At 51.9% G+C, this 70,496-nt stretch overlaps 2 protein-coding genes across 2 annotated transcripts in view; both read right to left on the bottom strand.

The window, feature by feature from the left end:
- SLC29A4 (solute carrier family 29 member 4) overlaps positions 1–10,582 on the bottom strand; it is a 25,049-nt gene extending 14,467 nt beyond the window's left edge. The window contains exons 1-2 of the mRNA XM_059414345.1: positions 10,305–10,582; positions 9,610–9,698 (exon numbers count right to left, since the gene is read on the bottom strand). The gene's annotated coding sequence lies outside the window, so the exon portion shown is untranslated. The remainder of the gene's footprint in view (positions 1–9,609; positions 9,699–10,304) is intronic.
- Positions 10,583–27,763: 17,181 nt separating this feature from the next.
- WIPI2 (WD repeat domain, phosphoinositide interacting 2) lies at positions 27,764–65,302 on the bottom strand. The gene is made up of 12 exons (XM_059414344.1): positions 65,042–65,302; positions 58,454–58,536; positions 40,950–41,119; positions 39,540–39,636; positions 39,077–39,174; positions 38,588–38,680; positions 34,993–35,063; positions 32,282–32,389; positions 31,362–31,526; positions 30,440–30,547; positions 29,591–29,721; positions 27,764–28,454 (listed from the first exon to the last, which is right to left on the bottom strand). Exons 1-12 carry the CDS (start codon positions 65,113–65,115, stop codon positions 28,342–28,344), a joined length of 1,311 nt encoding a protein of 436 aa, XP_059270327.1. The 5' UTR covers positions 65,116–65,302; the 3' UTR covers positions 27,764–28,341.
- Between the last annotated feature and the right edge of the window lie 5,194 nt (positions 65,303–70,496).

The following is a 70,496-nucleotide window of genomic DNA, read 5'->3' as shown; positions in this document are numbered from 1 at the left end:
CGCGCTCCGCCCTGGGGGCTACCGCGCTCCGCCCTGGCCCGCCCCCCCCGCAGAGCCCCGCCTGCCCGCCCCCCCCTCCCTGCCCTCCCCGCCCCCTCCCCGCGCGGAGCCCCGCCCCCACCCTGCCCATCCTTGGGAGCCCGCAGAGGCGGGGGCGGGGCCAAGGTTGAGGTCATCGCCCCCATTCCCCAGGGAGGGGCGTGGTGGCACCCGGCCACCCCCGGGGTGGGGACGTCGTATGTAGCCTGTCACCCCCACTGATCTAGCCCACCACCTCCCCTCATGGGTGTGGAGGCCCAGTACTCCCATGCCCACCTCCTCCTGCCCTGGGTCCTCTGGGGAGGGGGCAGGCCTGCTGTGCCCAGATTAGTGGGTACAACAGGTCACGCGGGTGGCCGGACTCAAAGTTTTGAAGGATGAATAGGAGTCCGTGGGCTGGAGACTGTGAGGTGCCCGAATTCCAGCCAGGTCGAGGGGTTGACTCAACCCCTGTGCCTCTCCCTTGCATGGTCCCCACCCCTGCCCAGTGTCTCCTCCCCCCAGCTTGGGAGTCTCGGTTTTCTCCCAGGTGGATGGAATTTTAACGGTCTCTCAGGGCTGAGGGTCCCAGCTCACCCACTTCTGTTGGACCCTCAGTTTACTCTTCTGTAACGTGGTTTAAGAGAAACGCTGTGGAAGCTCAGGGGACATTGCAGAGAGAAGCCCACAGGGTCGCTGGCAAAGGACATGAGCCAGTGATGGAGGGGGATGTCCATGCAGGGAAAGGGGTCCTACCACAAGGTGAGAACAGGACCCAGGTGAGAAGTGGACAGGTCCTGGGTCCCGCTGGGGCTGGGAACTGTGTCTGTGGGAATCAGGCCCATCCCAGCTTACCCCCACCAGGACGGGGTCAGAGGAAGTGGCTGCTAAGGCCCCCACCAGGCTCCTGCCTGGATGCCTCCCCTCGCTTCCCAGCAGATTTGGTCCTCCTATTGGGGTGAGACCCACTTCTGCCACCCAGCAGTCAGCCCAGAGCTGCACCATTTCTCAAAGCCTTGCCCGTCCCTTCTGGAAGACCGTCAGCCCCCTGTGAGTAAGCCCCTGCTTGACTTCTGTCTGGATCCTCAGCCCTGCACATGTCTCGTGTTGTTTGAACAGGGGAGATGGCCAGCTGATCAAAGTGATTGATCTATTTATTTCTTTGAGAGAGAGAGAGAACACAAGCAGAGAGGCAGGCAGAGGGAGAGGGAAAAGCAGACCCTCTGCTGAGCAGGGAGCCAGATGAGGGACTCGATCCCAGGACCCAGAGATCATGACCTGAGCCAAAGGCAGACGTTTAATCGACTGAGCCACCCAGGTGCCCCAAGTGACTGATTTTAAAGTAAACGAGTCTCGTGCTTCCTCGGTGGGTCTGGAACTTTGAAAGGGCCTATGCAGGAAGCCATGCCGAGGAGCTCTCCTGGGTGTAAATAAAAATTATTCAGTGTGTGTGAGACGCTGCCCTAGATACCGGGGACAGGTTGGTGGGGGGGGTCTCCACCCCCAGGGGGTGTCAGTCTAAGGGGGGACACTGGCAACAAAGAAATAGACATTTTGGGCAGCATCCAATTCCAGCAAGACAATAGGACAGAAGGGTGGCCTAGTGTGTGACTGTGGGGACTGGGGTGGGCATCATTGCCTAGTGGTCAGGGAGAGCCATTCTGGGAAGGTGACACCTGAACAGAGTGACGGAAAGGAGCCCATTGTGGGGTGGTTTGCGGTAAGAATGTTTTGGGCGCAGGGAACGGCCAGGGCGAAGTCTGGGAGCCAGAAAAGGCTCATTATATTCTAGAGCAGAAAGAAGATCAGGAAGAACCTTCCGGTGAAAGATGGGAGGTGAGGTCAGGGCAGAAACCCAGCCCGAGGGGAGGTCTTGCTGTCAGTGGGAAGGGGTGGGAGCCCCCCAGAGTGGTTCAGCTGGAGGAAGAGGCATGACCCGACCTGGATTTTTAATCCTCGGTCGCTGGTGGGAGTGCAAATTGCAACAGCCCTTCTGGAAAGTAAATTGGCCTAAAAAACATGCTTACCCTTTGATCCAGAAAATCTAGCCCAAGGAAATAACTCTAAATACAGAAAAGGCTTTGTACCCAAAGATGGGTGTTGTAACAGCGGAGCTTTGCAAATACAGCCCCATTACCCGAGGAGAGTCGGTAAAGGAAGAGTCATCGTGTGCAGACAGACAATGTGATCGTTATATTTGAAAGACCCAGGGGAGCCCGTGGACGTCTGTGTAACCACACTGAGGAGTCCTAAGTCGCCCCTGGGATGTACGATTCTGAGGTACCCCCGGACCGTGGAACCGGTGGGGGGAAAGTGGTTAGGAACACAGAAACAGGGAATGGGAAGGAATCCAAAAGACACTTGGCATCTAGGCCACAACATGTTTTTAAAAAATGGGTAAAATCGGGGTGCCTGGGTGGCTCAGTGGGTTAAGCCTCTGCCTTCGGCTCAGGTCATGATCTCAGGGTCCTGGGATCGAGCCCCACATCAGGCTTTCTGCTCAGCGGTGAGCCTGCTTCCCCCTATCTCTGCCTGCCTCTCTGCCTACTTGTGATCTCTCTCTCTGTTAAAGAAAGAAAGAAAAAATATTTAAAAAAAAACAAAATTAAAAAATGGGTAAAATGATATTTTAGGAAAATAAACACAAGCAGGCAACCTGTTCCCAGAAGAGAAAGGAATTTACCTAGAACAATTACTAGACAGGACCTAGAGGATTCTGTTGAAGATCGATTGTCCCCTCTGTTCGAAATCCCAGGCTTGGTTGGGCAGGTTCACAGAACTGCAGAATTTTACTGAAGTTTTAAAAAAGGAGCCACAGCATGGAAAAAAAAAAAAAAAAAAAAAGAAGAGCTTCTTCAACGTGACAGGTTTCTCTAGGAAGACAACAGACCTGTCTCACCTATGAATAGCCATATAAAATCCTCAATGAGATGGTAGCTAACAAAAACTACTGACTTTAGCAGGCTCGACCACGTGGTACACGCAGGGATGATCTCGTGTAAAGAATGCTTTTGCCATCACGCGTCGTAGGAACAGGTCAAAGAAAAAACACACGGTCACGGATACGGACACTGAAATGGGTAAAATACCACATTTGGCTGGCCTTTGGTTAAAGACAATATCTATTCCTAATTATTTATGGACCCTAACGAAATGGGAATTAGGCTTTTATGTGGATGGCAAGTCAAAGACCCAGGTCTTGAAACACGAGAAGCAAGATTTGGATAACTCTGGTATTTTGCCCTTCGGCCCTCCCCCACGTCCCAGTGCTCGCTGGTAACGTTCAGCAAGAGAAATAAGTAAGACGTTTAAAAATTGGAAAAGAGAAGTTGAATGATTGTTCTTTGTAGGTGACAAGATTATACAGCTGTAAGAGCCACGGGACCAAGATGAAAATCTTTTGAGGGATTTCTGCAGCTCTCCCATAGGAGGCGCAAGAGACAATCAGAGAAAGGAAACGAAAGAAGATTCTTTGACATCACCAACCCGACAGATAAAAATCCCTGGAATAAGGTTATTTTCTTAAGAAAGATTTGTTTATTTGAGAGAAAGAAAGAGAGCACAGAGGGAGAGGGAGACTCTCAGACAGACTTTCTGCTGAGCACAGAACCTTATGTGGGTCTCGATCTCACGACCCCAAGATCATCACTGAGCTGAAATCAAGAGTCGGATGCTTAATCAACTGAGCCACCCAGGCAGCCCCTATCCCTAGAGTAATTTTAATTAGAAACGTCCAATACCCATACGAAAAACTTACAAAAGGACATTTAAAAAAAAAAAGAAAGAAAGAAATACCTCTTCCAGGCACCCAGAAGAAAATAAACAAACAGAAAGGCATGCCCTGTTCTTGCGCAGGAAGACACTACAAAGTGTGACCAACATGTCATTTCTCTAAATCGATCCTCTGATCTAACATCATCCTAGTAAAAATAACAGCAAGATGTCCTTCCTTTGGAATTAGATAAACTGCTTCTGGAATTCATACGGGAAAATGAATTTGCAAGAATGAGCCCAGAAAAGACTGCAGGAGAAGAAGGAGGAGGAGGAGGAGAAGGCGTCGAGATAAACGTCTCGAGATAGACCTTGAGATACGCACCTGAGCTAATCAAGGGGACAGAAGGCAGTTCCAGAAGTCAACCCAAATTCATGCGCTGACAAAGGCAGCTTGATGTACCCGTGAGAGAAAGATGGATTATAATATAATATAATATAATATAATGTAATGTAATATAATATAATATAATGTAATATAATATAATATAATTGGATTCTGATCTCGTGCCTTATACAAAACCTAAACCAGAACCTATGGGCTCTGTTTCTCTGGAGATCCTAAGGCAGTGTGAAAAACCATGGTGTTGGGACACCTGGGTGGCTCAGTGGGTTAAAGCCTCTGCCTTCAGCTCAGGTCATGATCCCATGGTCCTGGGATCTGAGCCCCACATAGAGCTCTCTGCTCAGCAGGGAGCCTGCTTCCTCCTCTCTCTCTCTCTCTGCCTGCCTCTCTGCCTACTTGTGATCTCTCTCTGTCAAATAAATAAATAAAATCGTTAAAAAAACCAAACATGGTGTTACAAAGGGAGGGAGAGCATACACGGGTGTGCTTGCCTGCACACAGATTGTTCTGGAAGGATGATAGGTTGGCAGATAACAGTGATTGCTTTGGAGAAAGGAGACTGTGGGGGCTGGGGTCAGAGAAGGGACAGTTATTTTCACTGTAGCCTTTTAAAAAAAATCTAAATTCAAGTTAATTAAAATTTTTCTGTAGCCTTTTGTAAGCTTTGAATTTTTTTTTTTGTTGTTGTTGTTAAGTAAGCGCCAACATGTGAGGAGCCCAATGTGAGGCTTGAACTCATAGCCCTGAGATCAAGACCTGAGCTGAGATCAAGAGTCAGACCCTTGGGTGCCTGGGTGGCTCAGTGGGTTAAAGCCTCTGCCTTCGGCTCGGGTCCTGATCCCAGGGTCCTGGGATTGAGCCCCGCATCGGGCTGTCTGCTCTGCGGAGAGCTTGCTTCCTCCTCTCTCTCTCTGCCTGCCTCTCTGCCTACTTGTGATCTCTGTCTGTCAAATAAATAAATAAAATCTTAGAAAAAATAAATAAAAATCTTTGAAAAAAAAAAAAAAGAGTCAGACCCTTAACTGACTGAGCCACATGCCCCTAACTTTCACTTTTTTCAAGTGGGACACGCGGGTTACACAGTTACACAACCAGAACCTTCCCTCCACATGGAGAAGTGACTAGAAAGAAATGTAGCCAACTGCAGACCTGTGCTCCTGAATGTTCCTGTTTCTCCACCATTTCTACAAGCCCAGGTCGATTTGTCATGCTTTTTGCTGCAAACATGTTTTTTCATGGAAAATGAAACATGCGGAGATAGACATCTTATCTGCCTCCCCTGCCTGGTTCCCGTGCTCCCCTCCTGACGGCACCGAGTGATGGGAAGACTCGGGGCAGAGGGACCGCCGGGGGCTGGAATAACAGGAGAGCCTTTGGGGTCTGGATTAGGGCCAAAGTCCCAGCCTGTGATTGATGTCGCCCAGTGTCCAAAGGATCTGAGCAGAGGATGGTGGTGTGTGTGTGGGTTCAAGGCTGTATTGTGGGGACTCAAGGGTCATCGGTGGTAGGAGGGGTGGGTGCCTCCGAGAAGGTCTCAGAGCTGAGAGGTGCGGGCCATCCCCATCGCTGGCTGGGTTAGAAGACTTCCTCGGGTGCTATCCAGCTGTGGGCTCTGCAGAGCACGAAGGAACCTTTGGTGTCAAGGAGGAAGTGGGGCCGGGATTCCCCGGGTGGCTCAGTCGGTTAAGCGTCTGACTCCTGATTTCAGCTGGGTTCCTGATCTCAGGGTCGGGAGATGGAGCCCCTCAAAGCGTTCTGTGCTGGGCACAGATTCTCTCTCTGTCTCCCTCTCCCCTTCTCCATTGCGTGTGTTCTCTGTCTTTCTCTCTCTCAAATAAACACAGAAATCTCAAAAAAAGAAATAAATAAATCTCCCGGCTCCCCTATGACGTGGGACAATTAGCGACCTCGCCCAGGTTATGTGTGAGGCCCAGAAAGGTCCCCGGCTGGTAGGTCCATGCTGAGCCTGTGACTTTGGATCCTTGACTTTGGAGGGCTCTGTGCAGTACCAGGAAGGGGCTCCCTGCTGGGGGCACCAGGGTGGGCAAGGCTCGGGGCCAGGCCTGCTGTCACTGCCAGTGACACCCGGGCCTCTCTGATACCAGTGAGGTCTCTGCTAGTTGATGTCTGTCCTCTCAATTCTGTAAGCAACCCTCCCTTGGAGGAAAGCCATCTGCCAGGATGAAAAATGCAGCCAATAAAGGCCCCAACCATGCAGCAGGTGACAGGCTGTGGCCAGACATGCAGGAGGAGCCTGTGGCATGCCTGTCCCGTCATCTGGGCCCCTGTGGCACAGCCAACTCGGTGCCGGGAGAGGTGGTGCTGGGATCTGCCTCGGGCCCCACCAGCAGGGGTTTGCCTCAGTTCTGTTCAGTCCAGGCTGATATGATTCCTTGAAAACCTCATGGGCTTCCTGTGTATCAGATTATAACACCCTCCAGTGGGTAAAAGCTGCACATGCACATGGTTCTGAGACATTCTCTCTCTGTTTGGGGCTCTGGGACATGGCACTTAAGGGTTTTTGGAGACTTCTAGTTAAGCCAGGAGAGTCCAAGTGTTATGATTCTCAGAAGCCTTCCCATCTCGCCAAAAGTTTCGAGCCCAGCCTGGAGGGTTGCTCAGCCCTGTCCGTTACTCCGGACAGTGGCACCTTGGAGATTTTGCCATGTCCACACCAAAACCTGGCCACAGCCCAGGCATCCCCCAGAGGAGATGAGTACCTAGACAGTGGTCCTTCCAGACCGTGGCTTAGTTCTCAGCAATAAAAGGGATCACATGACTGACACCCCAACAATTAGGAGGCATCTCAAGAGCGCTGCAGCGAGTGGAAAGGCATCACGGGCACAGAAGGGCACACACGCATTCATATGGAGTTCTAGACGAGGCAACGCAGCTCTAAGGCAATGAAGACGGTGGTACCCCTCGGGAATCGTGGGGGGGCACGGGGGGTTACCTGGGGTGACAGCGATGTTCTCTATCTCAGCAGAGCTCACTGTACACAGTGTGTGCATCTGCCAAAACTCATCTGGTGTCCATTACATTTGCGCATTTCACTGTTGGTAAATTCTGCCTAAAAAAACTCCCACCAAAAAAAACCCAAAAAACAAAACAAAACAAAACAACAACAACAACAACAAAAACCACCAATAAACCAAAACCCCCAAAAACCCAAACCCAAACCAAATATCGACCTCTAGCTAGTGACGAGCATGTTTAGCAGTGAAGTTGTCTGCCACTGACTTAGAAATGTCTTAAAAACAGCAAGATGGGTTGGTGGCTGGCGGGGGAGGGGGCGGGGGGACGGGCAGCTGTCCCAGAAAGCTAACGGAGCAAACACAGACAGCGAGCATATGGGTGCTCTCGGCCCATTCTCGCGGATCTTCTTTATGTTGGAAATGTTCATAATAAAATGTTGGAGGGGAGAGAAGAATTAAGAGAGCCTCGCGGTGCCCCGGCCTGCCCGGCACGGCTCCTGCGGGGCTGTTTTGGGCCACCGCAGCAGCGCCATCTGCTCCCTACGGAGCTCAAACCTGATTTAGTCCCAACTTATTAACTTAAAGCCCATTAGAATCTTCCCGTCCACTGGTACTCGCAGCCAAGAGCCTGGGGCCTGTCCAGGACGCAGCCGGGGTGGCCAGGGAGGGAGCCCCCCCCCCCAGGGCGGAGGGAGGCACGGTGCGTGGGCTGCTGTTTATGGACGTGCCTGGCGGGGCCAGGCTCAGCAGATCGGGGAGGGACGGGGGTCTCTGCTCCTCCATGTCCGCTTGGCGAAGATGACTTCGCTGAAGTCATCTCTAATTCTTGCACAGACCGGGGTGCCCCGGGGAGCACCCTTTCAGAGGTGGAGAAGCCCGCAGGTGAGTGGTGAGGTGGGGCTCCCCCCGGGGAGGGAGGCTCTCGGCCCCATATGCACCGCGGTTCATGGTCACAGTGGCCCCGGGACACGGGATCACGGAGGCACCCGAGGCCCCAGGGACCACGGCGGCAAAACCTATTTCTGACCGTGGACAGAAAGGCCCCTGGAGTTGCCCAGGCGCCGGCCCCAGAGAGGAGAAGGCCTTTGGCTGTCGTCCCCCAGCGAGGACACAGAGTCGGCCCAGCCCACGGCCCCTGTCTCTGTGCAAGGACTGTGACATCAGGCTTGGGAGAAGAGGAGACCCAGCCATCTGGGCAGAAAAGGCAAATCAAATAAACAAGCAAAGCCCATCATTCTCTCCTGAGAGGGCAGAGATACCCGTGCGGTGCTGAGCGGGGTGGGATGCGGGGGGTGTGGGGTGGCCCCGTAGAGACAGCAGCGGCGGCCAGGCTCTGCTCAGATTCTCACCGAGACTCTGGTGGGGGGGGAAGCTAGGACAGAGCGGGGAGGCTCCTGTCACACAGCCAAGCCAGGCTGACGCGCGTCCCTCCTCGGCCACCCCTGTCTGTCCCGTGGGTTATGCCATGCCCCGGGACCCCTACAATCCCAGTCCTGGAGCTCAAAGGGGTGGCACCCCCTGACCAGGCTCGAGGACCGGGATCCCCAAGCCCGTAAATGGGCTCCCGGGTCTCCAGCACTCAGGACACCCCAGGTCGGCCAGCGGTCTGCGATGAAGGCTCCCGGCGCTGCCGCCGCTGGAAGCGAGCCAGGATGACAGAAACTGCCTGGCCTGGCTCCCAGAGCGTTGAGCAGGGAGAGCTGTTCATTATGGCTGCTGTGGGTGAGGTGTGTGTCGGGGGGAACCTTGGGGACCCTGGGAGCTGCGGGGAGCACGGACGCCACCCTCCCTGCCGGGTCCAAACCTTTGGCTCCCCTGCCCTCCTGGGCCATGCCGCTGCCTCCCTGTCACCCCAGCCACACCCAGTCTTCCTGTGGTGTCCCCTCCCCCGCAGGGAGGCAACCCCTTTCCGAGCTTTACTCACAGAGTTCCCTCTACCTGGAGGGCGCATAGGTCATTACAAGCTCCCCTCTACCCCATCAGTATCCGTTTGTCTGCAAAGGCTCTGGGCCACTGTCCCCTCCTCCAGGAAGCCTCCCGGGACTTAGGTGAAATAGAGAGGACCGGGAGCTCTCACTGGGTATCCAGCTGCCATGACAGCCTGATTTACAGGTGAGGATGAAGCCCAGAGAGGTAAAGGCATCTGGCCAGCGTCACACAGCTAAGCTGCTCTCTGTGCCTGGGGTGGGGGTGGGGGGCTCCAGAAGTGAAAGGGGCTGTTCACAAGTGGAATCTTGTCCATGGGGGTGCGGGGAGGGCAGAGTGACACTGGCCGGTTCGCAGAGCCCCTACACGCTGTCTCGCGTCCCGCCGCTCTCACGCCCATTTCACAGATGAGAGGATGCCGGGGAGCCCCAGAAGCTGGCCCGGGCTTTCCCAGCCGGTCTCGGTGGAAGGGGCGGAAGCAGGGCTGGAGCCCCGCGCCTGTCTGCGCCTGGAGCCGGTACCCTGCTTGCGGCCGGGGCTCCGGGCCACACCTGCGCCACATCCGGGCCTTACCTGGGGCTTGCTGCGCTCGGTCTGAGGGCTCTCCGGTGGACTCGGAATTCGCTGGTCGGGCACGCTGTTCGCGGGAGCCTTTGTACTCTCTATTTACAAGAGGAGGCTTGTGAGCACATTAGCAGGGTAACCAGGGAAAATGTTTGGCTTCCGTGGGTGGGAATTGGAGCCATCTGTTCCCAAGCGCCGAGAAAACACTGGAGCAATCGCGGGGGGCCGCGGGGAGGGCTCCCTAGAGCCCGCAGGCTGTGTGTCCCAGGGCGGGGAGTTCACCCTTTCTGGACCTCGCTACCTGCCCTCTGCAGAGCCGATGGGGACTGCACAGCCGCCACGACCTCAGAAGACAGCCCAGCCGCTTCCCCTCTCCGCCTGCACACCCCCACCCCCTGTGGTGTAGACACGGCCCCTCCCAGGCAGAGGAAACACAGGAAACCGACAGGAGGACAGCACGGGCCTTCCCAGCACCAGCTTCTGGGGTTTTATCTACCATTGGATTCGTTTTGTTCCCAGGCTGAAAATAGCTTTATTGTTTCCTCTGACTATAAAGATGGTAATTCACCCACCCAGGGAGGTCAGCCGAGTGAGAGGTGCCGCTCCTTGGTTGGAGGACATCTGTTGAGGGGGCTACGGGTCTAGACGTTTCCGTGAGCTGCTTGCCATGTCTGTGGGGCCTCGTGTGCGGTGAGATCACCTACCTGGAGACGGCAGAGAGAGACACAGGGCGGCCACCCCACCCAGGACCCTTTGGTTCCTCATCAAGGTCCCTGGAGACTGTCCCCCGAAGCCTTGTCCCTTCCTTCGCTCGGGTGAGCAGAAAGCTTGAGTTTGAGCCTCGGCATCAGACAAATCTGAGTCCGCCCCGGAGCCTTCTGCCTCCTAGCCGTGGGACCGCTGAGCAGGGCTCACTTGCCTCATTGGCCAAGAGGAGGTTCCCGACAGTGGCTGTATCACAGGGTCGTCGCTAACGACGTGAAGGACACGTGCCGACCGTCGAGCCCGCTAGCACTGAGGTCAGTGCCCGGCAGCTGTGAGCCACGCTCGGCAGGATCAACAGTAAAGTGCCCGGGGCGTCTTGCCAGGAGTGACTCTAGATGCTCTGGGCTCTGTGCCCGGCATGCAGGGTTTCACGGTGAGGCTGGACCGCCCAGCCCGAGGTCCGTGCAGGTGGCTCTCTGCGGGTCGCCGGGTGCAAGGGACAGCTCAGGCTGCAGATGCACGTGGAAGAAAGGGTGACGTGCCTCGTCGGGCGGTGGGGGATGCTTTTCGTCCCTCGGTTCCAGAACATCCAGGCAACCCGGTGGGGGGGATCAGCAGCCCGGGCAGGCCTGAGCAGGAACCCCTGCAGGACAGGGCAGGAGAGGAGTGGGGGTCCCCAGAACGCTTAGGGCATGCGGGCCTGGGTGCTGGGGGCCGATGCAGGAGGGTCTCCTGGGGCCCTTGGGGGGCGGTGGGCACAGTACCCATGTCCCTGCACCCTGTGGGATTTAGTGAGGGAACATTCTAGATGCTTCAGCTCTGCCTTCTCAGGGCTGGGCTGGAGAACACAGCTCCCCCAGATCCTGCCAAAGGGACGCTGCCAAGCGTCCCCACGCTGGTTCCCTATCTGAGCAGTCCCGAGCCCCCTGCTGGGGCTCTGCGGGGACGTTTCTCCTGATGACAGGCTACGTGGCTGGCGTGCAGCCCCGGAATGAGGGTGACCAAGGGGCGTGCAGGCGTGGAGTGTGAGGGCAGAACTTGGCCCTGAAGGCTGGGATGTCCATACTCCTGCACGTGTGACGTTTCACCGGGAGCAACGGGGCTGGCAGGGGTGGAGGAGAATGGAGGTAGTGGACTGGGGTTGGCTAGGGCTGGGGGGACGAGAAGTCAGAGGTCGGCAGTGTCATTGCCCGCCCCTCCCCCAACCCCATGTCCTGGAAGGGGAACCCAGTTCACGCCAGGTTGTTAGAGGGTGTGAGACAGAACACATTTGTTCAACATGTTTGCTTGATTTATACCCACACCAGGGGCAGGGTGGTGGTGGTGTCTTCTGCTTGACCTTTGACCCAGTCCCTGCAAATTCGGGGACAGGCCTGAGCCCACGTTCCAGATGGGATGCCTTCATTCACGTGGTTGGATCCCCCCCCCCTTCGGAAGCCTTCCTGAGCTGTCAGATGCCGCCAGTGCCTGTGGTCGTTATAATCAATCACGGGCTGCGGGGTTAGGGGGCGAGGTGGTCCGGAGGCCAAGGGTGTTCGCTGTGGGGTCTCCTGCCTGTTCTCCAGGGGCGGGCCGACGCTCAGAAGAAACGCAGCGCTGCTGGAAAGCAGCTCTTTTAGCTCTTTCGTCCCTGGAAGGAGCTTAGCTTGGCTGCATTTTCCTAATCCCCTTGGAGGATTAAAGAAACTCGGTCCTTGTCCCTTGATAATGCCATTTAAGGATTTACAGATCTCAGACTCTCCCCCAGAGAAAGCCCAGACGACTTTGTTCTCCTCTTGCTAGGTGACCTTGATCTGGGGCTCTGCTCCTCCTCCTGTAAAGGAAAGAGGTTGGCAGTGGTCAGCGGCCCCTGGAATGTCCGGTGTCTAAGGGGGTGGACTGTGGTTGCCCCAGTTAGTGCTGGTTCAAAAAGCTTCCTCATGCCACCCCACCCCCCAGCCCCTGTCAGGGAGGCAGGGCTTTTGGGCATGAGGCAGAAGGCCAGTCTCAGCACAGAATCCATGGGAACACAGCGGTTGGTCAGGCATGGGTGCATGGCTTGTGCACGGCCCCCCAGAGCCTTCCTCAGAACTGTGGCTGGATTGAGCTCGTGGGCTTCCCCTGTGGTGTCTCCTGACTTGGGAAATTAAGATCAAGCTGTCTGCTATGTGCCAAGCACTGACACGCAGAAGGTGAAGTTCAGGATGACAAGCAAAGGAGAGAGAGGCAAAGCCCTGACCATGCTGTGACCCTGGATCTAGCCTTACCTGATACCTACGCTATGCTCCAGTAAATTCCCTTTCTGGTAGAAAGCTGTTCCAGCTGGTGTTCCTGCTGCTTGGGACTGGAGGAGATGGGGATGTGCCTAATGCCAGGAGGAGGAACACTTGGATTTCATCAGATCCTCAGTGAAGCCCCCACTTCCTCCCAAAGACCAAGAAGCCCCCAGGGAGATTTCTTCCAGCTCTGGAGGCCCACACATCTCAGCAGCACTGATAGGATAGCCACGGTGGACTCATCATCAGACTACATGGAACGTCTTCCTGTGTTTGCCTTTCGGCCCCCTCCGGTCTGCTCTGTGCCCAGGGAGGCTTCCCCGTAGGGGCCACACCAGCGGGGTCCCTCCCTTGGCTTCTGGTTGGGTCTGGTCAGTGGAAGTCCCCGACGAGAGACTCGAGAGAGGGAGGAGGGTGGGCTCAGGGCATGTCTTCGCTGACTCCCACCTGGTGACCTCGGCTGGTGGCTTCTCTCCTGCTGTCACAGCCTCCCAGGGCCCCTCTCTGAGAGATCCTCTCTTTGCAGGCTCCGGTATCAGACACTTCCCCGACTCCCTGGGTCTGGGAACAGCTGCTCGGGTCTCTGCCCCTGCTCTTGGAGACGAATCGTCCTGGAATTATCCCAATCTGAGTGTGCCATTTATTCTCTCTGCGGGGTCCAGGTGACACACAAAACGTGGCGGCTCTGGATGGAGCAGCAAGGGGGGCAGTGGGGGCCTCGGGGCCAGTAATGGGCCCACGGTGGGTCTCGCACAAGCCACGTGCCTCTGGCACTCTGCTTCCCCATGTGAGGGGCCAAGGCTTCCCAGACAGCCGGGCCCCAGACAGCGCATCGCGGGTTCACAAGCTGGTGTCTCCTATCATTTACCAACCATCAGATGGTCCCAACAGCGTTGGACGTGATGACACGCAGTGACGGCGACGTGAGGGAAGAGACCCGCCCGGCCCTTGCTGGGGGGAGCATGACATGCTGTGGCCGTTTTGGAAAGTGGGGTGCTGGCTCAGTGATCCGGTGCGGCCTCCCCCAAACCGAGGGCTGAGGCAACGGCAGCCACTCATTCTGCTCACGGATCGGGAAGCGAACCGGGCTCAGCTGGGCGGTTCTCACTCTGCGTCTCAAATGCGGTCCGTCCCGTGCCGAGGGTGGGCTTTTCCCCTCGTGGGTCTGCTGCCTGGGCCACGGCTCAAAGCGCAGGGGATGGAGCTGCCGTGGCTTCCTCGCCACACCACTCCCCTCCATATGGTGGCCTCGTACGTGGTGGCACGTCGTGGCTTAAATTGTGGCCACCAAAAGTATGCCTAAGTCCTATGCCCCAGTGCCGGTGAACGTGACCTTGTTTGGAAATAGGGTCTCCGCACAAGTTAAGAGGAGGGCCGGATGCATTGACGTGGGCTCTATTCCAATGACCAGTGTCCTCAGAAGCAGAGGAGATGCGGCTACAAGCCAAGGAATGCCCAGGACCGCCGGCTTTCAGCGGGAGCCGGGAGGGAGCCCGAAGCAGACCCGCCTCTGGCCCCTGCAAGATGTGGGCACGATGGCTTCTCTTGAGACCTCTCTCCTTGGCATATAGGTGGCTGTCTTCTCCCATGTCCCCACGCGGCTGTCCCTCTATGCTTGTCTGTGCCCTGAAATCCTCCTCTTCTAAGGACACTAGTCTGGCTGCATTAGGGGGCACGGGACCTCATTTTACCTTAATCCCCCTTTAAAGACTCTGTCTCCGAAGACACATTTTGAGACCCTGCAGGTTTTGGAATGCATCATTAATTTGGTCGCGGTTCAGCCCACAGGATGCTCTGAGTCGTCGGTGTGTGGTACATGTTGCAAAAGCCACAGGAGCCGGGTCCACGGCAACTCTGGGCTCCCGAGCGCCTTTCCCCAGAGACCCGGTCACCGCTGCCTTGTTCTGTCCGCGGTGGGTTTGCAGACGCCCTCTGACCCCCGCTGAGGGAGGCGTGGGCTAGGAGGAGAGGCGAAGGTGAGAAAGAAAAGAGAGAGATGGAAAGCGACTGGAAATCAAGGTTCTAGCCCGTGAGCCCGTGAAACGTTGCACACACGGTGATGTTTGGGGGACCGTGCGTCACTTTGTGAAGTCCGAGTGAGACCCGTGTAATAAATATTCATGGGGGTCAAAGAACGCCGCCCTTAGCCAAAGGTTCACCTCTGAGCTCTTGAACATCTATCCACGAAGCCCGGGGACACGGAGGATTCGGGCGTGTTGCTGATTCCACACCCTAAGGCATCACGGTCTCCAGCCCCCCGGCCCCCAGCATGTCACAGGGATGAAGGACCAGGCCTGCCTGGAAATCACTTCCTGCTTCACAAAGGCCTGTCCTCAGCAGGGATCAGACGTGGAGAGCTCTTGGCCTCTGGGGTTTGTGGCTTCATACCCACCCCAGACCCAATTGTCCCGTTGTGGCCAGAGGCTGTGAGGGGCCCAATGGTGTCCCCATCTCAGTTTTCCTGGGCTTTTAAGGGATTTTTAATAACTGATGGTATGACTGCCTTCCGAGCCACTGGGAGCTGAGGGGGGCTCTGGATTTTTCCGTGTCCCTGCATGGGGGTGGGGGCAGCCTCCCTGACCGGGGGGCTCGGGCCAGGGAAGGCAGGGCCTCAGAAGCACTGGAACCGGAGACCGGCCTGCAGGGAGGTCCTTCTTCGCCTGGTCACTCACGGCTCCCCACCCCCATCTCCCAGGAGGGCCTGACCCTCCTGTCTCCATCCCAGCGGGAGAGGCCCAGCGCAGAGTCCTGGTGGACCCGGCGTGGGTCCCGTGGCCACCCAGTGGTTGACGGGAAGCAGTCTGACAGCCCCATGGCTGGGGGAGCTCATCCCAAGAAGGGGGTACTGTTTCCGGACAGCAGAGGATGCAGCATTCATAGTGATGAGGGTCACGCTACAACATCTAGAATATTCATCGGGAGGAGAAAGCCAGAAATTGAGGGAGAGAAAGAGTCGATGAGTTCAGGGGGAACCAGCCCTTCTGTTCTGGTCCCTTTGATCCTTATCGGTGTTGTGAGGTGCTGTCAACTCCGTGAGGACAGGGCACCTGCGCTTTGAAGCTGCAAATGATTTTTGTAAGCAACCAAGTTTGTATTTTTATCCCCTACAAATCCTCCCAACGACGTCTTTCTCAGGGGCGGTGGTCAGGGCGCAGAAGGCTCTAGAGGGCTGCTGTGCTGCCTGCAGGGCTGGGGACGCTCGGTGGGGCCCCCCATGGGGGGAGCGGTGGGGGTGGGTAGCTTCAGATTCTGTCCTGTGACTTCATCGTGCCGCCGGGCTGGGCACGGTGCAGCTCGGCTGGCGCCCGGGGCCCCTCCCCCTCGGCTGAGACAGCCCGTGTCCTTTGCCTCCTCAAGGACATTTGCAGGCTCTGAGTGTCTTCCCTCAGCCTGTGTTTCACCAGAAACCACAACCTTGAGCTCGAGAGGCCACACACAGTGACACAGACACACGCACTCAGCAGACATCCAGACATGAACACGTGTGCTCACGCACACACACACTCTGACACACAGAGACCCTCTCCGCAGACCAGTCTCTCCATGCCGGTGCCAAGGTTGGCCTGGATTCGAATCTTGCTCTGCTGTGTGTCTTTGGTCACTCTTCTCAACCTCCCTGAGCCTCAGGTTCCTTATAAAATGGGGAGACCCGTGCAGTGCTGATGCAAAGAACCATGCGTGTTTGGGAAGGTGCCCGTGCAGAGCCTGGTGTGCGGCGGTCCAGTGGCCAGAGGCCCAGGGCCATGGCGGGCGAGCACTCTCCAGCCCCAGGGCGGCTTGGGCTGAGGCTCCCCGCTGTTCTTGGGTGGGACTTGGGCTCCCTCCAGGGGTGCAACTTGGGGCCTTGCCAGCTTCTGGAGCCTGGTTTCCTCCCTCCCTGTCCCTCGTGCTCCCCAGGTTGCCCCCAACACACCAGAGATCTGCGTCTTGGGCCTTTGCACAGTCTGGGCCCCACCCCCCGACCGCCTGCTTACTTACCCCTTTGTGGGTCATCAAAGCCCCGTCACCAGCAGCTCCCCAGGGCAGTCATTCCTGACGCCACCTGCTACCCTCGTTGTGGGGCCCTAAGATCAGGGGCACACATTTTGTCTGTCTTCCTGAGAAACTGCCAGCTCCAGGGGACAGAGGCTAGTCCTGGCTCTCGTCCCAGGGCCCAACACCGTGTGTGGCACATGGCAAGAGGACCGCGTTGTCAGGTCGGGACCAAGTGGGTCCAGAGGCTCAGCACCCTGAGAAACACTGGCCGGCATCGGTGCAGGTGTGGCCTGGGAGCAGCAGCTCCTGGCTCTTGGGGACTCCGCCCCAAACAATCCCAGAGCCCCGCCTGTGTGTCCCAGTGCCCGTGTGTCCCCGTGGCCTCCTCTGCTGCAGGAGTCCTTGCTGGCAACCACACTCCGCCCGGTGTGCCCCAGAACTTTGGAGCACCCCAGCTCTGGCAGGAGGCCCCGGGAGGCCCTGCATGGCGTGGTTACACGCTCTCCATGCTGGCCGCCAGAGCCAGGTCTGATGGTGACTGCCACCCCCCTGCCAGGCCAAACCTCAGCCTCTGGAGCCCCACCTCCTTCCTGCGCCCCCAGACTGGAGGGCCTGCCAGTCTGGCTAGGGGCAGAGGCATTGAGGGCAGGGGTGGCCGATCTGGCCTCCAGATGAAGAAATTTAGCAGATTTGGATCAGAGTAAAAACCAAACCAGTAAGCCCAATGTAACCTAGTGCCGCCCCTTTGGAAGAGAGTTCGGCGGTTTCGAAATAAACTCCGCATCTTTCTTCCATATGATCAAGGGTTGGACCCCATGCTCCAAGCCCCCTTGAGCTCCCACGGGAGCAAAAAGCTCGTGTCCCCATGAAAAAACCTCTGCATGGATGCCTCCGGCAGCTTTATCCACAACTCTTCAAACTTGGAGGCAGCCCAGACGTCCGGCTCGAGGTGATGGGGAATGCGTGATCGGTCCAGACGGGAACAGTGTTCTACAACGGGTTCACGTTCGTACTACGGAGAGGAGCCATCCAGCCATGAGAAGACATGGAGGAACCTTAAAGGGACATACTTAGGTGAAAGAAGCCGGTCTGAAAATGCGTGGACTCCAGGATCCCAACTCTATGATGTTCGGGGAAACGCGGAACTGTGGGGACAGTGGTGGATCCGCTGTAGTGGGGGTGGTGGGGGGCGGAGGGGCACGGAGGACTGCAGGGCTGTAAACCTTCCCTGTGGGACACTATAATGATGGCCGTGTGTCATCACACGTGTGCCCAAATCCACAGACCGTATGACCAAGAGCAAACCTGACTGTGAATTACGGACCTGTATGTTGTGTCCCTGCGGGCTCATGGATTGTAACGAAACGCACCATCCTGGTGAGGGATTTCGGGGGGGAGGCAGTGCAGGTGGGGGGGTGGGCAGGGGGATACAGAAGCCTCTGGATCTCCCTCCTGATTTTGCTGTGAACGTGCGGCCTCTCTGGGCTGGCGAGCCCCACGGGCCATCGTGGGGGACAGAGCGGCAGCTGCTGAGCCATGGGCTGAGCGTCCACTCTCTCTCGGGTCGTACCCCCCCTCCTGCCTGCTGCCAAGAGGCCTCAGACCTCTGCTGGCACCTGGGGAGTCACTTGGAAGCCAGTCATGCCCAGAACGGAAGAGTCTGGATAGAAACCAGATGCCAAGAGTGGCGGGTGAGTTCGTCTGACGCTGTGTCCAGAGTGAGCAGAGCCAATAAACCCAACCCCGAGCCCAGAATCCAGCCTCTCCCTGACCCCCCATTCCAGGCAGTTATTTCTTCTGAAAGTTTAGAGGCAGCGAGAAATCTCACCTCCCCCGGAGGAAGGTGGGGAGGGAACGGGCGTCTCAGGCCCGGGAGGCCTATCTGGAGACAGCTTCCCTGGGTGATGGGGTCCTGGCACAGCTCACGGGAGGGGGTGGCTGTTCGGGTCCTGGGCACCTGGGGGGCGCCCCCCACAGCCTCTCCTGGGCGGCTCCCACAAGGAGGACTCAGGAAATCGTCCTCCGCACACGCGGGACTCGATGACATCTATAGGCTCCCAGAGGGAAGGCCTCCCAGCTGGGCGAGCGTGAGGTTTCCCGGTGAAGGGCTCTTAGAGACTCTCCAAGAGGTCCCTGACCTCAAGGAGAGGCTCTTGAGCTCGGTCTTGGAGGGAGAAAATGAACACGTGCTGTGCGCTGGAGAACGTGGCCCAGGAACACGGAGGTCAGTGGCCTGGTCCCAGCTGTGCCGCCACTGGCCTCGGGGAGTGGCAGGAGGTTCCCGGGACCGAGTCTGAACCCAGACCCGCTTAGTCGGTGTGTGTGCGTCTCAGCCCGCCGCAGGAGCAAGGCTGGCTGCTCTCCCTTTTTCCCCATCACAGACTCTGAAAATCTGACATCCTGTGTTACCCCAGTATGTCAGGTTATACGTCTAAGAGAGGGCACTTCTGCCAACCATCCCTGCGGTACCATTACCGCACCGAGGAAGAGGGAACGTCTCCTTAACATCGCCACGGACCACCAGTGCTCGCGTTTCCCCGAATGCTTTGTCAATTTTCCCACCCTTCATTTTGAAAAGAGTCCGTCTTGGGGCGCCTGGGTGGCTCAGTGGGTTACAGCCTCTGCTTTCGGCTCAGGTCATGATCCCAGGGTCCTGGGATCGAGCCCCGCATCGGGCTCTCTGCTCAGCGGGGAGCCTGCTTCCTCCTCTCTCTCTCTTCCTGCCTCTCTGCCTACTTGTGATCTTCCTCTGTGTGTCAAATAAATAAATAAAATCTTAAAAAAAAAAAAGAAAAAAGAAAAGAGTCAGTCTTATAAAGGCGTCAGAAGGTCTGTAAAAGGAATGCCGACAGACCCTTCTGCGTTTGCTCAGATGGTCATCTGTCCTTACTGATGTCCAAAGTTTCATCCGTAGGCACACGAACATCATTTTCACATCCCACACAAGCCATTATTACTGTTTTTGTTTTTTTGTTATGGGTCTGTAGGTCTTTGGGCACCTGGGTGAAGCCTCTGCCTTTGGCTCAGGTCATGATCTCTGGGTCCTGGGATCGAGCCCCACGTGGGGCTCCTGGCTCAGCGGGGAGTCTGCTTCTCCCTCTGCCTCCCCCTGCCCTTCCTCCTCCTCTCTGTATCTCTCTGTCTCAAATGAATAAATAAAAAATTTTAAAAAGATTTTATTTATTTATTTGACAGACAGAGATCATAAGTAGGCAGAGAGGCAGGCAGAGAGAGGGGGAAGCAGGCTCCCAGCTGAGCAGAGAGCCCGATGTGGGGCTCGATCCCAGGACCCTGGGATCATGACCAGAGCCGAAGGCAGAGGCTTTAACCCACTGAGCCACCCAGGCGCCCCAGAATAAATAAAATCTTAAAAAAAAATCCGTACGTCTTTATATTCATCAAAAGAATCATCAATGTCCTTGCTCATCACTGTTGTTTTTTCCCTTCCAAAACAGGACACAGCTTTTCTCTTACTCGTGTTTCTTTTTCGTTGCTCTGGGAAGACGGGGTCATTCACTACACAAGCGTTACCTGAGTCGCTCCCTGTGTAGACTGGTCATTCCATTAAGGGCACTCTTCGCGTCGTAGACCTCTGCTGCCGTGAGGCTCGATTTTTTGTTGCCGGCTCCCACTGCTGTGTTTTTCTCACTATTGCCAGCGCAGAAGACTTGACCTGTGTGGTTTCATGACCAGACACCGGACTGAGCATTTTTCTGTGATCGGACACACTCTCATGGGTTTTCGTGGGCTTTCCAGGGAGACGATCATGTTACTTGCAGACGATGAAAATTCACCTTCTCCTTTCCACTGTCTTTTATTCTGCTTTTAATTGGGGTAAAATATACATACTATAATATTTCCTCTTTCAGTCATTTTTAAAAAGATTTTATTTATTTATTTGACAGAGATCACAGGTAGGCAGAGAGGCAGGCAGAGAGAGAGGGGGAAGCAGGCTCCCCGCTGAGCAGAGAGCCCGAAGTGAGGCTCGATCCCAGGACCCTGGGATCATGACCTGATCCGAAGACAGAGCCTTAACCCACTGAACCACCCAGGTGCCCCTATTTTAGCCATTTTTAAGCGTAGAGTTCAGCGGCGTTCGGTACATGTGTGTTGTGTAACCTTCACCACTAATTCCGGAACCTTCCATCATCGTTCCAGACAGAAGGTCTGTCCCCGCTCCCCGAGCCTTCCCCACACTGCCGCTGCCGCCCTGGGCACAAGGCACGGGTCCTGGGTCTTCTTCAGGGCTCGTGGCCGGGGCTTCCTGTCCCTTTTCAGCAGAGTTGCCTTTCGAGTTTCTCACCCTGAGCATTTCCCCTTCTTTCTTTGGAGCCCTGTTAGGGTGCTTCTGCGTCCACCAGGTTCGTTCCCGTTGCTAGAACCCTCCACGTTTCCCTACCAGCCCACACAGACTTCCATGGCAGCCTTTCCATTTCTGGAGCAGAAACCACGACGCCCGCCTGGCTGCCTCCCCCGTGGGCTCTCCGGCATCTCCTTTCAAAAGGGAATGCTCTATCTAGTCCCCAATCGGCTGAAGCACAGTCGGGCGAACACAGCAGACGAGTGGAGGGCTGAGCATTTTTAAGTGACAGCTGGGGAATGACATCTTCTCTTCACTGGTCGGTTTCTTTACCAGGTTTTATTTTAAGCTCCTCGGAGCATGTGTGTTGCTATTGCGAACCTTTGCTCAGAGCTCTCTGGCAGCCAAGCTCTCCCCCAGCTTATGCAAATAGAACCCCCCAGAAGGCAGCCCCCACGCGGTGGCACAGAGCTCTGGGTTCTCAATCAGCAGAGCCGTCAAGCCCGCCTCTCCACAGCCCAGGGATCTGAATTCTGCGCTCCTGCCGGGGATGTGGGGCGGCTCTTTGGACGTGGGTGGCGGGTGTGCTCCTTTTCTCCGTTGTAAAGACACACGTGTGAACTAGATGTGCAGCATCCCGCGGGGCGGGAAGACACACATGGACGGAGTCTGCACAGGCTGCGAGGGGAAGTGAAAACTGGTCGGACCTTGGCGCGGTCTCGAAGCATGGAGGTCATCACCTCTCCCGTCCTGCGGGAGCGGTGGCTCCCCGCCTCATGCCTGCCCCGACCCTCTGACCTCTTTTGGCCGGGATGATGAGGTCAAGGGAACAGTATACCAGGTTTTGTTTGTTCTAGAGACCTGGCAGATGCTGGACTGTCAGCGAGCCACCATGCAGCCAGGAAGCCCAGGCAGCCACGAGGGGACAGAGGGGCCTGGGGGCCCCGGAGCGATTCCAGCCAAGTGAGCCGAGAAGCCTTCTGGGGAGCAGCGGCGTCCAGCCCGACGGCAGAATGGAGACTGACAACGAACCGTCTTGAGCAGAGTTTTCAGTGATCGGCTGTGTGTGAGGACGTTTGTTATGCTGTCACTATCTCGCACGGGGTACCTTGTCCCACCGGCAACCCCACTCCTGGGAAAGAAAGAGCCCCGCAGCATGTCCCAGGACACGTGGGTACAGGGATGTGGGCAGAAACCCTGTTCGTCACAGCCCTGAACAGGAGAGAAGCCGCACGGCCAAGCCCAGGAGGAGGTGCAAACGAGTGACCTCCCTTGCACACGACGGAGAGCGACTCGGCCACGAGGACACGTGGGGGTGTCCTGAAAACCCAGGAGGAAAATGTACGTACGTGTCCTGTTCTAAATATATCCTCAGGGATAGTACGGCTGTCTGCAAAGCCCAACAGAAAGCCTTTGCATTCCTTCCATCCATTCACGGATCTGCTGCGTAGCCGTGGCTCGGACGGGAAATGCGCTGTATTTGAGGGGATGAATGCTGTGAGCGGAGCCCCCCGAGGGGAGGCCGTGAGCGTGGCCGGGGCACTCAGAGTGGAAACATCCCGCTGGGCCTGCGGCGGGATTAGAGGGGAGAGACCCAGCCCACGGGCCCCTTCAGGCAACCACGACAAGTACTGAGGACCCGCCTGCCTTCGGGGCCACCAACAAGGTGACGGCGGAGGTCGCCTGCTCGGCCCCACGTCCAACCACCCACGAGAACCTGGAAGAGAGTCCTGGTGGCCGGGACACTGTCCACACGAAGCCTCTGTGTTTATCATTGGATAACTGTTACCCCAGTTTCTGTTTGAACACGGAGGGGCTGGGATGAGCCTCACGCTGGAGGACCCCCGTACTCGCCACTCCTCCCCGGGCAGGAGGCAGTACTGGCCGCCAGGCCCCTGTGTCCTAGACCCGGGGAATGGGGCCTCTGGCCCACACCTCACAGATGCCCACACAGTCCAGCAGCTCCGAGATAGAGGAAGACAGCTCGGCACCCGTCCCCATGGAGTGGCAGCCCCTGTCCGGTGGCCGCCGTGGAGCGGGGGTCTGGCGCACCCCCACTGGAGGGAGGAGGGAAGGGGCTGACAGCGTCATCACGGGAGGGTGGCATCTCGGGCTGATGGAGGACAGTCGTACCCCCCTCAGGAAAACCTTACCTTGAGGGTTTCCAAAAACGAGTCTCTCACTGGAGTGTAATTGCAATCCAGAACAAGAGCTTTCAAGTTTTAAATAGATTTGTCATGTTTATCCGAAAGGAGTCCAGCAACCGAGGGCCTCTCCCACCAGGCTGACCTGGGAGGTGACCTGCCCCCGTGACCTCCTAAACCCTGAAGAGCCTTGCTAGGGGCCATGCCAACGTGCCTGGCCCTTCTTCTCTGGGAGGTCATGCGCAGAGCAAGTAAACGTCATCAGTCTCCAGGACCACAGCCACTGCAGTGATGACAAAGGCGGCAGGGAGAAACTGGTAAGGGTTTCACTGATTACACTTAAGGGCTTGCTTTAGGGCTGGTGCTAGGATAGGAACCGGAGTCCCCAGGGCATCATTTCGAAAAGGGGTCGGACTTGAGAATGCTCTCCGTTTACCAAGCACAGTGCCCTCTGGCTTCAGGGGCCTCGTGCCCTGCAGGACTGGCCCCTCATGGACACAGCCGGCGTGTGCGATGTCGCCGATCCCCAGCTCAGCATTCCTGCCCCTGCGGACTTGCCTGAACTCGTGTCCTGGGCCTGGCAGACTCCAGCTAGGTCAGGGAGGGTCAAACAAGGGCAGTCGGGGGGGGGGGGGACCTCCTCCAGAGACGTTAGAGGGTGGCAGAAAGCCCACTGCTCCGCTGTCCCCGCCACTCCGCCTCCCGCTCCCTGGAAACGCCGTCTGGCCGCGGCAAGGGAACGCAAGTCCCTCTTCATGCTCGTCCACCAAAAAGAGATACAGCAGGAAAAAACAAAACCACAAATGCCCTCTGTAAAAAATGGGAACCAAAATGAGCCCATGGCAAGACAGAAGGAGCCTTGTGTGTTTCCCTGAAAAATTGGTGGGTGCGCCCCTGTCCTTGAGGGAGCAGCCGGTGGGACACAGCAGGGAGGCCATCCCCAGGGGCTTCGGGGACTCACCTGCTGGGGGCACTTCGGGCTCTTCAGAAGCGGAGCACTAAGCAGCCCTGTTGGAGCCTTTGATGTAAAAGGAGCACGTCCTCCCGCCTGGAGGGAGCCGCGTGGCTCAACCATGGCCGGCTCAGAAGGACACGCTTCTAATAGAAGCCACTGAACTAGTCCACCCCCAAGTCACAGCGGAGCCCAGGTGAGAACGTGCACAGAACTCCTTCCGGGGCCTCCCCGTCAGCGACAGGCCGTCACCTCCAGCGGCCTCCATGCGGGACAGCCCTCACCTGGCTGAGCTGACCCATCCTGCTTGCGAGACACAGCGTCCCGAGGACCACCTGTCAGGGGAGGCCCAGAGCGCTGGTAGAAAGAACCGGGTCATCTCATTCACAAAGGACAGAAATCAACTCTGGATGAAAAACCTTTATGAGATTTCTGTCGGACTGCAGGATTCTGCTGTTTTGCCATAGTATTCTAGGTAAGGATTACAGTGCGTTTTAAATGTGGTAACAAAAGAGACGTCCAGCCTGGGAGAGGGGCACGAAGCAACCGGGGGAGGAAAGGGACACCACAGGTTTCACAGTCTTAACGCCATTGTAAAATGCAAACGGCAAGGGCTTCCCAGTCTGACTGGGTCTGGAATGTCACCAGGGAGCACATTTACTCATAGTACATGCGCGTGTGCACACACGGGCAAACACACGCGCGAGCACACGTGCACACACACACTGCCGCCTCCCCCGACCCCATACACACGGGCAGCACGTACAATAGGTTCCCCTGAAAAGGAAATGTGAGAAGGAACAGAATTAAATTACAACTCAGTAAAGAATGAAATAATATGGAGAAAATGTACCAAAACAGTCCCTTAAAATTCTGAGCTTTGAAAAGATTTAATTTTTCCAAATGAAAGACTTTCCTGGTCTGATACCAGCGAAGGAGAAGAGGGGCTGCCAATTTTTGTGTGCTTCACAAAATCCACGGGATGAAAAGCTACAATACGGGCCATGGGGGTTTAGGACGTGGTGGAAACTGCGATATGCATCAGTGAGCTCTGCTTAGCAATGAACTCTTGTTACATATTTTCAGTAAGAAATCAGTTGTTCACAAAAGAGAATTCTATAGAAAGCACTCTTCCCCAGCAGCACACCAGTGGCTTGAATGCACACTGTCTTCTTCCGTCTCTGACACCAAGTTCTCGACCTGTCCATCTTAAGAATTAAGTACACTTGTAAAATAACATATTTGGATTTCCAGCTGTGTTAGCTACAGTGTCGCAAAGATATTTTAAATGAGAAGTCCTATCATTCTCTGCATGCAAAAGGTGGGACCTCCGGACACGTAGGATGGGGGACATACAGACCAACCCAGCACGGCTGGCGCAGAGCACGGAGGCCATTACCAAGGCCATTACCAAGGCCGCCACGGGCAGCTGTGTCGAGCCAGGAACACTGGTCCCGCCACCCACCGCCTCATTACCTTTTGTGAGTCTGTGACCTGAGGATGCCTGGTCTTTTCTGTATATGACCCCGTCTTTTCATCTGCTCCCTAAATGGATCCGTGAGGAGGCAAAGCCTGGGAACTCTGTGGTTCTTGGTGGCCAGGGGGCGGACCGGCCCCTGGTGGAGGGGGCTCTGCTCTGGGGCGACCGCAGACCTGCAGTGCTCTCGCTGCACGTCTGCCCACACCCCTGCCCAAGATCCACACAGGGGCCCTCTTAGGGGCCCTGGAAACTGGGAGCGGGAAAGGCAGGGATGAAAGGGAGCCACGTGACCTCAACTGTGCCACGTACGTTGTTAATTTTCCCTTTCCCACCAGCTTAGTACTCAGAGACAAGAACTGAGAACCACCTTCGGCTCCCCTCTGTAAGACCCATTTCTGTTCCGGGGTTTGCCAGGTGCCCGTAGCCTGCCAGGCAAGGATTGTCCTGTGGTCCTGCACAGGAGACCTGGGCCCCCAGGGGGCCCTCACAGGCCACGGCAACAGGAAGGCGCTAGAATCGGGGGTTGCACACAGGTGTTTTCAGCTCTGGCTTCAATCCACCCATGGCTTCCGCAGCTTTAGAAACATGAAGGGTTTTGTCCCAATCCCCACGGGTCAGTGAAGGAAGCGTCTGGTTTTGTTTCCTATCCCGATTCCTTCAGGAGCTTGGAACACTCTGAGGTAATAGAAAGTTAACCCTGGTGTCCAGTGACCAACCGAGGGCCACGTCGGGTTCAGCCGGGTGCCTTTTCGTCTCAGGAGCCCCGCGAATGGGCACCTCGGCAGGTTCTTCGGGTTCCCTCCTTTCCGGTGTCCCCACCCGCGTCTCAGGCTCGAAGCATCTGGCCAGCCCTGCCGGTCACAGGCCACTCGGGTCGCCTGTTCTGAGCGCCCATCCTGCCGTGGAGGAGATGGTGGCTGACAGGCAAGGGAGTCCCCTGGCTCCCAGGACAGACGTGGCCATGGCCTCTGCCAGGAGAAACCACGGAGCCGAACTGACTTCCCACACTTCGCTGCGAGTGTGGAAGCCAGCAAACAGACGCTAAGGCAGGCAGTATTTAACACACACAGGAAAGAAAGTTCTCTCTTCGTTAAGGAGGAGGCCGCAGCTCCGCGCCCCACCGCCCACCATGCGAAACCTTTGATGCCAATTTTCGCAAGAACACTCACCCCGGCCACATGTGCCCCTGAAGACACGGAGTCCAGCGCCTTGCTCCAGAGGGGTCAGAGAGAGGGCCTCCCAGGCCTGACACAGCGAGTCTGCACCCACGAGTCCTCGGGTGAGGAGGACCCCTGCTCAGGGCTCAGCCGATGCGGAGACGGAGCTCACAGCTCATCGGAGGGGCAGGCAGGTGCCATTGAGGGAAGCTCATTTCTGACTAGCACAGCGCCTCTGGTAGCTGCCATAACCAGCGCTTCTAGAAACTTCCGCCGCAGTCGGGATGCCCTCTGCACAGAGGCTTCCACCTAAGCGGACCGCTGGACACGCAGCCCCAGAACTGTGGGCTGACCTCGAGGTTGGTCCTGTGGAGTGGGCTGTCTGCGCCACTGACGACCGCCCTTCCCTTTCTCCAGGCCACACGACGGCCTCAACCAACGCAACCCAGAGCTCTGGCCCCGTCTGCTTAGAAGCCCTACAAAGAGAGAAAGGAGAGCGGATCCAGTATTTTTTTTTTTTTTTTTCACTCCCGTCCTTAACCGTCACCGTTCCAAAGAATCTATCATGATTTTTCACACCATTAACTCCACTTGAATTGCCTCAAAGCTTGGACTGCTGGATGTCTTGGTTTGGAATGCAGAGTTCGAGGTATCTGCGCTCGTGTAACTGTAAAAATGAAAAGGGGAGCTGGGCTAACACTAGGACCTGTGACCCCAATCTCGCGACACTCTGCACAACTCTGTAAGGTGAAAATAGAAAAGGCACATATCACCCCAAAAAGCAGGTGCTCAGAGCCAACTGCTGCCCGCACTGCGTTTCTGTCTCTAGTATTTCCAACACAGGTGAGAAGAGCCCCTGACAGAGGGCAGGGCGCAAGGTCAGAGGGCAGTTTGGGTGCCCCCCCGACTCTGATTCTGGGCTCCATGGGTATAGGAAAAGGCTACAAAATTCCCTAAAGATGAGCAAACTCCCCTCCACCGCAGTTTCTCACCAGGAAAATTAAAGACCAGGTCATTTAATTACACAGTAAGACCACTTTCCTTCGCTCTGGCCGTCCGACGTAGTCTTTCCAGAGCACGCGCTGCCCGAGAGGAAGACTTTGCATACCAGAAAGAAGGCCTCTCTCCAGCACCCACATGGAAAATAAGGCCAGAAAGAAGATAAAAGTCCGGCAAGCAAGAAATCCCAGAATAATCCAATTTGGAAAGAATTTAATTAACAAAATAAAATGGGGAAAAGGGCCCAGGAGGGACTGTGGGGAGAGAGGACTCCTCCCCACAGCGGACGCCCCCCGGCCTGGCAAGCCCGGAGAGGGCTCTTGGACCCGCCCGAGCAGAACCCGCCTCGACACCCAGAACCGCTCTGCCCGATGCCGTCTCGTCCTCACGTGCGCGCCTCGTTATGTGCAGGTTTTAGAAACCAAGTAACTGCAGTTGTCAAAAAGTGGCTTCTAGTTCTCCTACGCCGGCTTGGCACATTAATGCATGCAAAGCAAGGTTTCAAGGGCTTCACCAAACAGTTAATTTTGGCAAAAAGAGAAAACAAACAAAAAGCTAAGATTCCTAAGCAGGATTAAAAGCCACTGAAGTGAAAACGATGTATTTCTCAACAGTATGGAATGAGACTACAGCTACGATCTTTTTTTTTTTCTTTCTTTTTTTTAAGTCTCTGCCATCCTCTCCCCAACTCAGGTCAAAGTTCATAGCAGCATAACAAAGTCCTCCGTCAAGCCAGTGTTCTCTGCTTCGGGGGTCAGAGTTCACAGGTCAAGTTCAGTCCGTCCGAAGAATCATAGGAGGGTGCTCGCTGTCCTCCTCCAGCCGCAGAGCGCTGGCCTCCTCTTCCAGACACGCGCCGCCCACTGCTCCCAGCTCATCTGTGTAGGCTGCAGAGAGACCGTGGCCGTGCTCAGGGGCTGGGGGGCTGAGAGGTGGGGAGGCAGGGAGGCGGGGAGGCGGGGAGGCAGGGCCTGGCAGCTGCCGGGGCCAGACCCGGACAGCTGCAGGCTACGGTGCACATCAAGACTGAACTGTGGGGGCACCTGGGTGGCTCAGTGGGTTAAAGCCTCTGCCTTCGGCTCAGGTCATGATCCCAGGGTCCTGGGATCGAGCCCCGAGTCAGGCTCTCTGCTCAGCGGGGAGCCTGCTTCCCTTCCTCTCTCTCTGCCTGCCTCTCTGCCTACTTGTGATCTCTGTCTGTCAGATAAATGAATAAAATCTTAAAAAAAAAAAAAGACTAAACTGTGATCCTTCTCTGACTACAAGCTTTCGGCAGCTTTGGGCAGCTCAAGATGAAGTCCTTTATTTTCCAAAATTCGTAAATGTCAAAAGGACGGCTGCACAGTGAATGGGGCTTCCCAACAGGCCACAAGTTTCCCTCTGTGAACAGAGAGGACGGGGACAGTTCTCAAACTGGTGATGCCCAACGCTTGACACAAGACGTCTGGCGCCTCACCTGACAGGAAGGGCCACCTCATCTCAGAGTCACGGTGAGCGAGCAGAGTCTCCCGTGGAAGCAAACCTACAGGATCGCTCACCTGCGGTCAAGCTGACTAGCGGGGAGGGGAGACGGCTGCATGGCCCATCTGTCCGTCTGCTCACCGGCCGCCCAGCACCCGCAGCGGGAGGGCCCAAATGCCGGCCTACAGCACCGTCCTCCCAGGGCCCGAGAGCTGAGGGGCGTCCCACGTGGGCTTACTGAATGATGACACAGGACCAAGGACACCTGCTTGGCAACGTCAGAATTTAGCGTAATATTTTAGCTGAGCAGCAGCAACCCAAGGACGATTCTATGTACCCAAAGCAGCCTGAGCCATCGTGACTATTTCTCCTTCGAAAGTGGACACAGAGGATTCAGCCCACAATCCCCAGCTGACAAGAGCTCGCCTCTGAGCCCACCTGTCCCCTGCCCGCAGGGGAAGCGGCGGGCGGACAATGCAGCTCAGGGGAAGCGTGCCAAGCGCAGACCACCGCGCGAGGGCCTGGCACCATGCACCTTCCGGGCTCGCGTCACGGCCCTTACCAAGTCTGGTTGGAGACGAAGGCACGTGAGCCCCTGTGGCGGCCGCTGTGCTGTAGGTCTGGGTCACTAAGGGGCAGTCGTGAGAGGCTGAGTCTAAGATCTCATTGGTTGTCTCCATGCTGCCATCCAACCTGGAGGAAGCAGAGTGAGAACACTGAGGCCGCTCAGGGGTCCTGACCTCATCGCCTCGGGGCCCGCGGGGCCAGACGTGCCACAGCAGAGGCCAGAGGCCGCTTGGGCCGGACACATGAGTGTGCTGCTCGCCCGGAGCTCAATCAGCTCCTTCCCCGCGTGTCTCTTTACGTGGAGCTGGCACCAAAATTTGTCCATAGGAAGTAGTCAGATGAAAAAGTTATAGCCAGTGAGATAATCTTGCAGTTTTAAGACCGAAGATCATAAACAACTTACTACAAAAAACCACGCTCACTTTCTCCCCCATTACAGTTACAGTATTGTAGTGTCAGTTTTTTGAGAATTTCTGGATAGTTTTAAAAAAGCGAAAGCAAAAGCAAACTGCACTACTTCCCAATGAACAGATACTAACGCCTTCCTTTCAGAGAGGACACCTGCAGGTCGCAGGGCGACAGCCGGCGCTCCGGGACGTGGCCACACCGGGGAGGACACCGAGAGCATTGCCCCTTTCTTGCAACATGCCCAGGTCCTGCTGCAGTGCGCCTCACCCCACACCAGCCACCTGTCCGCTCTCTGCCCTGACAGCAAACGGGACGCCGGCAGGGAAGCATGGGAGTTGGGGGGAAGCAAGGCCTCCCAGCCCAGGCCAGCTCCATGGGGACGTGTCCCTTCGCACCCCTGGCTCCCATGGGAACGGCCGGCGTGAGGCCCACTTACTTGTGCTGTTTCATCAGGGTGCACTCGCCGCCCTCCTGCGGGTCCAGGTTGTACATGTACAAGTACCCGTCGGATGCCCCCACCAGTAGCCGGGGGATCTTCTGAATTCTAGCGAGAAGAAAAGGAGCCACGTTCCAGGACCGTGGACTGCAGCCAACGCTGTTCCTACACCTGCAGCCCTGCCTTCCGCGAGGCCGGGGAGGAAGCCCCTCACCCCTGCCCCACAGGAGCCACAGGTCGGTGCCATGCGCTCCACAGATCATCTACTCAGGACAAAGATCACACCCGCTGCCCTGCCTGAGGCTGCAGCATCGAAGCCGAGGGGGCACTTCGTGCACCTAAACACCAAAGCCAACGGGAGAACTGGTACAGACAAGGTCAGTCTCACGGCTTCTCTACTTGCTAACGGTGAGTGTTTTCATAACCTTTTTCACCTGAGTTATCAGCTGCACAAGATCGAAGTAAAATGACACAAGATTCACGGAATCAGAGACGTGCCAACCCAGGAAGGACTGTACTTCCCTGCATGGCTCTGCTTTGGGCCATCCAATGAGGCTCACGAGACACCACGTGCGATCCGTGTGCCCCAGGGCGACACAGACAGGGCCCCACAGGGGTGAATCCTGTACCCGCCTGCAGTTTCCCTTGCGGTGTTTCTTCATTACCATTATAAACATCCCAACCGATGGAGGAAGACTTTTTGGATCAGAACACTGCAGACGAACCACTCGCGTCTAGTAACAGGGAAGCGGCACCTGCGTGCTCCCTCCACTGCCGCTTCGAACCAAGTTCCTGGCCCAGGAGAAACCTAGCCCGGCCCCAGTGCCACCAGCTTGGGGGGCGCGGGTGGGTGGTCTGCGACCAGGCCCTCGACTGGACGGACAGCGGCAAACGCGAGAGTGGCAACCCCGGCCCTACTCACGTGGCCAGTGAGCAGATGTTCTTGTGGCCGCAGAAAGGCAGGCGGACTGTGGCAAAGGCTCTGCCCTGGTTGAACATCTCTGTCACCTGGGAAGGCAGATAGCTGGTGGAGGCCATGAGAACCTTCCCGAAGTAGCCAGTCCAGGTGGTGGGCTCCTCCTGAGGCCTGGGAAGGGGGAACCATGGTCAGACACGGAGCGACTCGCGGGAGCCAGGCCGGAAGCCTGAGGAGGACTTCCCCATCCCGCAGGAAAAGGGGGCAGAGAAGGACAAGGTCTGGAGAGCCTGGGAGCCCTACGGGCGTGTCTTCCGGGAAGGGTCGCAGGAGGCCTGTCACACACCAGTAGATGATTAGCAGAAAATGCGAAGGGTCGCAGGAGGCCTGTCACACACCAGTAGATGATTAGCAGAAAATGCGAAGATATACGAGGCCAAATTCACGATCCGCCCCCCGCCCTACATCCTTTTAACACGAAGTCTCCAAAAACCTCATAAGCAAAATCTCAAATTATTTTCCCAGAGCCCATTTTTGTGGTTGTCCATCTTGCACATATTTAAAGTCATTTGAAATGATCTGAGACAGCATACAGATAATGCTCACCCTAGAGGGTCTTGTGAAAACGGAAACCGCCTGTGGGCGGGGGCGCCCACCCTTACGTGCGTCTGTGGGTTAAGGTGGTGCTAAGAGGCGGACGGGTGCACGGCCCCCAGGCCGCCCATTGTCACCCTCCCGGCTTCATCTCTCAGGGAAGGCCATTTCTCTGCCGCGCCCGGACCTGGGGACACTTACTGGAGAACCAGCTCCAGGGCCTTTACTGGCAAAAATGACTGAAGGCAGGGCAGTGTCTGTGCCGGGGTTCCCATCCAGGCAGGGGAGAAGGGCCTGGTGTTTTGTGCAACAAATGTGTCTTTGCAACTCACTTTTCTTTCACAGTCTCGAGTTTGAAGATGTGCACAGTCTCGGTGTTGCTGGACGCAGAGAGGAACATGCTGTCCATGCTGAAGGCCAGGGAGCAGATGCTCACACACCTGGGGGCGAGCGGAAGGGGCGGGGTTACGCTGTTGCCCACAGCCCCTGGTGCCCACGAGCTGCAACCTCTCTCCAGGGACTTTTTTTTTTTTTTTTTTTAAGATTTGATTTATTTATTTGACAGAGATCACAAGCAGGCTGAGAGGCAGGCAGAGAGAGAGGAGGGAAGCAGGCTCCCCGCTGAGCAGAGAGCCGGATGTGGAGCTTGATCCCAGGACCCTGGGATCATGACCCGAGCCGAAAGCAGAGGCTTTAACCCACTGAGCCACACAGGCGCCCCTCTCCAGGGACTGTAAAAAGTCAGAAAAGAAGTTCCCCGAATACGACACTTGAGTCTACCAGTATCTTTCTTACTCCTCTCCACATCTCTTTCCTTTTTTTTCTCCCCCTAAAAGATTTTATTTATTTGAGAGAGAGTGAGAGAGAGCACGGAAAGGGGAGAGGGGCAGAGGGAGAGGGAGAAGCAGGTTCAATCCCAGAACCCTGGGATCACGACCAGAGCTGACGGCAGAAGCTCAGCGGACTGAGCCACCCAGGCGCTCCTGCAGACATCTTTTCAAAAAATTTTTCTGAAGAAAAGAAAATGTTTTAAAGGGAATACCAAGTTAAGAGCAATCCTTTGGTATTTTCTTAGCCCATTTTCTTTGACATTCCAAACAACAAAGGGCATCGAGGCTTCACGAAACCATTTTCAGCTGTATTAGGCTGGATTTACAGCACTAAGGTTAGCAAAAGAAAAGCCGAGAATTTAAATTACAGCAATTCTTAACGTGCAAAAAAGCAAACTGACAACCTTGATAATATTTAAGAATAAAACAAAACTTTCAACATGCTAAGACTCTACAGTTGATTCTAAGAATCACTGTAAAAATGCCAAAACCTCCAGTAAGTGCACTTCCTTGCGGCCGGACAAGGACAGTGCACGTTTTGCCCTGAGGGCTTGGACAAAGCCCGGGGGATGAATCAGGGACGGCTCAGCGAGGCATGAGTGCGGACGGGAAAGGTGCTATGAGCGAAGGTGTGCCAGGGCTGTGCTAGAGGAACAGGGGCTCATGAGAGGGTCCGGAGGGCCTCCCCAAGGCAGAGACACTCAATACAGACGTCAAAGGCTCAGGAGTCGGCCCCATCACGGGTGTGACACCGGCACAGAAGACCCCGTACAGACAGATCACTCCTCCGCGGAATCACAGTTCCATGTGGCTGGAGCTGGGAGCAACTGGGAAGAAAGCTGAAGAAGCAGGGTGTGGGAGGCCGGGCTTAGAGAGCAGGCCCGACGCGTGTGGAGTTAGCCCTACCGGCGGGAGGTGCCCTGAAGGCTCCACATGAGCTGTGCTGATTGTGTGGACACCCTTGAAGAGCAACCGGGGCCACGGTCTGATGAACAGACCAAATGGGCCAACAGCAGAGACCAAGGGGCACAGAAGTCACACGATCGGGATCCAAACCAGGCGGGCAGGGGTCCTGGGGAGACGGAGGTTGGTGGGACTGACCTGGGCACTGACACTCCGCTACCTAGCTGGAAGCAAGAAAGGGGCCAGTGTTGAGCCCCTCCGAGCCACTCTGGCTTAGGTACTGGATCGGACAGTGCCAGTGTCTCCCAAGGTAAGGCCTATGAGCGATGATGGGCAGATAGACAGGGGCACACTCTGGCTGGTGGCTGAAGGGCCAGCATCAGGAAACAGCTCAGGAAAGCAGCCTGGGCCCCACAGACAGGGGAGGGGTCATGAGCACACGGACAACATGGCGTGGGAGCTGGGGGGCTGCACAGGACAGGATGAGAGCGGCTCCGGGGCAGAGGCGAGATATGGGAAAAGGAAACAGGGCAGGAGCAGCCAGAGACCAATCTAGAATGGTGTGGTATAAGGAAAACAAGGGAAAAAAGGAAAGAAACCAGGAGACCGTGATGGGGAAGGGCTGGGGCACGGGAGACAGGACCCTAAAACGTGTGTGTGCCGTCTGTGGGAAGGACCCACAGATGAAAGACAGCAGTCAGTGTGAGGTCCCAGGGGGTCAGTTCTAGAACACTTCCTGGCCCAGTTTCCGCCCTGAGGCCCTGAGGTGGGTGTTCTCAGCTGCCCCTTTGGAATGGGGACCAGAGCCCCCGAGCCAGTCCTGTGGCAGAGGCTCCAGGCCTCAGAAGGACAGACAATCCTTCCTTCCAAGCAGGCATCAAGGAAGGGAGGTGTGTAGACAGACAGGGAAATAAGTGGTGATGGGGTGGAGGGGAAGCAGGGTGCAGGTTTTCAGGGGTAGAGAAGCAGGACAGGTGCAGGCTGGCCGGGTCCGAAGTCACTGGCCTGCCATCTCGGAGTAGGCGGAGGAAGCCATGGCGGCCCCGCAGGCCACTCCTTCCTCATTCCAGGGCTGTCCGGCCATCGCCCTCCATTCAGTGGGACCACAGACAAAGGGAAACCACTTTGCTTTATAAAAACGTCCCTTTACCCCTCGGGAGGGCTCCAAAGCCTCCGCAGACCCTCCGGCTAGGCTGAAAGCACTTCCGCATTCAAGTGCGGTGCCCAGCTCGGCTTGACGTCTCCACGTGACCCCGAGAAACGGAACTGAGGTCCAGACTCAGTGCCAGATCAACGGCGAAGTATCTTACCTCTTCACTCCTCTCCGGAACTCAAAGAGTTTCTGTCCTTCTGGAATGGAGAACACCCGAATCACGGTCCCCTGTGACAGGTGGGAAAGGAAAGAAAAAAGAATTTTAGCCAAGGAGAGGCTCCCGTGTCTCCTTCCCACGAGAATCTGAAGGACAGACAAGGGGGCCTCGCGCCGGCAGCGTCTGTCCCCCAGCAGTGTTCCTTCCTTCGGATGTGGCCGCCGCGACTCACTGCTTCTCCCCAACACCAATGGCCTGGCCGTCACACGTGCGCCAGCTCTAGTCCTAAGGCCCGTGACTCCTCGCCTCTCACGCACCGAGCCCCGAAGCACGTGCTGCACGTCGGGGGCACCACCTAACCCAGCCTAGGTCTGAGAGGTCCGCGGCCCCCAACATCCTTCCTTGTACTTCAGGCTGAGTTACTGACCGGGGTGGGGGGGTCCGGGACCCGACAGAGGAGGCTACAAGCCAGCGGTGAGCTGCCGCACTTCCCCGCATGGAAACGAGGCACCCGCGAGATGCCAGGACCCCAGGGCCCGCCTCCCCCAAAGTGACAGGACTTGGGACATCTGGGACAGGAAGTCAAGAGAACCAAGAAAGTAAGCACAAATGGGACTTCGACACTGAAATGTTAAAAGAATCCTAGCAAGCTACACGAATAAAAGAGCACAAGAAAGAGATTCCTAGAACAAAACGGAAAACCTGAAAACAGGGAGTATCTCAAATTTGCAGGGCTGGAAGAACTATTCAGTGTGTCACCTGACACCACACCCCTTGGAAGGTTCAAACGGTTCAGTATTGAAACTGTTAACATCTGATCTGTTTGTTATACATAGTAAAAATAAATGAACTACAAACAACCGAATTACAGAACACCAGAAACCGTTGCCCTTTCTTTAAAATGTTTTCTAAAAGGGGTGGTTGGGTGGCTTAGCCCGTTAAGTGTTCAACTCTTTTTTTTTTTTTAAGATTTTATTTATTTATTTGACAGAGAGAGATCACAAGTAGGCAGAAAGGCAGGCAGAGAGAGAGGAGGAAGCAGGCTCCCCGCCGAGCAGAGAGCCCGATGTGGGGCTCGATCCCAGGATCCTGGGGTCATGACCTGAGCTGAAGGCAGAGGCTTTAACCCACTGAGCCACCCAGGCGCCCAAGTGTTCAACTCTTGATTTTGGCTCAGGTCATGGTCTCGGGGTCATGGGATGGAGCCCAGAGTCAGGTTCCGTGCTCAGCAAGAGGGCTACCCCTGCCCCGTGCCTCTCACCTGCGTGTGGCACACACACGCTCTCTCTTTCACTTTCTAAAATAAATCTTTACAATAAAATGTTTCTTTAAAGACAATGATTCTCTCTGGATAAAAGAATACCAAATGAGTTTATAATTCTTGAGAATTAGAGGGATAAAACAGCACAATCACATAGGAAAATAACCACAGCAAAGGTTTGATCCTTTGTGGTCTCAAGTTTCTTTTTTTTTTTTAAGACTTTATTTATTTATTTGAGAGACAATGAGTGAGAGAGAACATGAGAGAGGAAAAGGTCAGAGGGAGAAGCAGACTCGCCAAGGAGCTGGGAGCCCGATGTGGGACTCGATCCTGGAAGTCCAGGATCATGACCTGAGCCAAAGGCAGCTGGCTCAACCAACTGAGCCACCCAGGCGCCCTCAAGTTTCTTTTTTAAAAGTATTTTATTTATTTATTTGACAGAGAGAGAGAGAGAGATCGCAAGTAGACAGAGGCAGGTAGAGAGAGGGGGAAGCAGGATCCCTGCTGAGTTGAGAGCCTGATGCGGACTCGATCCCAGGACCTTGAGATCATGACCTGAGCCGAAGGCAGAGGCTTTAACCCACTGAGCTACCCAGGTGCCCCTGGTCTCAACTTTCTGATTTATAGTTTTTTTTTTTTAACTGGCATATCTAGTGCATAAGACTAATTAACAAAGGGCTGCTGGCCCCAGCCGCCCTGCGGCCCCCCACCCTGCCCAGGCCCCTACCCTGCCTACACTCTGAAAGCAGGATTAGGCACCCATCTAGGCACAGCCCCAGCACCCAGCACCCAGAAGGATGGGGAGGGACACTGGGTGGGGGGGGGTTAAAAGGAAATCAAAAGATTGCTCCTCCTAGCCCAGGAAGAAAAAAACTGCTCTATTCTTAATGGCCTTGAGATTCCACAAAGTGCTTTAGGGGGCTTCCGGGACCTAACGAAAACAAGAGAGATGAGACTATTAACCAAGGGGGCCGCTTCAGTAGCAACGGGCAAGGTAACAGTGTCAATGGCCAGCGGTGTTTAAAAGCAAAGCCAGGCTTGGAGTCCAAGTCTCTGTGGCCGCCCAACCTGGTGACTCTGAGCAAATTATTTGAAGTCTTTGAGCCCCTGATACGAAATGAACAAGTGTTGACCTTGTTGAGGGGATGGAATGCGATCATGAAGATAAAGGGTTCCCGAGGACTGAGTGATCCACAGATGATCTTACAGAAACCGTGTGTGAGCGTCAAGCTCAGAGACCCACACAGGAAAGTTCCAGTGAGCTGACTTTTCTCGGCTCTTACGTGGTTGGCTGGGCCGAGCAGAGAGGCAGCGGGAGAGACGCTACTTTGAGTTTTTTGTGAGAAAGCATCAGAGCTCAACCAGGCAGCTAGAAAGCGGGGACTGGTGCTCAGAAGGGAAGAACAAGCCAGAACGAAGGAGATCATCAAGAGCCAGGCCGGAGAGCGGAGCTATCGAGATGTGAGGACCAGCAAAGGAACAAGATGTAGCAGCCGTGCGAGCAAGAGAGCGAGGGCCCTTTGCTGTCATGGGAGCTGGAGGGAAGGCCAGAGTCACTCTGTCCTGTGTGGAGAGAACTTCAAAAAGACCACATCCTTTTACAGAAAGTCTGCCCACTGGACTCTTCCTTTCTGGGGGGAGGCGGGCAGAGGAGGAGAGAGAATCTTAAGCAGGCTCCTCGCCCAGTGTAGAGCCCAACATGGAGCTCGATCTCACAACCCTGAGATCATGATCTGAGCCAAAATCAAGAGTCAGAGGCTTAACCGACTGAGCCACTGAGATGCCCACTCACAGCAATCTCTTAAGTGAATAAAGATGCATATGTAAGAATCATCTATATTCTTAATTAGTTATGTTCCAAATGTTATTATACCATTGCAATCTAAATGTTAGGAAAAACAGAAACCTCCCCAAAGGGCAACATTCCAGTAAACCAGGACTGAATACGGTACAGCCACTGAAGTGTTTTCCAACTCAGAAAAATCTAGCATTACACAGAGAGTGAAAGAGAACGGTGAATTAATAACAGAAGGAGGAAAGGAAGCACGTAGAAGTGTGTTCAGCCCTGCCAGCCCCAGCATGCATTCGCAGCCCCGGGAAGCTCGCCGTGGGTGCTGCTGACGCACGCTCGCCTCCTCCGCCCGACTCTGCAGCTCCCGCCCCGACCACAGGCGCTGCAAAGGCGGGGAGCGCGCCCCAAGCGGGTTGTTACGTGTGCTGCTCTGGGAGCCGGTCGGCACAGAAACCCATTTGCTACCTGGACTGTGTGTGTACAGAGCGAGATGGGGCGCCAAACCCCCAAGCCAGTTTCCTACCGGGCCACAACAGACGCACCTTCTCCGAGGCAGTGGCGAGCTTGGTTCCAGTGGAGTCAAACGCCAGCGCTGCCAAAGGACTGTCGTGAGCCGGGATCATGTTCGCTGCTCTCTGAAAGGCAAAACCAAAGTGACACGGCCGCCATGCAGCAAGACAGGTCCTCAGGCTGAAGGGCCAGCTTAGTGGTTGTGGCTAAAACCCCAACCGGTTCAACACGAAAACCACAGGCTCTGGAGTCACAGGGTGGGGTGGGGGTAGCTGAGGAAATGCTGCTCTCTGGGGCTCTTTCCACTCCCCCAAATAGCCACATGGCCAGGGGCTCCGCGCGGTGGGAGCACAGGCAGAAATCTGCAGGCAGAGGCTGCCCAGCCCTGTGCCACCACCAGGAAGGCAGCAGTGAAACCCGCCTTCCCCACCCAAGGAAAAGCAGATGCTAGCGATGCCCCGGTGCTTGGGGCAGAGAGCGGGGCCGCTGGTAAGAGGGACCCGGTACAGAAGGGGCCTCACCAAGTTCATGGTGTCGAACACTTGCACCTCTCCGATGGTGGCGCTGCCTGGGTACGCCAAGTAGCCATTGTCGTTGTGTATGGATAGCGCGCACAGGCCTGCGGGACACGCGGAACCAAAGAGGGACAGTCAGGCCCGGGGGGTCCTGCTGAGCTGCTACCCACAGGTCAGCCCCTATCAGAGGTGTGTGCCTCCAGGCCCGGCCGCAGCAGCCCCCAACCACCACCCCCAGGGGCAGACTGAAGGCCACGGGTGGGACCTCGTGAGCAGCCTCCGAACTGGAAGCTGATGAAAGCAATGATTTCTGTGGTTGCCAGACTAGCAGCAGAAGGCCGGCAGCTTGCTTGGTTTAAGATCAATACTTTCAAAAGCTGTCTACCCGGGTGGGACCTACAAGGAGAAAACAGCTCATCTTTGAAAGGTACAATCAGAAAAGCGGATGATCTCACCCTGCTGAGCTTACCTGCAGGGTTGGGGGGCGTCTCCCTGATCGTGTGCAGGACCTTCATGTCCCGAATGCTGTGTATATAGAGAGACTCCTCCAGACACACTATCAGCCTCTAGAAGAGATAAGAATGGAACAGCAAACATCAAGAGCCAATTTGATCCTTGCTCCCTCCCTTACTGAACCGGCTCCTGGCCAGAGACACGCCCGGTTCCCTCCTGAACAGCACACAGACCCGGCCATGACCAGGCGGCTTTCCTGGAGCGCCACGTCCGCAGCCAGCTGCGCCTGCCCCCGTGACCACTTCCGCCAACTGCACCAGGACTTCAACCCGTGCGACTCACTGCACGGCTGCAGAAACCAGCCAAATGCAGCTGAGGAAGGTACCATCTGGGTTTTCAGTTTGTCTGTCCGGATCATCCCTCCCTTTGTGAAAATCAGAGCAAGTGCCTAGGACGGGTCTGGTAAAGGTCAGTTGCTTTCGGAAACCCATGCTGAACGCAGTCTGCCGAGACCGAAGTAAAAGCCTGGGGGTTTCTAAAGTCTCCGAACTCACGACCCGCAGGTGTGGAAGTCCACACCCACACCACACAGAGCAGGGACGTGCTTGTGGTCCGTGCGCCCAGCAGACAGTTACGTCAGTTGGTGTGTGAGTGTACATGTGTATGTTCTACGTTTAAGGAATATTTGACATGTTGGGCCTTGTCATTTCCCATCGTAACCACGTCCTCTGGTTCGCAGAGCAATGCCGGCAGGCCTCTGCCACAACCATCTACCCGGTAGGCATGCTGTGGATGCCCTCCCTCCAGGGTGACGTGCAAGCCACGCCGGGCAACTGCGTTAGCTTTCTGCGCGTGGGGTACGTGACTGTCACAGAAAAGCTGGAGGATCTCAGGGGCCGTGTTGCATTTGGTAGGAAAGCAAAAGCCACAAGATATTGTCGTGAACTGAACTCGATTGCCAGCCACTGAGTCCGCACTCTGCGCCAGACGTTTTGTGAGTTTGGGGAAGACAGCAAAAGGAGTAAGTCCTTCATCTTAAAAGTAAAGGGAAACAAGAAGAAGATGCCAGCGGACTTTTTCCAAGTAACATGTACAAAAGTGGAAGAAGGTGAATCAACCATGGCACAGCCCTCCAGACAAGTGTATGGTGTGCGGAGAAACGCTACTGCTCATGTCTTGACGGATGAGGGGACTCAACCTGGGGGACAGCAAGGGACGGCGTGCTCTGAGCAAACCGCTGAGGAAACAGAGCTGACTCGGGGAGCTGGCGTGAAGCGAGCCGGTGCAGGGCCCAGGGCTGGGGGCCCAGGACCGCCAGCTGTCCTAGACCACTGCAGGAAGCCGTGATGGCGGCAACAGGCCCGAGGCACACTGAGCAGCGAGCCGCGGCCAGCACACCCGGCAGTCTGGGCCGCGCGCCACTCACCTGCCTGTTCAGCTTCACGGCCAGTATGGTGTTCGAGTAGCTGTAGTTGCAGATCTCGGTTCCTTTCTTAAAGTGGCAAACTTTGAGCTTCCGAGGAGCTTTGAGGCTGACGATGGCCACCAGGCTGCTTGAGAACAGCCTCTCGACAATGCACACATCTTCAGTATCAGCTGCAAGCAGGAAAACAGCACGCATGTGTATTCGTGTCAACAACTGCAATCCGTATGCACACACACACGCACATCCAAGTGCACGCGCACGCCCAGCAGAGCGCCACAGGCTGATGTGGTGGCTGTCTGGGGACAGGACCGGGCTACGGGGATGGTTCCAGAACATAGCTGAGGGTGGAGGTCAGAGCCTGCGGGCAGACAGACTGGGGCCACACTCACGGCCTGTGAGCCGCAGACAGATTGCTCCCTGGGTCTCCTTGTTCCTCATACCATTCTGCTCCCTGGGTGGCTCCTTATACACACCCTGGAACCAGAGCTCCGTGAGGACAGAGGCCTCAGTTCCCTGATCGCACCTGCTGTCCTGGCTCTTCCCCACTGGCACTGGACAAGTCATGGGCCCCAGGTAATCTCCACATGACTCGCTCTCTCCACGTCTTGTCCTCCTCATGCGTAAAATGGGGATCACAGCTCCTCTATGTTACTGCTGAGGGGGTTGCAAATAATGGCCCATAGCCAGTACTCTACACCCATTACCTCCCCGCTCCCCACATCAAGTGGGGACACCCTCCATTCATAAGATGTTGAGTTAAAAGTGAGCATACAGGACATCTTGCATAGAAAGTCACAGGTACAACAGATCTTCCAAAGATAGTACCTTACACCCAGCCACCCCAACTAAATGCCCACAGGTCCCCCGATCTTTATTCCTGCCCTTGTTTCAGGGGTAAATACCTGGTAAGTTCAGACCTAGAAGCAAAGAGAAGACTGGACTGTAGAAAAATCAGAGGCAACAATCCACATTGCTTCTGCATGTGGCCTGTCTCTGGGCCCGGTGTTTTAAGCACACACCCGTTTGTCAACCCAACCATGACCTGCGGCCATACCCTCTCTCTGGACCAGTGCTGGGCACACAGAGCAGAGATGACCAGACAGGTCCAGCCCAGGGGAACCTGGAAGGTCGGACCATCAGAAGCCACAGCAGCGTTTCCACTGTAAATCAGATGCCCGAATATGAAAACGCACACAAAAGACAAAATACAAAGTTCCTCGAAAGGATTCCTTTCCATTAGCTCTGTTGCTGGATTTAAATGTTGTAACAAAGACAGGGTTAAGTTAGTTTAGAAACCCAACTACTAGAGACAAGGAAAAAACAAGCTCTAAGGGACCTTACTAAAGTAAGACAAAACAATTTCTAGGAGCACCTTGGTGGCTCAGTTGGTTAAGCGCCTGACTCTTGATTTTGGCTCAGGTCATGATCTCAGGGTTGCGGGATCAAACCCTGTGCTGGGCTCCGCACTCAGTGAGGAATCTGCTTGAGGTTCTTTCTCTCCCTCTCCCTCTGCCCCTCCCCTCTGCCTGCTCTCTAAAATAAATCTTTACAAAGAGAGAGAAACAATTTCTAGGAAAATGCGTGGTATCACCCATTTCGGTGTGGCTGTGATGGCCTGATGCGCTCAACACGGCGAGGTACTCACATACACGGTGGTAGCCAGAATCATATGTGTATGATGTGAGACATGACACATGGCTGTGCGGGAGAACAATAGGATTTTGCTGCTCCTTAGCATGGAATAGGCCATGAAATCAAGTGTCTGATTCCCGGTCACGTTTACACAAACCACAACTTCTCCTTCCCACAGCAGCAGGCTGGGCTCGATGCAGACAGAGTAGGTGTCAGCCGGCAGCATCTCAGAAAGTGGCCAGTCCCTTCTAGGCCCTGACTCTCCGCAGAAAGGCAGAGTCAAGGGAGGTCCTGAGGTCACACGCAGGCAGGGTGTTTGGTCTGTCCTCACTGACAAGTGTGTCTCCAGCCTTCACAGTGCTGACGGGCACATGGCAGAGCTCAATCCCCACAGCGACTGCGCTCAGATGAGACCGACGGGAAACCAGACTGTTGGTCATGTGCAGTGAGAAGGCCCTTCGGGTCCCAATACTTGCTTTCCTGACCAGCCCCTTCCCCTTGGAAACTAGCGGGGACACCACATTATGACCAGAAGCTTGTTTGGTGAGCAGCAGGCCCGCTGGACCGGCAGATGCCGGGAGAGCTCCGGGCCACCAAACTTGGCTGCTCAGGCCCGGGGGCCAAGGGCACTTCCTCCATCCCTGTCCCCAGGCTCCCTCTTCAGGGTCCCCTTGCCCTTTACACCTTGGTCTTTCTTCAAGATTTAATGACTTTCTGGGATGCACTTAATCAATCACTTTCTCTGCTTCTCATTCTGGCAGTTATCCCATTACCACTGGCCAGCCAGCGGCGTCCCCAGCCAGGTCAGGGTGTACCCCCCTAGGCCTGGCACCCCAAGAGCAGCTGGTTAGAAGCTTGTCCGATGACTGATACAGACCTAGGATTAGATTCTGGGGTACGTCCCAAACCTTTCAAATTACCATTAAACAAAACGCAATCTCTTGAATAAGGACCTATCTAAAAATGGGCTAATGCTGCCCACGGTATTTGTGTCCATGGGGAAGGCGCACCACGCCCTTGGGTGGTCAAGTCCAAGTGTGTTCGTTCTAGCAGGAGCACTGGGCAAGCGATGCCGGTACCACAGTGCTCATGAGGTCAGGGGTATGACGGGGACCAAGAGAGGCAGGGCACCCCGTGGAAATCAGACTGAGTCCTGACTGTGCTGTTCACTAGTTATAAGACCTGGTGTGGACTCTGAGAAACAAACTGAGGCTTGTGGAGGGGAGGAGAGTGGGGGGGATGGGTGAGCCTGGTGGCGGGTATTAAGGAGGGCACGGTTTCCATGGAGCACTGGGTGTGGTGCATAAACAATGCATTCTGGCAAACACACATACAAAAACTAAATTAAAATAAATTAAAAAAATAAAATTCTCTAAATCTCCCCCCAAAAATCAAAGCAGCATATGCCAATAAAAATTTAAAATTTGATAATTCTTAAAAAAAAAAAAGACCTGGTACCCGGTACCCAATTCCTCAATGGCGAAACAGGAGCTGGAGCCTCAGCTTCATTCACTGCACGACCGGGAAGCAGTGAAGAGAAGGTGGCCTAGGGACACTGAGTTCTTACAAAGTAAGTAAAAGTTATTGAAATTCACTACCCCCTAAATTAAATCAGTGGTGAACTCATTTCCAAGTACAGTCAATCCTCATTATTCAGATTCTGTACCTGTAAATTTGCCTGGTTGCTAAAATTAATACTTGAGCTGCTTCTACAGTGATCCGGGGACACACACAAGGCAGCAAGAAAATGTGGAGGCGCGGGACGCACGCGCTCCCATCAGAAGCCGAACAGGGAGCTACCCGCCGCTTTCTAGTTTTCAGCTCACACCGTGAACAACTGTCCTTTCCACGGTCTGTGTTTTCGCCTCCTGCACTTTCGGTCAGTGATCCCACAGCTTACAACGGCCTCCGGCCACAGCGCCGTCCGGTGCTCCCAAGGGCAAGAGGGCCGGGCTGTGTCCCCCGGAGAATCGTGTGCGGCTGGTAAGCTTTGTTTAGCATGAGTCCGTGTTATTGCTTAATAAATCAACTTATATATTCAAATCAGATGTCTTTAACCAGAAACACATAAAACAAGCTCATGCATTCATCATCTGATGAAAACACTGTGACCAGAGGCTCACAGGAGCCCCACGCCGGGAGCAGCTCTTCCGTATCTGCTAATCTGCTATTCGCGGTAACCTGACAGAACCGGACGACCGTAGTAAACAATGAGAACGGACTATTTTTCTTCAAAGAATGGATTCTACTCATCTGTCTGACACAACCTTATTTCCTTCACCCATTCGACACATGCAATTAGAGAGCTGCTCCAGGCACGAGGAGGGAGGGGTGAACAGGGGCCAATAGCCTGCCGCGTGTTGCTGAGGGCCCTGGGCGGCACTCAACAGTTCAGGGTCAGGCAGAGGAGGGGAGCCAGCAGCGGAGACTGAGTGAGGGGGAGAAAAACCAGGCCCCCGTGACCCCGAAGCTAAGGGAAGATGCTGCGGTACAGAAACATCCACTGTGCCCAGAGTGGCTGTGCGGTGCAGTCACCGAATCTGGGGTGACCTTGGCAAATCTTGACGGAGAGGTGGAGGCAGAAGGGAACGCGAAAGGCGGGGAGGAAGTGACGAAGTCTGGCCACAGCAGGAGCCGAGCTATGAAGAGGGGAAGAAACACGGGGAGGGCCGGCAGCCCGTGTGTCACTCACACGCATCACCATACGGTTGAGGCATCTGTCCTCACACCCGAGCTGCCCCATGTGTCAGTGGAGCAACTGATGACACGGTAATGACTGGATAAATGGACAACTCGAAGGGGGACCACAACCTGATCTGGGTCATGGGTGACAATCAGCAGCAGACACGGCATTCACGGGTTAGCACGGAGAGCTTCCTTCCCTAAGAGCAGGAACAGGACCAGGTCGCCCACTCTCGCCACGTCTATCCAACACAGAGCTGAAGCCCTGAGCACAGCCACAGGAAAGCAAACAAATTAAAAGGAGGCAAGAATACCCAACGGGTAGAAAAATCTCTTCAAGATGGTGCTGTGAGGCCTGGACGGCCACATGTGGAAGGATGAGCCCAGACCCCTTCCTCACACCGCACACCAAACACACTCCAGACGGACTGAGATGTGAGACCTGAAACCACGAAACTGCTCAGGGAAAAAACAGGCAGTGACCTCTGTGACCTCAACCTTGGCAACATTTTTCTACATGTGTCTCCTCGGGGAAGAAAAACAAAGCAAAAATAAACTATGAGGACTGCACCAAAATAAAATACTTCTGCACAGCAGAGGAAATGAACAAAATGGAAAGGCAACCTACTGAATGGGAGAAGATATTTGCAAATGACATATCTGATAACGGGTTAATATCACACACACACACACACACACACACACACACACACACACACACATATATATAAGCTTGGCTCAACCAAATAATCTGATTTTAAAATGGGTAAAGGACCTGAATAAACATATTTCCAAAGACAGACATGGCAAACAGACACAAGAAGAGATGCTCAACATCACTAACTATTAGGGAAACGCAAATTAAAACCACAATGAGATACCCCCTCACATGAGTCAGAATGGCTATCCTCAAAAAGAAGTCACAAATGCTGGAATGCTGGTGAGGATGTGGAGAGAAGGGAGCCCCGGGGCACTGCTGGTGGGAATGTGAACTGGTGCAGCCACTCTGGAAAACAGTACGGAGGCTCCGCAAAAAATTAAAAATGGAAATACCGGGGCACCTGGGTGGCTCAGTGGGTTAAGCCTCTGCCTTCAGTCACGATCAGGTCATGATCTCAGGGTCCTGGGATCAAGCCCCGCATCGGGCTCTCTGATCAGCCAGGAGCCTGCTTCCCCCTCTCTCTCTGCCTATTTGTGATCTCTGTGTCAAATAAATAAAAAAAAAAAAGAAAAATGGAAATACCATATGATCCAGAATTCTACTGCTGGGTACTTACCCAAAGAAAAGGAAAATACTACTCTGAAAAGAGGTACGCACCCCTACATTTACTGCAGCATTATTTACAATAGCCAAGACCTGGAGGCAACCCAAGTGTCCACGGATGAACGGATGGATAAAGCTGCGGTGGACACGCACACTGGAGAGTATTCAGCCACGGAAGAAGAGTGAGATCCACATGGACGCACCTAGAGGGTATTATACAGAGAGAGACGAATACCACATGGTTTCCCTTACGTGTGGAATCTAAGAACAGAACCAAAGAAAGACTCATAAATACAGGGGACAAAGTGGTGGCTGACAGAGGGAACGGAGTTGGAAGGATGGGCACGAATGGGTGGAGGGGAAAGGAGCGAGGCTCCCAGGTATGAAGTAAGCCAGGGGGATGGAAGGCCCAGCGTGGGGAATGCAGTCAGTGGCGACGCAGGAGCGCCGTATGCAGACGGGCGGTGTGGCTGCAGCCGCTGCGGGCACGGCATGCCTTCAGAGTCGTGCAGTCACGACATTGTACGCCTGAAACTAATGGAATGTTGTGTGTCAACCATCCAGCAGCTTAAAAAAAAAAAAAAAAGGCAGGTAGGTAGATCAAGATATATAGATACGAATCACTGTCCATCCTGCCACACAAGTGGCAGTTTTTTTCCTACTTTGGAGAGAAAAATATGTCCTACTTTTCCAGTAGACTAACTGATATAATCTCCCTGGGATGTGCAAATAGCTCAATCAGCCACAGGCACGGCAATGCTAGTCATGGGATTCTAACAGAAGCAGTCCTCTGGCCTCGCCATATGACCGTTTTCTTGAAGGCCTTAAAATGGGGAGGGGGCATATCCACATTGGAAAAGAAGTAAAACGATCACTACTTGTAGATCACATGATACTATAATATGGAAAACCCTCAAGACTCCACCAAAAAATCATCAGAACTTACAAATGAATTCAGTAGTCAGAGAAGACAAAATTAACATGTAGAAATCAGCTGTGTTTCTATATACTAATAATGAGCTAACAGAAAAAGAAACTAAGAAAACAATCCTATTTACAACTGCATTAAAAGAATATCAAAATAAGGGCGCCTGGGTGGCTCAGTGGATTAAAGCCTCTGCCTTTGGCTCAGGTCATGATCCCAGGGTCCTGGGATCGAGCTGCGCATCAGGTTCTCTGCTCAGCAGGGAGCCTGCTTCCTGTTTCCCCCCACCCTGCCTGCCTCTCTGCCTACTTGTGATCTCTGTCAAATAAATAAATAAAATCTTAAAAAAAAAAAATCAAAATACCTAGGAATAAATTTAACCAAGGTGGTCAAAGACCCATATTCTGAAACTGTAAGACACTGATGAAAGAGACTGGAAAAGATACAAATAAATGGGAAGATAGTCCATGTTCATAGGTTGGAGGATTTAACACTGTTAAATGCTCATACTACCCAATGCAATCTAGAGATTCAACACAATCTCTATCAAAACATCAAAGGCATTTTTTACAGAACCAGAAAAAGGAATCCTAAAATTTATATGGAACCAGAAAAGATCCCAAACAGCCAAAGTAATCTTCAGAAAGAACAAGAAGGCTGGAATTATGCTGATTTCAAACTATACTCAAAACTACAGGCACCAAAACAGTATGGTATTGGCACAAAAACAGACACAGAGACCAACAGAACACAGATCCCGAAAAAACCTCACCCATACATGGTCAACGGATCTACCACAGGGGCGGCAAGAATATACAATGGGAAAAGACAGTCTCTTCAAAACATGGAGCCGGGGAAACTGGATCACTTTCTCACACCATACACAAAAAAAGTTAAAAATGGGTTAAAGACTTGAATGTGAGACCTGAAGCCATGAAACTTCCAGAAGACACCACAGGCGGTAGCTCTCTGATGTTGGTTTTAGCAACATTTTTCTGGACCAGTCTTCTCAGACAAGGGAAACAAAAGCCAAAATAAACAAATGGGGTTATTTGAAACTTAAATGCTTTTACCCAGCAAAGGAAACCATCAGGAAAACGAAAAGGCAACCTACTGAAGGGGACAAGATACTCGCAAACCGTTTATTAGATGACAGGTTAATATGCAAAATATATTTAAAAAAAAAAACTTAGACAACACAACACCAAAAAACCAAATACCCTAATTAAAAAATGGGCAGGGACTAGAATAGACACTTTCCCAAAGACATACAGATGGTCAACAGGAACATGAAAAGATGCTCAACATGACTAATCTTCACAATGTGACAAGCGTTGGCAGGGGCATGGAAAATAGGTAACCTCTGTACACTATTGGTGGGTATCAATCAATGCAGCCACTTTGGAAAAGTAGAGAGGTTCCTCAAAAAATTAAAATAGAGCTACTGGGCACCTGGATGGCTCAGTGGGTTAAAGCCTCTGCCTTCCAATTAGGTCATGATCTCAGGGTCCTGGGATAGAGCCCTGCATCGTGCTCTCTGCTCAGTGGGCAGCCTGCTTCCCAACCTCTCTCTGCCTACTTGTGATCTCTCTCTCTCTGTCAAATAAATAAATAAAGTCCTTAAAAAAATAAAAAATAAAAAAACAATAGTGCTACCAGAGGCACCTTAGTGGCTTAGTCAGTTAAGCAACAGGTCACGATCTCAGGGCCATGGGATCAAGCCCCTAGTCCAGCTCATGCTCAGCAGGGAATCTTGAGATTCTTTCTCTCCCTCTCTCTCTGCCCCCCCATCTCTAAATAAATAAATAAAATCTTAGGAAAAAAAAACAACCCACAATGACTTATCACTATGCACACATCAAAATGGTTAATATTAAAAAGATTAGTAACAGCAAACACTGGTGAGGACACAGGCCCAGAATCCCATACAGCACGGGTGGGAATACAAAATGGGACAGCCTCCTAGAGGAGAATCTGGAAGTTTCTCATAAAACAGAACACACTTTGCACTCCTAGATATTGATAAGAGAAATGAAAACAGGTTCACAAAGGGATCTGTACAAGAATGTTCATAACAACTATATCCATAACAGCTAAAATTGGAAAAACTGTAGATGTTCATCAACAGAAGGACAAACCCATGTATTCACACAGCGGGCAACTGAGACACGTATGGAAGCCCTCAGAAACACGTATGGGAGCCCTCAGAAACACTATGTGACTGAAAGAAATGTGATCCGAAGAGTACACGCTGCATTTTCACAACATTCTGTTATAGGCAAAACTCATCTACAGCCGGGAAAACCCAGAACAAGCCTTGTCTCTTAGGGGGCGAAAGGGAGCTGGAGCTGATGGGGGGCAGGAGTATGAGGGAACTTTCTGGAGTGACGGTAAACCTTGATATGTCCGTATGACTTGTCAAAACACAGAATGTTTACCTAAGATTTATGCAGTCCATTTTAAGTAGGTATTGCCTCAAAATAAAACAAACAGCACCCCCTAGTGAGTAACATTTACGGTGGCGTGTTTATGGGAAGTATGTGCTGATGCCTGCGGTGCCTGGGGAGATGCACACAAAGAGGGACAGACGGACGTGTGACAGGATGAATACCGTGAAGTGTTAATGAGACTCTAAGGGTGGACATATGGTGCAGCTGTACCAACTTCCCTGTGTTTGAAAATGTCCATGAACAAAATGGTGGGAAGAAGACAGCATGTGTCATTCATCTGCTTAAATCTGAGTGTAGAGAAAGTGAACAAGTAGTGGGTTGGGGTGTTTGCTTATTTTTTCTACCAACTACAAATCTGAAAAAATTTTTAAAATTGTAATGGAGGAAAAAAAGTGGATGTAATTTTAGGATGTCTTTAAATGGGGGGATGCGGGAGTCATAAAGCTTTTTTCAACTGCAAATATTCATAAAAGAGAGCAGTATAATAAACCTCCTATACCCATCGCTTGAAACACATCTTATCTTTCTGCCATTTGGCTTCAACTATGTTTTTCTTCTCTGAAGTTTCGAAAAGAGGCTCATTATTATCTTGATATTTCACCCCAAATAATTCAGCAAGTCCCTCTAAATAACAAAGGACACGGGAAAACCATCTTCTCCAGCCCATGAATACAAATGAAAGATATCATAACATCAAAATGCATTCTAGGTCGATCAAGTATTTAATGTAAAACACAATACACCAAAGAACTAAAGACACCACCGGAGAATGTTGTTTTATGCACCCCTGATACAGGAAACGCCTGTCTGGAGCCTTTCTGGTGCTCCAAAGCATGGAAACCTTCAGACAGCGGACAAATCATCTGAGTAGGCAAAAACTCAAGACTCCAACCCGGCAAGAAGACCACAGACAACGTCAAAAAGCAAACAATCCGGGCGCCTGGGTGGCTCAGTGGGTTAAGCCTCTGCCTTTGGCTCGGGTCATGATCTCAGGGTCCTGGGATTGAGCCCCATCATCGGACTCTCTGCTCAGCAGGGAGCCTGTTTACTTCTCTCTCTCTGCCGGCCTCTCTGCCTACTTGTGGTCTCTGTCTGTCAAATGAATAAATAAAATCTTAAAAAAAAAAAAAAAAAAGCAAACAATCCAGGGGAAATATTTGCAACCTGCAACAAGTGGCTGATTTGCTTTTAAATCAGTCAAATGTATTTATTTATTACCAGACAAATAGTCCAGTAGAAAAACAGGCAAAGGAACTTTAAAAAACAAGAAAGAAACAAGCAGTTTAAAAAAAAAAAAAAAAGCACATGAAAAAAATAGAGTTCCATTTCAGGTACAATTTTAGAAACATAAAGGCAAATGAATGTATCTTTTAGCTCATTACTATGAATTTAGATCATTACTATGAATGTTTGATAATGCCCAGTGCCAAGGTCAGAACACAGGCACCCAGACCCTGTTAGTAAGAACCCTTTTCAAGGGCGAGTCGGCAGTATCTGTCCATTTATACATGTTCTTTTGTTGATCTCATCTTCCCAGCTCTGGTTTACGTGACCGCTCTACTCACAGTGGGCCAAAGAGAGATCTCACCCAGCAATTCCACTCGGACAGGTGTCTCTTGCCTCAAGAGGCAAGAAAACACGCGTCCACACGAACGCTCACAGCGGCACCATTTACAAGAGCCGAGAAGGAGAAGCCCCCCGGCATCCCGCAACAGAACATGGTGTGTCCGTGGAAGGGGGGATTGCTGGGCAGTAAAAGAAATGAGGTGCCAAGACAGGCTCCCACGTGGATAAACCTTGAAAACATTCAAAGTGAGAAAAGCTGGCCGGTCACACCGGACTCCGCTTATCTGAGCTGCCCAGGGCAGCCGTCGCGCCGTGGCAGAAAGCAGATAGGCCGCTGCAGGGAGGCGGCCAGTGGCCATGGAGGGACTCGGGGTTTCTTCTAGGGAGAACTAGGTCTTCAAGTTAGATTACGGTACGTTGTACAACTTAGGAAATGTATTAAAACCCACTGACTTGTACACTAAATCAGTGATTTTTACAGTATGTAAGTTACATCTTGAAAAAGCTGTTACACAGCACAGATGGGGCATCTGGGTGGCTCAGTTCTTAAGCATCTGCCTTTGGCTCAGGTCATGATCCCTGGGTCCTGGGATAGAGCTCTGCATCCGGCTCCCTGCTCAGCAGGAAGCCTGCTTCTCCCTCTCCCACTCCCCCTGCTTGTGCTCCCTTTCTTGCTGTGTCTCTCTCTGTCAAATTAAAATAAATAAAATCTTTTTAAAATAAGTAAATAAATAACAGCACAAACGATTGCAGAATTGGGATTCTGGCCAAAATGTTAAGATGCAAGGTAAGAAGTGTAGACAGCGGGGGTGGAGGGCGGACGCGAGTTGTTGGGTGGCACCTCCTGGCAGGGGTGGGGGTGGGTGGGGTCTTCTCGGAAACTCCAAGGCCCTGAATCCTAGAAACATCCTGCAGGCCTCGGGGGTCTCAGAAGCCATCACAGCTCTCATCAGACTTCCAAAGGAGCCGGGAACCAGGAAAAGCCCAAGGTCCTTGTGCAAAGGGCAGATGAGTTGGGTGACCTCGCAGCTAACCTGCTTCCGTCCCCACTTGGGAAGCGGCAACCACACACAAGGACTGGCCTTGGGGTGCCTTTCTGTCCTGCACCAAGGGTCTCCGCCTTTTCAGAAAGAAACACACCTTCATAACGCGCCCTGCCTTTCTGTGCTGTCGGTTAGGGCCAGTTAATTTTCTACTGCAGGATTCCAAGAGGCTCTGTAACATTCTTACAGGATACCTCACTCCCAAGAGCACCTTTAAACATGTACACACGGGCAGTCACTTCCCACTAAACCGAAGCAGACTCAACATGGCCCTCCCACGCAACTATAGCACACCAGCCATCAACCCATAACCCAAGGGCCCTGCATCCAATGAACGCGGGATAAAGAAGGCTAAATGTCTGTGATTCTTCAAGGTGGCCTGCCACGGAGACTCCAGACCCGATAAACACTCCCCTGACCCACCAACCCCTAAGAAAGTCTGAACGTAAACCTCAGTGACCTCAGGTGTTGCTGAAAGCTTGGTCTTCAAGGCCCATTCTAGGAGGCCTTGGCTACAGTTTCCAACAAATGTTCTTCCCAGAGACTGCCCATCTGAAACTTCATTTAAGAACGCCAATTACTTGATTTAAAAAAGAATGCTGTTTTGCTTCTGCAGGTGCTGCTTTGAGCTGACAAGGATAAAACTTCTAGAAACCAGGAAGAGACAAGACGCACGTCCAAACGAGGCACATCTGCCAGACACCTGCAGCTGTACGGAGAGGCAAGAGCCCGCTCTTTATCACAATGGATTTAGGCAGAGAAAGGCCGCTGGATTTCTTCCCCTAAGATCCAAAACCATGTTTCATGGAAATGAATATTCCAACCAGGGTTGTCTGTCAAATCGGAACGATCTCAAGAGCACCATTTCTCAGACCTTCAGGGGCAGGTGACGGCCTGTAGGGTCGATGACGGTGAGTCTTCAGATGACAGGTGCTCTATGTCTGGACGTCCGGCTGGTGACAAAGCAGGGGCCGGTCACCTTTGTGCAGGTCAGAACAGTCCGCATAAACTCGATTTCAGAGCTCAATGCTCCCTGAGGTATGTTTTCTTAGCTCAGACACTTAAAAACGCAAACATACACAATGCAGAATGTGAAAAAGCCAACTTTTCCTCCCAACTTATGGGCTACTCTACAAATGACATCTACACACTCTTTATTTTGTCTACGGGGGAAGGATTTCACTTCAATCCTGTTTCAGGGAAGGGAGATCAACATATCTGCATGTTATGTACTTATCTCCACACACACAAGGGATAGAGAGTGGAGAGAGACAGAGAGAGAGAATGACAGGACAAAAGGGCATGGGCACAAACAACAGGAAATACATACACAGGAGTTCCTGCAGCTTCAGAAATTACAATATAGACGGGGAAAAAAAATCTTCCACTATTTCTGGGGGAAAGGCTTTTTTGTTTGTTTGTTTAAATCACCAGCAGAAGAACGAGCAGTTGTTCATTCTGTTCTTCCCAAGACCAGTTCTGGCTCATTCTTTCTGTGACAGCAACAGTAACCGAGAGCAAAGATCTGAGTTTGTGAAACGCAGCTGAGATTACGAGCCTGCACGAAACCTCGAAGCATCACGTGTATTCTTTGCTCTGGGTCTATTTGTAGAAAAATTCCAGAAACCAATCTTTTTTTTTTTTTAAAGATTTTATTTATTTGTCAGAGAGACAGAGAGGGAGCGAGAGCGAGCACAGGCAGACAGAGTGGCAGGCAGAGACAGAGGGAGAAGCAGGCTCCCTGCCGAGCAAGGAGCCCAATGTGGGACTCTTGATCCCAGGACCCTGGGATCATGACCTGAGCCGAAGACAGCTGCTTAACCAACTAAGCCACCCAGGCGTCCCCAGAAACCAATCTTGATTCGGTAGCTGACCTGTTTCGGAACAGACATTCTTTGATTCTTTGATCTACTCAATAAAAGTGTGTGTGGGAGGGGCGCCAGTTGGTTGAACATCTGCCTTCGGCTCAGGTCATGATCCCAGGGTCCTGGGATCCAGCCCTACATCGGGCTCCCTGCTTGGTGGGAAATCTGCTTCTCCCTTTCCCACTCCCCCTGCTTGTGTTCCCTCTCTCACTGTTTCTCTCTGTCAAATAAATAAATAAAATCTTAAAAAAAAAAAAAGAAAGAAAGTATGCAAGAGAGAGGAGAGTTGGACACCATTCCAGGAGAAAAAGAATTTTATCACTTCCCGTTTAAAGTATTAACCCTTAAAAAAATTCTTTGTTTTCATCACCTATTTCTAAGGGTCAAAGTTCACTGAGAAGATCAAAGAAATCTTCCACCTTACCATGTTGGTCACTAAATACCCACTCTTTTTACAGTATTATCAAGACATCACGTTTTGTTCCACCAAAAACCTTTTAAAAAAAAAAATGAGGCACCAAGAATCAGTAAATAAAGTTCAAGGGAACAGATGAGTGCTGGGGGTGGGGGATTCTACGGATTTCAAAGCAGGTGACTGACCCTAGTCACTACAGCCGCACTTTCACTGCACAATTCAGGGGCTCACTGGGGCGGAGAGTTAGTAAATGTTTTAGTCATTCATAAAAACCCGATGGAATTCAGAGATCAGGCTACCCTTCTTTGAAGAAATCCCCTGCAGGGAACAATCTCTGTGAGACCATGGGAAGGTGACCAGTTTGGAGATTTTTTTCAAACTACTGACAGCCACCTGAGATAAGCAAGCACACGAGTTCCCAGCCGTTTTATCACCCAGATCGCATCTTCGAGCTTCATACAAGAAAAGAGGCTTTTTGAAAAGAAGATTTAGTAATCATCAGCAGGCCAAGTCTGAAAACAAAAAAAGGAGTAAACTCTAAGGCAACCCACAGGAAATATGAGTCAGAAACACTGGAGAGCTCCTGGGGGAAGGCCTGGGTGCTAGCCTTTGGGGCAGCAACAACCATCGGAGAGCAGAGAAGTCCGCCACTCCACTGATGGAGGGGAGGGGTCACCCGAAGGGCTACTGAGGAGAGGGGGCCGAGGCCTGGAGGGAGGCTGTAAACCCTCTCCCCTAGGGGCAGACCACAAGAACTCCTCCATCTCAAGCAACAGCAGAAGAAGTGACATTTCCCCGACGTCTTCGTCTTATGCAACAGGGGTGGGAGGTGGTATCTGTGTCTGTGCTTGTTGCCATGTCTCCAGCCTAACACTGGACACAGATCCATGTATTCTGTTGTCTCTCTCCACTTAACCACAAGTGTCAAGGGGACAGGAACATGGCCGCTACCGCATCTCCATGCGCAGGATAGGGCCCAGCACACAGCAGGTCCCTGAGAGGTGTTCATGGAGTGAATGGAACCAAGAACGAAGGAGAAGCCTGCTGGCCCTACCCGCCCCACCTCCCCCTTCTTCAGAGCTATCGGCAGGCAGAGAATTCCAGAATGGAACACCAGACCATCAAGAAAGCCAAGTTGGCAGCACTGGAATAGTTGCTCAGGAGGGAGATACTGACATTGTTAATAAGGAAGAAATCCGGTGGTACAACTGCACACTCACGGAGCTGAAATGCCAAGTATTCAGTCTCTCCCTGAATGCACACCCCATGTGACCAATTACAAGTATGCTGTGTGGACAGCTCCTAATTCTCTAATAAGGATTCTTAACAGAGGTCAGGCCACAGGCAGGTTTCGGGGCTGCTTATCATAGAAAGAGAAAATACTTACAAACTGCATGTCCTGGGGCTCCTGGGTGGCTCAGTGGGTTAAGCCTCTGCCTTCGGCTCAGGTCATGGTCTCAGGGTCCTGGGATCGAGCCCCACATCGGGCTCTCTGCTCGGCAGGGAGCCTGCTTCCCCCTCTCTCTCTGCCTGCCTCTCTGTCTACTTGTGATCTCTCTCTGTCAAATAAATAAAATCTTCAAACAAAACACCCACATGTCTGACGAAGAACTAGTATCCAGAATATAAAAAGAACTCTCTTGGGACGCCTGGGTGGCTCAGTTGGTTAAGCGGCTGCCTTCGGCTCAGGTCATGATCCCAGCGTCCTGGGATCGAGTCCCACATCGGGCTCCTTGCTTGGCAGGGAGCCTGCTTCTCCCTCTGCCTCTGCCTGCCACTCTGTCTGCCTGTGCTTGCTCTCGCTTCTCTCTCTATGACAAATAAATAAATAAAATCTTTAAAAAAAAAAAAAAACTCTCAAAACTCAACATCAAAAAAGAAAAACCGAAATAATCCCATGAGAACATGGGCGAAAACATGGACATTTCACTAAAGAGAATATGCGTGTGGCAAATAAGCATGTGAAAAGACACTCCACGTCATTAGCTGTTAAGGAAAAGCCCATCAGAAGCACAATGAGAACCGCACTGCTGATACCTATCAGGATGGCCACAGTGAAAAAAACAGTGATTAACACCAAATGCCAGCAAAGACAGAGGAAGTGGATCTCTCATACATGGTCAGTGAGAAGGTAAAACGGTACAGCTACCTGGAAAATACGTAGGCAGCTTCTTTAAAAAGAAAGAAAAAAAAATGGGGGGTGCCATATGGCCCAGCATATATTCTTAGGTATCTATTCCAGAAAGATAGAAACTTACATCCACCCAAAGCTCTGTTCACAGCAGCTTTATCTGTAATCGCCAAAAACCGGAGTCAGCCCAGCTGCCCTTCAACAGCGGACTGGTAAACTGTGGTCCAGCCATACCCATGGAATACTTCTCAGTCATAAAAAAGGAATTACCAACACACACACAACAGCTTGGCTGAATTTCCAGAGAATTATGCTAAGTAAAAAAAAGCAAACCCCAAAAGGTTATAATCTTCCATTCACATGGCATTTTTGAAATGACAAAATCTAAGTAACAGAGAACAGATCTGTGATCAGCCAGGATTGGGGTGGGGGACAGAAGGAAGACAAGTATGGTCATAAAAGGACAGCAGGAAGAATCCCACCGTGTCAGAACTTTCTAGAATCTTGCTTTTGGTAGAACAGGAACGTGCAAGGGCGTTAAGACCGTACAGAACTTATAAAAACTCACGCGTGTACAAGCAGAACTGGGGAAACCCGAATGGGAGCGACAGGTCCCGTCAATGTTGCTCTCCTGGCAGTTGACGCTACCCTGCGCTTTCACACAACGCTATCACTGCGGTAAACTGGGAAAAGGGTGTAAGGCATCTGTATTATTCCCGACATTTGCACATAAATCCAATCACTTCAATCTAAAAGAGGTCACGTTTTTCAAAACAAAAATAAAGAACAAAGTGTATTACAAGCTCGCCTCTATAAAACGAAACCACACACAAAACCAAAAATATACCTTTACGTGTATGTTACATGTGTGTAACTACGTTAAGTGCATAGGAAATAAGTTATGTATGTAGGAAGAGCCCCAAGCTTTCTAGTGTATTCACTCTGGGGAGGAGGTGTCTGTACCTCCCATGCAATCTCCAAGCATGACTTACACAGACACACACACACGAAAACCAAAGAAACTCAGGTCTGAGATGAAGCAGTCTATGTAAAGTCACAAGTGAGTGACTGAGCATGAAGTCAAAGCTCACACAACCCTTCCACAGTCCCGTATCGCTTCTGACATGTGGGTGACCCGACTGCCAGAAGACGACAACAGAAGAAAATAAATCATTCCTACAGCAGCTGTGAGGTTTTCCATTTTCTGGAAGCCCTTTAGAACAGAAACCAAAATGGTTTACATAATGGCATTTAAAGTGGGGAGGAATGACAGAATAATACATACAACATGGTATCATGTGTTAGAAAAAACCACCCATAAAACAAATGTTTCTATGCGTACCCGTGGAAGTACGCGCACGCATAGACCTTGGAGGACACGTACCATCTGTGGGGATCGAGGGATGAGAAGAACACTGGTCAAGGGGTCTCGGGGCTTCAATCACAGTGTCAGAATTTGAGAATGCATTCCAATTCAAGTATCATTTGTCTTTTTTTTTTAAGAAGGGGGAAAAATAAAACAAACACTTACTGCATTCATAGATCTGTTCCAGCTTATCCACAGAAGAAAGGGAGAAAAATTTATAACCGGACTTACTACCAACAGCTAGGGACCTGCAAAAAAGCCAAATCAGAAATAAGAGCTGATACGTGTAGACAGTGATAATGCACAAACTAGCTCCAAGTTACCAACCAGCAACCACCAACTCTACCAAAAATTTGCACCAATCATTTCAGAGAGTTAGCGGCAGGTGAGTGGTGGCTGAGCAGGAAAGGGGAAAGGGGCAGGGCGAGATGGCCCGGCTCACAGCCAGGGAAAGAAGGTCAGCGAAGTCCAGGCAGTATTCTTGTCTAAAGCCTACAAAACCTTAAAGATAAATGCGACAAATGAATGGAAGTAATCGGCCCTAGGTCAATGAGCCCTTCGGGGCAGAGTGGGGTGTCTCAGGTGATCTCACCTACATGCCAGTCCAAAGGCTAAATAAGCTGACGCCCCAAACTTTAAGCGAAGACAAGGACAGCGCAGGGGACGAGGACACCCTTCGGCCTTTGGGCCAGACCCCAGCAAATGCAGTTCGACCACCTGTGTTACGCCCGGGCCGGACAGTGGGTTGGAAATAAAACGGAGCAAAGAGCGAACTTAGAATCTGGCAGCAGCCTGCACAGCTGACCTATGAAGAAGAGGTGAAGCCACTCACACCGGACACCAGCCCCCAGGTGGTGGCTGAGAGGCCTCAAGGGACCTCGCGGGCCCTCCAGGCCCCCAGCACAGGAGCCGGGGGGCCCTCCATGAGGGTTTTCCTCCTTGGACGATACTACCCGCTGGAACGTGACTGAGCGCAGGAAACAAACAAACAAACAAACAAACAAACAGAAGAAAGCACAGCTCTGAGACACAGAAGATGCGCCAAGGAAGTAGGAAGCGTGGGACATGCGAGGAAGTGGCCACTGGAACCGCTGTGAATTGTATCTGGGAGGGCGTGGAGACAAGCAGGGGCAGGAGACAAAGCAGAAGACCAGGAGGATCTGCACCAAGAGAAAAACCAGGGCCCCGCTAATGGCCAGTTCACCTATTAAAAACCTTATTAAAAACTCGAGATTTCCAACCTCTCTTTCATCCATATGCAGGAGGAGAGTACATTCTAAGAACGGAGCTGCTTATAAGCACTATTAAATTTTTAAGCTGTAATGGGTTTATACATCTTAGATGTATAAAGAACAACAAAACTCCTACCAGTCTGTTTTGGGGGGGGGGGGATACTTCACTGTACTGAATTAATTGTATCAATGAAGTGATTAGGTATTGTTACCTGTAAATATTTTGAAAAGCAATAAGGTGCCAATAAAAAAAAAATAGAAGAATACTTAGGAAAGCTAAGAATAGACAAACTCTCAGCAATCTACAACTTTTGGGAAGTTGGGTGTTTGGGAGAATGTTTTCCAGATAACTAATGGTTGCTATTATTAAGCACCAACACCTCCCCCCTACCATTTCTGATTAAAAAATGAGAAAAAGGGGGCACCTGGGTGCCCTAGTGGGTTAAAGCCTCTGCCTTCGGCTCAGGTCATGATCCCAGGGTCCTGGAATCAAGCCCCGCATCAGGCTCTCTGTTCAGCGGGGAGCCTGCTTCCGCCTCTCTCTCTCTGCCTGCCTCTCAGTCTACTTGTGATCTCTGTCTGTCAAACAAATAAATAAAATCTTTTAAAATTAAAAAAAAAAAAAAAGGAGAAAAAGTCGCTCTTGTACTATATGCTTTCCTGTGTTCCTATCACAAGGGGATGGGAAATTCTTAACATTTTCCGGGGCTCCCATCATTAAACTTACCCTACTATTACAATACAGTGACCCTTTCAGATGCTAGCAAGGAGTTGAGGGTTTTGTGTACTGACCTCAGATGGCCAGGCTATAGTGCTGAGTTTCTAAATACATTTTCCACCTTTTGTTCTGCTGACAGGTGTCACTTCCTTGTGGCCCTGCCCCCGGCATCAACAGCCCCTCTCCCATTCTAATTTCTTGTTGACTTAGGAACCAAATCACCAAGCTTATTGGCCTTATATATAAAAGAAGCTTAGAGAGGGTTTCTTTCATGGGCAGAGTTAAGGAGCTTTAACTAGTTAATGAGAACATGGATTTTGATGCTGTGCTCCTAACAGAAGAATCTGTCAAAACTGGGCTTTGAGGATGCCTGGGTGGCTCAGTGGGTTAAGCCTCTGCCTTCGACTCAGGTCTTGATCTCAGGGTCCTGGGAAGCCTGCTTCCCCCTCTCTCTCTGCCTGCCTCTCTACCTGCTTGTGATCTCTCTCTCTCTCTGTCAAATAAATAAATAAATAAAATCTTAAAAAAACAAAACAAAACTGGGCTTTGGTGATCAAACATCAGAACTTAGATGTTCTTACAGATATTCCGAAGCTGATTTAGGATATTAAACACCTTCGCTAGAATTTTAATTGTACGGTTTACAAAACCTCAGTCAGCCAAAAATGTAACCAAAAATATTTCAGTTATTTCAATTATTTTTTGACATGCATATATACTATAATACGAATGCATACTTTATCAATAAAGGTAGATTTTTTTAAAGGGTGGTAACACCAGCAATCAGGTTCGTACATCCCTCTTTGGGGAATGGTCCTGTTTTTAATAATTTCTCATGATTTGCCTGACCATACAATGGCAGACATATTAATGGGAGAGGCAGAGTAACAGAGAAGTTTGAGATTTCCTCCTTAAATAATCTTATTCCCCAATAAACGTTTGTGTGTGTGTGTGTGTGTGTGAGAGAGAGAGAGAGATCTTTTATTGACAAAGGGAAAACCCAGCTCACTATAATAGAAAAAAGGACAGATCTACTCAAGCCCCTACTTCACTACTACACCCCTGCCTTCAGAGGCACCTGCTGTCAAAATTGAGACCTCCATTATATACCCTGGAGACAAGGTCCAAGTCCTCTGCTAGGATGGGAGAGGGAGTGCTTCTGGAACATGCTTGGGGCCAATCCTCTGTATTGTCATCCTGTCCCCCTGTATCCCACTTCTGGAGCTTCCCTAGACTGCCAATCCTGAGCCTGGGGATTCTGCAGTTTAAACTAGGCTGGCTCTCTACTTTCTCCACTAGCAATTTGGGAGCCACGTTCCTTTACTACTTGTTAGCTGCCAAAATATTGTTGCTAGTGACTCCTTCCTTACCAGTTTCAACCTTTTTAAAAATATCTTTTGGTATTTTACTGGTTGACATTTGTAGTAGGGTTTTGGGAGGGAGCCAAAATAAAGGCTCCTGTCTGACCCACCCTCTTTAACTGCAAGTCTGTCACTAAATTTAAACTTGAGTGTCCACTATCTAAAAGACAGTGATGCCACTAAAAACAAAACAAAACAACAACAACAAAAAAACCCCTCAAATGTGAATCAGATCTCTTTCTTAACTCCTTTTTTCTTTTCTTTGCCTTCTTATCAGTAATTAGTCCCGAAAAGCTTTCCCTTTCCGTCACCTTCTTACTTGATTAAAGGGTTGCATAGCATCCGTCCACACCCATAAAAAGGAAACCACCTGAACTGCTGACCTTGGGCCCTAGCTTGTAAGCTAATCGAGCAGCAGGCCCTTCCCTCAGCTCACAGATTTCCAGCCTAGATCTCCACCTCCATAGTCCCACAGCCTTGAAAATTCCACAGGAGCCAAAGCAGAATTCACCCTTTGTCCCCAGATTGAAACTTCCTCTAACCTTTCCCCCATAATGGAATCACTATTCACCCCAAACCCAAACGAGGGATTTGGGAGTAACCTTAACTGCCCTGCACTTTCCACATCCCACAAGTCACACCAAGTCCCAACGGCTGACCAGGTTGCTCTCCACGGGCCACTGCTGTTGGACAATATCCTCCTGGGTGACTGTCCTGCCTTCCTCCAACACACTCTCTACCCAGCAGGCAGAATAACCTAAAACTTTAAGGCTGAAGGATCCTTAAAATCAATCCACAACCAAACCTCTCAATTTATTGATGAGGAGAAAGTGGAGACTAGTGACTTTCCCAGAATAATTGCTGTAACCTAGAAGAATCTCATTTAAACAAGCATCTCTATAACTTTTCTGGACACTAACAACAACAATGCTACAAACGAAAAACTTGGAAAACCAAGTCCCTTCCTTTCATCTGCCCCTTTTGGAGTATTGTTTAAAACAGACATTGCCCAACTACGGGCTTCCCACAAGCTAAGTGGCATCTGATGGAGGACTTCAGTCCTTGACATTTTCATTTAAGTGACACTCTGCCACTTAATAGTTTGTTAACTTCAATTTCAAAAGCCAAAAATCCCTCCAAAATAGACCTTCCACACTGTTACTTCCAGAAACTAGGATTGGAACTAACTACACAATAAGTGACTGAGATCAGCTGTTTTAGTGCTTTCAGTGCTCTTGCTTAAGAACAAAACAAAACAAAACAAAACAAAAACAAAACAAAACTTATTCATACTTTCAGGGAAAGAATCCTAGAAAAATGAGCACACTTTCTGGACAAAAAAAGCAGGCTATAGCTAGCTATACAAGGAGTATTCTTTGTTAAGCCTTCCTGCGTAACATACACCTATTCTACAAAGTGAAATGGCTTCCAGATTTTCTCACTCAATACAGTGGATGTGGATCCCACACCAATCACCTTTGTCTTGTGAAAAACTGTGTTCCTCTATAGTTTCTAGAGATGGATAAGGGAGGCAAAGGGGTAAACCGTGCAGCCTTTCCTCAGGAACTCCTGTGTTTCTTTAAGACAAACTATAGTCATTTTAACTGATAAACTTCTAGTATAATCCTAACTTACCCTTAACAATTTATATTCATACTATATCAAGGTCTCTGGCAAGTCCAAATTAGGACACAGAAATCTCAGAAATCTCTTGAACTTCAGGACCCACTGAGGAGTGAGGAAGCACATGATTTTCAAGTGTGAAAAGGTCTAATTTCAAGCCAGACTGATACAGTCTATTATATATGGGATTTGTAGCCCATTTGAAATGAGAGCCAAAGAGAACACATTCTCATATTTTATTTACTTTCAAATAAACAATGGGTAGTGAAAACCTGAAAAAAAAAAAAAAGGTATAAAATGTTTTGGAAATTCACTAATTTATACAAGACATAAAAACAACTACTAAGCTACCACTTCTTACCGATCTCAAAATACTAAGGGCTGAAAAACCAAATCACAGATGGTTTGAAATGCTCTATTTGCTTCTTGGATGAATATAATATAGTCTATCCCAATTACAACCATGTGCAACAGGTTGTCCAAGATGTTTCTGTTGTACTGGTTTTTGGTCACACAGTATGCTTATATATCTGGCAGTTATTGCTACAGTATGACTTCTAAATTCACTGTCCTCAAACTCCTACCTTTTAGGTAGAAAAGACAGTGGGGAAAGGTTGGGAAGATCACTGGCAAAGAAGTCAGTCCCATCCCCCACTCCACTATTGGCCAAGTGGAAGATCCAAGTACAGCTCTGGACCTCTGTGAACTTCAGGTTCCTCACCTGCAGTCCCTGAAGAAGACTGGCTTCCTTTCCACCCTCAGTGGGGTTCCCTTGCCGGACCCTCTGCACTAACCTCCCAAATCTGGGGAGATGCTGCTGAGCACCTGCTGCTTGCCCTTCCACAATGAACTTTTCATTAAAAAAAATTTTTTTTCTACTTTGCTGATACCATTCAGCCAGTAACAACTCAATCAACTACTTACTATGAAGCCAATGACCCATTCCTCCTCACTTACATCACTTCCTCTTACTCACTTCCCAAGATGGCTCTTCTCCCTTCCAGTTCCACAACTCCTCCTTCCTTCTCCAGAAACTTCATCTATTAACTATCCTCACAGGTCACCCACACAGCCTCCGAAGAATCAGCCTCAAACCCACATGGGTTTGGACAAACACCGTTCCAAACCTTGGGTGGGCATCAGTGGCCGCTCTTCCCCTTGGGACATCCCCAGGATGTCCCTCTGGGCTCAGTTTCTCCCCAGATCAGAGGCCAGGGTTATTGCTAAATCTGTTTCTTGCTTGGGCAGGACATCAAAGTCACCTAAAAAAGAACAGCGAGACAAGAAGTAAAAGAAAGCAAAGAAGGGAAAGAGGCCCTAAGATGAGGCGACTAGGAGAAGGTCCTGAAGAAGGGAAAGAGTGGAGGAAGAGGGCTGACGAAGAAGGGGAGGTGGACTACAGGAAGAAACGCACTCTCACCGCTTCGGAAGCGTCTGAGACAACAGGTCAAGCCACAAAGTTGTGCCCCAACTTTGTGAGAAGGGAGGTCCCACAGGGTAAAGCAACCTCTCGGTGGGTGGGTGCAACACCTCCCTATCTCCATCACTTTCCCCGCCCAGAGATCGCAGCTCCAGCGCAGCGCGCGGAGGGTCCCCGAGCAGAGCGCCCCTCCCTCCACGCTCCGGGCCCGCCCCCAGGGGCGCCCCCGCCCTCCCCGGCCTCCACGCCGAACCTCCAAGGCCCGATCTCGGGCCCGGGCCCGGCCTCGGCCTCCGGGTCGGGGTCCCGCCCGCTCCAGCCCCGGCCCCAGGCTCCCGCCCGTCCCGACGCCAGGCCGCGGCCCCAGGCCCCGGCCCCCCGATGCCCGCCCGGCCTTACGTGTTGTCCTGGTTGAAGTTGGCGAAGAGCAGCTGGCCGGCGCCGGCCTCGCCGCTCTGACTCGCCAGGTTCATGGTGGGCGCGCGGCGGGCGGGCCCGGCCCGGGGCTCGCGCGCGGGAGGGCGTGTCGGGTGCGCTCAGGGTCGGCGCCGGGCCCCGCTCGCCGCCTCGCTGGCCGCAGCTGGCTGCCCGGGGATCAACCGCCGCCTCATCCCGTGCCCGCTCTTGTTTATGCTCCGGAGCCGGGGCACTCTGCGCGCCTGCGCGGCCCCGCCTCCTCGGCGCACGGCCTCCCCCACGGCGCAGGCGTACTGCGGAGGTCCCGCCCCTTCACCTCTGGCCGGCGCCTGGGGTTCTGGTCGAACACGCGCACGCGTGGGGACGCGCCGGCCGGGCTTGCTGGCGGACCCAGGGCGGCGCATGCGCATGGAGAAGACTAGGTGCTCGGTACACTCCATCACTTTATCCATATTAAAAGGGCCCGCCATGTGCCAGTCGTGCTAAATATTTATGTACAGCATCTTATCTGATGCTTACAGCAATGCTACTTAGAGAACACTGCATTCCCATTTTACAGATTTGAAAACTGAAGCTCAGAAAGACTAACCTCTTTGCCGAGTGCTGGATCCGAGAACAGAAACCCCTTTCCTCAAGGCCCACGCGGAGGAGTCCACCTTATACATATTCATACATTAAATAATATTTAGGAAGTACTTTCCATGTGAACTAAATGGGTCTCCTTTCCCTTAGAGAAATTACAGATTACTTGTAATTAAACACAATTACAAGCCGGGGTACAAGAGAGAGCTTATAATGAGGTCGCTCAACCTAGACTTAAAGGATAAGGACCGTGCAGTCAGAGAAGGCTTCCTGAAGGAGGGGAGACCTGGAATTTGAATCGTAGGTAACCAGTCCAAGGAGATGGAAGCATTCTGTATCGCAAAGGTCCACAGATGAGAGTGTGTCCCGGGAATGCTGTGCTCAGTGTGTCTGAGCTCAGATGGGACGGCGAACACGAGACAGATTTGACTTGTGAAATCGGAGGTGGCCAAACCAAGCTGGGTGTTGTTAAGCTACATTAAGCAAAAGACTGAACATTATCCTAAGAACAATGCGCTGCCATTGGAAATACTTAGGCAGGAGAACGGCACAATCAAATTTGTGGGTAGGGAAGTTATTTCTAACCACAGAGACAAGAGTGCACTGAAAATCGTTGAGGAAGGAAGGGTCTTTTCTATAAAAGGTGCTGACTCTCCTATCTCACGCCTAACTAAAAAACTAGTTTGAGATGGATTGTAGACATAAATGTGAGGGTAAAACAGGAAGCCTTCCGGAAGAAAACATCGGAGAATGTCTTCATGACCTTGGGGTAAATAAAGTTTTCTAAGCAAGTACTTTAAAAAGTACCAACCACCATATAAAACATTAATCTTCATCAAAATGAAGCACAACTGCTTTATCAATAAACGATCAAGAGATGTTGAGAAGGCAAACCTCAGAATGTGTTACATATACTTGCAATACATATATTTGCAAAATGAGTTTTGACAAAGGAGGTCTTTCCAGAATGTTCAAAGAATTTCTGCAAATCAGTAAGGAAAATACCAACTCATTTTTTTTTAAACTGGGCAAAATACTTGCGCACAGGCACTTCACAAAATAGCAAAATGGCTAATGAGCCCCTGAGAAGGTGAACATCATTAATATTCATCAAGGAAATGCAAATTAAAAGCAAATGAGATACTGCGTGCATCTACCTGTTAAAATCAAATAGAAACAAAGACTAGCCAAGGGCACCTGGTGGCTCAGTTGGCTAAACATCTGTCTTCAGCTCAGGTCATGCATGATCTCAGGGTTCTGGAATGGAGTCCCATGTCAAGTCCCTGCTCTGCGGGAGTCTGCTTCTCCCTCTGCCCCGCCCACCTCCTCATCTTTTCTTTCTCTCTCTCTCTCTCTCTCTCTCTCTCTCAAATAAATAAATAAAATCTTAAAAAAAAAAAAAAAAGGAAGAAACAGAGACCAGATTTGAAAATACTCTGAGTATACAAAACCAGTTTAGTCAGACAAGCAAAGTTTAATTTAGCTTATTTTGCAAGACAGGCAAGGCTAACTCGTCCTGAGTCACTTCTTGCTGATGTCTCTGAAAATCATAAGTGAAACAAAGTAGTTCCCCAAAATTGTTATGTGATAACTGCTAACCAATTCTCTTGCATTTGAGAAAATTCTAATATCGTAACCAATCACTGTGAAGAGTGAATAGTCCCTGTAGGAGCTGCTGTATAATGATATACCTCTGAGGGGTGCCTGGGCGGCTCAGTGGGTTAAACCTCTGCCTTTGGCTCAGGTCAGGATCCCAGCGTCCTGGGATCGAGTCCCACATCGGGCTCCTTGCTTGGCAGGGAGCCTGCTTCTCCCTCTGCCTCTGCCTGCCACTCTGTCTGCCTGTGCTTGCTCTTGCTTCTCTCTCTATGACAAATAAATAAATTAAATCTTAAAAAAAAAGATTTTATTTGTTTATTTAACAGAGGTATACAAAGCAAGAAAAGGAACACAAGCAGGGGAAGTGGGAGAGGGAGAAGCAGGCTTCCCGCCGGGCATGGAGCCCAATGTGGGGCTTGATCCCAGGACCCTGGATCACGACCTGAGCCGAAACCAGACGCTTAATGACTGAGCACCCCTGATTGTCATTTTTTATTCCAAACTTTTGACATCCTCTATTGGCTAAAATTAAGATAATTGACCTGGCCCCCCGGGTGGGGTGGGGGTGGGGTGCTCAGTCATTAAGCGTCTGCCTTCAACTCAGGTCATGATCCCAGGATCCTGGGATGGAGCCCCGCAGGGGGCTCCCTGTTTGGTGGGGAGCCTGCTTCTCCCTCTCCCTCTGTCTCTGCTTGTGCTCCCTTTCTTGCTGTATCTCTCTCTGTCAAATAAATAAATAAAATCTTTAAAAAAATTTTTTTAAAAGATAGTTGACAACGTAAAGTGTAGACAATAACTTTGGAGCAACTGGAACTTTCTTTCATACACTGAGTACAAGTCTAAATTCTCAGAATCAGGGCGCCCAACTGGCCCATTGGATAGGGTGTGTGAACTCAGGGTTCTGAGTTTGAGCCCCACACTGGGTGTAGAAATTGCAGGTTACTTAAATATAAAATCTTAAAAAAAATAGAATCATTTTGGAAACTGGACAGTATTTACTCAAGTTAAACGTACATATTCCCTATGACTCAGCCATTTCACTTCTAGGTATATCCTCAATAGTGATTAGTATATATTTTCCCAAAAGACATGTATAGGAACACTCCTAGCTGCTTTTTCATAATAATCCTAAACTACAAATAACTGAAACATTCGTCTATGACAGAATGAATAAGCAAATTGTGATACATTCATACAAAAGAATACTACAGAGCAATTAAAAGGCCACACACACATGAATGAATCTCACAGGTATAATACTGAGTGAGAAGAGTAAAAAGATACAAAAGAACACAATACTATATGAGTCCATCTATATGAAGTAAAAAACAGGCAGAGTCGTGCTTCCCTCTGGTGGGGGATTGATTGGGAGTGGGGAGGAGGGAACCCACTGGAGAGTGGGAAGTGTCCTGTGTCCTGATTTTAGTGGTTGGGTATATATATATATATGTATATAGGCATACATGTAAGTATATGTAAATATAGAATATATGTATATATAAATATATGCAACTATATTTATATTACATATAATAATTATATATAATATATATTATAAATATATAATATATATAAATAGTTATATATTATATAAATAAACATATGTAAATGTATAAATATACCTATGTGGCTGTCTGCAGAGCCCACCTCCAATCACTGAAGTCAAGGTGTAGCACAGAAGCAATGTCTTTAGTGGTTCTGTCTTTATCAGTTGGCACAATTTCCTGTGGACCATTATTTTTTAACAAAGGCGTGTAAGGAGGTGTTCGAATAAACCCCCTGGGTTCTAGACACCGTCCTTGACTTCATTTTGAAAAGCCACCCAGTTTCTATTATTTCATCCAGGAAAATAACTTCTCTCTCCATTGGTTCAGCCAATGAAGATTTCCAAATGGTGGGAGTGGGGGTGGGGGTGGGAGGGGTAGACTCCATTTCCAATTTACCAGAACCATGACTCTGTTCCCTGAAGTAATAGGGGTCCTTGAGACTAGAATCTCAAAATCCAGTGAACCCAGGGCTTGCAGGGATAGAAACCAAAACATTTTTCAGTGGATTATTAGTTGTAATCTGCAAGGGAATGCCGCCGTCTCTACTGCCAGTTGACAGCATGTCCTGAATGTTGTAGAATGACATCTCAACCCCACAGGGTGTGGCCTCTTAGCTGGCTAAGCCTTCAGGAGGCCATTCTACCATCTATGTGGGTAATAGGATACGTGAGAGGAATGGTGAATTCCAAAGGCATGAGCCCATTGTCAAGCTTCCTTCTCCTTAATGTAATTTCTTGGCCCGAAGACATATGGTATGAACACCTGGATAACCCTTTTAAAAATGGTAACCTCCAAAGCATCTGCCTTCGGCTCAGGTCCTGGTCTCAGGGTCCTGCTCCGTGGGGAGTCTGCGTCTCCTTCTGCCCCTCTCCTTCCCCTCCAGCCCTACTAGAGCTCTCTCTTTTCTCTCAAGTGAATAAATAAAATCTTTTTTTTTTTTTAATGGTAACCTTGGGGTGCCTGGGTGGCTCAGTGGGTTAAGCCTCTGCCTTTGGCTCAGGTCATGATCCCAGGGTCCTGGGATCGAGCCCCACATCAGGCTCTCTGCTCGGCCAGGAGCCTGCTTCCTCCTCTCTCTCTCTCTCTCTGCCTGCCTCTCTGCCTACTTGTGATCCCTCTCTCTCGGTCAAATAAACAAAAATCTTAAAAAAAAAAAAAAAAAAAGGTAATCCACACTTTCTCACATTCTCTATCCCTTTCCTTGCTTTATATTTCTACATAGTACTTACCACTTTCTAGGGGACTACAAAACACCCCCTTCTGACCAGAACATAATCCTCCAGGAAGGGAGGGTTTCTGTCTGTCTTGTTTACTCTGAGCTCAGATTACTTAGAAACTTGGAACTTAGTGCCTGAAGAACTAAACTCTGGCCTCCATTTGTGATGCCCATAATGGGCTGGAGCTGAGGGCTGTTGCCCACTCACCCGGTATTGGTCCCACTGCTCTCCTCTCTGGGTGGCACCGGGAACCACAGGCGAGTGTTGCTGGGGGAGTAGTAGCCTGGATTTGCGCCTGAGAGCTGACCTGTGTGTGACTCAGAAGCGCACCCTTGTGTCCCAGCTCACCTGGGGATGGCAGGCATGAGCTGACGTTCCTGATGGCAGGTAGAGCAGGAAAGATGCTTGGGACCTTCTCTCATCACTTTAGGAATCCTCCAGCTAACTGACCTGACGATGCCAATCCCATGAAGAAGAGGTTCCCTTCCTCCT

The sequence above is a fragment of the Mustela nigripes genome, chromosome 11, assembly GCF_022355385.1.
Source record: "Mustela nigripes isolate SB6536 chromosome 11, MUSNIG.SB6536, whole genome shotgun sequence".
In the NCBI taxonomy this organism is placed as follows: Eukaryota; Metazoa; Chordata; class Mammalia; order Carnivora; family Mustelidae; genus Mustela; species Mustela nigripes.
The sequence above is the reverse complement of the archived record's forward strand: the minus strand, read 5'-3'. Positions and strand labels throughout refer to the sequence as shown.

Excerpts from the sequence above, each read along its gene's own strand:
- WIPI2 (XM_059414344.1), bottom strand. The coding sequence starts at position 65,115 with ATGAACCTGGCGAGTCAGAGCGGCGAGGCCGGCGCCGGCCAGCTGCTC. Across the intron at positions 39,637-40,949 it reads CCGTGAAGCTGAACAGGCAG|AGGCTGATAGTGTGTCTGGA; the intron begins GTGAGTGGCGCG and ends TATCTCTTCTAG. Across the intron at positions 30,548-31,361 it reads AACATCTGCTCACTGGCCAC|AATTCAGAAGATCCCCCGGC; the intron begins GTGAGTAGGGCC and ends TCTTCTCGCTAG.